Source organism: Hemitrygon akajei, chromosome 3 (genome assembly GCF_048418815.1).
Source record: "Hemitrygon akajei chromosome 3, sHemAka1.3, whole genome shotgun sequence".
Taxonomy (NCBI): domain Eukaryota; kingdom Metazoa; phylum Chordata; class Chondrichthyes; order Myliobatiformes; family Dasyatidae; genus Hemitrygon; species Hemitrygon akajei.
The window spans coordinates 56220010-56292098 of NC_133126.1; positions in this window are offsets into that span (position 1 = coordinate 56220010).

The following is a 72089-nucleotide window of genomic DNA, read 5'->3' on the forward strand; positions in this document are numbered from 1 at the left end:
ATTTCCGCAAAGAGCCAAAGTCAGCATGTAACCCCAGGTCAAGGTCTTCAAAAAAAACCTTGAAAAGGAGAAAAAGATATTAAAGATGGAAATAGAGCTGTTTCCGAAGATGCAAGCAAAGGAGTCGCCGTTAGGCGCCATCATCCTCATAAGCTCCGCCCCCAATAGACCTGCATGCAAAAAGTCACCACTTATCGATGCCACCTTGAAAGATTAAATCTTTCAATCTTGAAAATTGCTCCACAATTCCACTTTTGTACTTTATACATGCATTTCAAAGAAGGCAGGTCAGTGGCTCTAGCTCATTTGGAATTTGAGGACATTTGCTCTGTCACCAAAGACCCTTGTAAATTTCTATATATGCATGCTGGAGAGTATTTTGACTGGTTGCATCACAACTTGCTATGGAGACTCCAATGCACAAGAACACAAGAGGCTGCAGAGGGTTGTACACTCAGCCTTTTCCATTAAGGGCACAATTCTTCCCATCACTGAGTACATTTTCAAGACGTGGTGTCTCAAGAGGGCAGCATTCATCAACTGGGATATGCCTTCTTCATGTTACTATCATCAGGGAGATAGCAAAAGAGCTCGAAGAGCAACACTCAGTGATTTAGAACAGCTTCTTCCCCTTCATCATCAGATTTCTGAATGGTCCATGAATATGTGAACACTACCTCAACATTCATCTTTTGCTTTATTTATTTATTTTGTACCTATAGTAATTTTTATGCCTTGCACTCTAATGCTGCTAAAAAAAACCCAATAAATTTCACTATGAATGTCAGTGATAATAAATTTGATTCTGATTCTAATGTCTTGATTTGTTCTCTGCACAAACAGGACATAAGCAACTCCCACATTTGTGCCATTTATCACTGTTTAGCTCCAGCCAAACTATTTCTAAATGTTGTCTTTCCATTCTCATCTCTTCTCACTATACTGTCAGAAAGGTGGTACTGGAGCCACAGCACTCACAAAACCAGGTTCAAGAACAGTTATTACCCTTCGACCATCACTTATCCAAGGGGGATAATTTCACTTGCCCCATCACTGAAATGTTGGACTCACTTTCAAGGGCTCTTCATCTCATGTTCTTGATATTTATTGCTTATTTATTTATTGTTATTATTTTTTTCCTTTTGTATTTGCACAGTTTGTTGTCTTTTGCACATTGGTTGAACATTGGGTTGATGTGGTCTTTCATTGATTCTATTATGGTTATTATTCTGTTATGGACTTATTGAAAATGCCACTAGAAAATGAATTGCAGGGTCGTATATATATGTACTTTGATAATAAATTGACTTTGAACTTTGAACAAAGATACTTTTTGTCCACCATCTTTACCACAATGTAGATCATAGGTGTTCTCATTTCTTTCCCATCTCTTTGAAAAGTCAAGTATCCTAGAATACTGAGATTCGCACTGTGGAGCCACATTGTGTAATGGCTATTAGAGAAATAAGAAAAAACAGATGCTGGAAAACTGAAAAAAGGAGAAATTGTTGGAAACATTTAACAGGTCAGGCAGTGTCTGAATACAGAAAAGAGTTCATATTCTAGGCCACAGACAATTCATCAGGACCCTGAAATGGCTCATTTTTATCATTGTATTGGATTGAATCCACTAACTTCCATATGTGATATTTATCTTTTGGTTGTGTCCATTTACTATACTGTAGGTAGCCCCTTTAATATAATTTTTTTTCCTAATGTTGCAATAGTTACTGATACCCCTTTGTCTTTGTTATGCTTTCTGTACCTTCCCAACCCACTTTGATTACTTTATTCATTCTGATACACCATTGCACAGCCTAGATTGATAATTATTATTTTTTAATTTGGATTTTTCTGGATCATTTCTTCCCTTCTTCATCAATTTAAATCTCTATCTTCATAGCTCATTTGTTTTCCAGGACACTTGACTGAAGTGGATTCCATCTCAATAAAATAGTTCCCTCTTTCACCAGTGTTCCAGAAATCATATGTCCTCCTAAACCACACCACACCACACTTTCAGCCTTATGTTTAATGTAGTGAAGTTTGATTACGGGTACACTTTTATTTGCCTCATGGTAAATGATTAATCTGTGTGTAGGAAGTTAGGGGGGGACATCATTGAGCAATACAGAATTATGAAGGGTACAAATAGGATGGACTGCATGAATCTTTTCCCCTTATCAGAGGTGAATAAAACTAGAGGACTTAAATTTAGGGGAATGCTAAGAGATTTAGTTGGGATATGAGGGGGATCTTTCACACTTAGAGAATGTTGAATACCCAAAACGTACTGTCCGACAGAATCTAGGAAGCATTGTCACTGACAGATTTTAGATGAGCACTTGTACTGTCTAGGCATTGGAGGTTAATGGCCAAGAGCTGGAATACAGGATCAGTACAAATGTGTGCCCACTTTGTTGGCATGGGTGCACTGGGCTGATTGGCCAGCTTCCATGCTGTATGACTCTATGAATGTATTATCATCTTTGAAAATGCTGTGTTTAGATTTTCCAGAATTTAGCTGATTTTAGTATTTCATCCTATCCTTATCATTGGAAACCACATAAAACTCAGCAACTGAAACCTTCCCACTGGCTTCAAGCCCTTGAAAACCTTTGCCACTGCCACATTTTCCCCTCCTTCCTCCACATTTTGAAGTACCTCCTCTACCAACGTTCTGTGGTCATGGTTTTGATATGTGAATATATTGTACGTTCAGAGAAAAAGTATTGATATGTTACCAGGATTAAAAAAAACTGAAGAGGCTTTCACAAAATATGGCTACAGTTCCATCCAGGTGAAAATCATTTGTAAAACTTTCCTCATTATTCTGTACAGAGTTTAGACACCTGATGCACGACGTGAACGAAAACCTAAAGAAAATTGCCCGAAAGGCATTCAATAAATTTTTGAGTGGTCTTGCCCCTTGCTACTTTAATTTTAAGTTAAGCTAAATATTAAAGGAGATAGAAATTAAACCTGCAAAAATTCATAAACTCAGCAATAATTGGTAGATATTAAATTATGAGCTTTACTTCAGAGAAATTATGTGATATTATTATCAAAATATGCTTGCATATTTTGTGAAGAATATCTGTGAAGAGATTCACAGCTCTTCATGTGAATCCCTGCCATACCTTCTTATGCCTAGAGTTCCCATACTGCTAGTCTTCATAGCAGTATGGCAAATAGTTGCTGTATTAGAGATCAAGTTGAGACCTTGATATGGATCCGCAAGGCAAAGGTGAGGAGATTTTAAATTGACTAAGTGGGCTATCGTGGAAGAGCAGCTCTCAGTCCCTTAGGCAACAACTGTTCTTCCATGATATGCTTTCCTGTTGGAAAGAGTAATTATCTTTCGAATTTAAATTAAGAGAACGCTCCTGACCCTGGCACAATAGCACAGCAGAAGTGCTGCTACCCCGCAGCTCCAGACAACAGAGTTCAGTCCTGACCCTCTGGCACTGTGTGTCTGCACTTTGCATGGGTTGTTCTGGATGGTTTAGTTTCCCTTCACGTTCTAAAGATGTGAATTGGCTGCTGTGTATTGCCTCATAGTGTAGGTCAGTAATGAAATAATCAGAATCAGGTTTTCTGTCACTGACATATGTTGTGAAATTTGTTGTTCTGTGGCAGCATAGAGTGCAATGCATAAAAATGATGATAAGTTACTATATATATATGAAACCCTTCTGGTTTCCTTGGCTGCGAAAGTTTAGGGAATACGCACTCTGGTCCCACCAAACCCTTGAGATTGAGATGGCTCTCACACCCCAAACCCCAGTTTGTGTGGATGCTGTGTAATTTGCGACCCTGTTACAGCTCATTGCCATGAAATAACAGACAGCACATTGCGTACGATTGAAGGAATTATATTCATGAATCTTAACGAAAGGGTTAGTAAAGAAAAGAAAAACACTAAAAAGTGTCCATTATAATTAAACAGTCAAATGCTGGAGCTCAATTCTTCCAAAAGTCACACATATTCACCGATCCTCGGTTTCAGGGTGATGCATCCTGTGTGACATGGGTGCTCAAGTGAGTGTGCTGCCAGCGTCACCTATTGATGAGAAGGAAAAAAGTGACAAAACTTCACTGGGGGCCTTCAATGGCAGCAGGATCCAGACTAACAGAACACAACGGGTCACAGTCTTGTCAGTGGATGATGTTACACATGGAACTTCGTCCTGGCTAAAGTGGCTAGACCTCTGCTCAGTGTAGATTTCCTGTGTGCCCAAGGACTGTCAGCTGATCTTAAGAACTACTAGTTTGTGGATGTCAAGGACTTTGGTTCCTTATCCTGCACCCCCAGTAAGTTCCACACAACGACTCTGTCAAGTACTGGTCAAATAGCCCCTGGGCTTCACCCCTCCATACCATCCCTAAGTCCAATGGTAATTGCTGCTCATGTGGCAATTAGCAATACCTTAAACAGGTCACCAACCCCAATTGCTACCTGGTTCCACAAATCCAAGACCTTCGTCACCCGCTCCCCAAAGCAGTCACAGACATTGCTACTGATGCTTCAGACTATGTTGTGGGTGCTGTGCATGATCATTTGGTTGGAGACATGTGACAGCCACTTGCTTTCTTCAGTCAGCAACTCTGTCTCCCCAAAAGGAAATAGAGCACATTTGATCGCTAGCTGTCTCTGTCTGGCTGTCTGCCATTTTCGTTTTTTTCTAGAAGGTCACCATTTCACAGTGTTCATTGACCGCAAACCCCCTCTGGCTAAAATACCAGACGCTCGGTCTGCCACCTGGCCTACATATCAGACTTCACAACTGATGTACAATATATCGAGGGGAAAATTAATGCCATGGCTGATTGCCTCTCATGGCCAGCTGTTGAAGCCATACACATAGGGGTTGACTGTTCCAGCAAGGCAGCTGACCAAGCTACTGACCCAGCGGTCTAGGCTTACCAAAGAGCAGTTACGGGCCTGTGGCTGGCTGACATTAAGTTTGGGGAAGCTGGGGTTTCTCTCCCATGTGATGACTCAACTGATCAACCTTGCCCCACAGTGCTTGCAAATGTTCTTACATCATACATCTCCTTTCACACTGGGCTGGAACGCCTCACAGAAACTGATTGCACCGAAGTTTGTTTGTCTTAGAAAGGACATGCGTGATTGGCCTACAGCCTGTGTGGAGTGCCAGTGGGCAAAAATTTATCGTCATACCCAGGCACCATTGACACCTCTTCAGGTCCCTGAGTGACAGTTTGACTGTGTCAATGTGGACCTCACACACCCTCTCACCAGGTGGCCACGGGTTGTCCCACTAGCGTCTGCAGATGTGGCTCAGGCATTCATCAGCACCTGGGCTAGAGACAGTGTTGTAGGAGCCTCAGCACTTGGGCTTGTCCAGCAGGTTTGAGATTCTTGCTCCCTGTGTGGATGAGATTTGGGGCTGTAGGAAGGATGAGCAACCTAACTGTGGCACCATAGTTCAGGGAGTGATTCAAGAGGGGAAGAGAGAAGAGAAATGTAGTGGTAATTGGGGATAGCATAGTCAGGGGAATAGACAGTGTTCTCCGTTGGCAGGGATAGGGCATCCCAAAGACTGTGTTGTCTGCCTAGTTCCCAGATTTGGGACATCTTATCTGACTTGCAGAGGAATTTGCAGTGGGAGGGGATAGCTCCAGTTGTTGTAGTCCATGTGGGTACCAACGACATAGTAGAATGAGGAAAGAGGTTCTGCGGAGGAAATTTGAGCAACTTGGGACCAAATTGAAAAGCAGAACCAAAAAGTTAGTAATCTCTGGATTACGACCTGAGCCACGTGCAAATTGGCATAGGGTCAAGGAGAATAGAGAATTAAATGCATGGCTAATGCATTGGTGTGGGAGAAGTGGGTTCGAATTCATGGGAAATTGGCACCAGTATTGGGGAAGGAGGGAGCTGTACCAATAGGACGGGCTCCACCTGAACCGTGATGGGACCTGAATCCCAGTGAATGGCATAACTGTGGCTGTGGACAGGACTTTAAACTAAATAGTAGGGGAGTGGGTTCCACAGATTGGAGATGTATGGATAAAGTAAAAAAGAAATGTGCGAATAATGATAAAGAAAAAGCAAAAGATAAAAAAGAGAAAAGAGAAGAGTGGAGTAAGAAAAGTCAAGTGCAAAAGAGTAAAAGATTATAAGATTTTAAAAGCACATTGAGTGTAAGGACACTTTATTTGAATGCCCGTAGTATTTAAAAAAAAAAGAGTGAACTTGTGACACAAAACAGTACAAAGGGGTTTGATTTAGTGGCCATTACAGAGATGTGGTTGCAGGGTGGATAGGATTGGGAATTAAATATCCAAGGATAGCAGGTAATATGGAAGAATAGGCAGGAAGGTAAGGGCGGTGGGGTTGCGCTCTTAATTAAAGGTGGGATCAGGGAAATAGTGAGAGATGATATAAGATCTAAGGAGCAGAATGTTGAATCCATCTGGGTAGAGATTAGGAGTAGTAAAGGGAAACAAATCACTGGTGGGAGTTGTCTATCGGCCACCAAATAATAACTTTACACCAGCACAGGCAATAAACAGAAATATCTGAGGCATGTAACAATGGAACAGCAGTTATCATGGGGGACTTTAACTTGCACATAGATGTGGTGAATCAAGTTGGTTTAAGGCAGTTTTGAGGAGGTCTTCATAGAATGCATCCATGATGGCTTTCTTGAAAAGCATGTTACTGAACCTATCAGAGAATATGCTATTTTAGATCTGGGCCTGTGCAATGAGACAGGTAAAATTAATGATCTTCTAGTTAGGGATCCTCTTGGAAAGAGTGATCACAGTATGAATGAGTTTCTCATACAAATGGGAGCGTGCAATAGTTTGATCTAAAGCCAATGTTTTATGCCTAAACAATGGAGACTACAATGGGATGAGGGAAGATTTAGCTAGTGTAGACTGGGAAATATAGGCTCTATGGTGGGACAGTTGAGGAACAGTGGAAGACTTTCAAAGAGATTTTTCACAGTGCTCAACAGAAGTATATTCCAGTTAAAAGCTGTTACGAATGTGCCACAACTCTGAAGGGCCGAAGGGTACAAAGTAGCCCCCTCCTTTTTGAGAATTGCAAGATCACTATTAATGCGGGTCTGGGACCCAGGAAATGAGAGAGAGACAAGCAGAATCCACAAGGGGTTTGGAATGTCCTGGCCTCTCAGCGATACAAAGCCACGGAAAACGGCCATTGTCTCTTGGAGACGGAATTGTGTATTGAGTACTGTACTATTCATTGAAGCTCTCAGGGAATGATCAGAGGGGGCTGGTTGTGGGATTGCATCATCCCAACCTGATTGACATCTGAGACCCCGTGAGTAAGGATAAAAGAGGGTCTGGGGAACAACCCCTTTAGATGCACCAGGAGAAATGCTAGAAATCCCGTGACAGCGTTTAATAGCGACAGCCGGTGGAAGGCCCACGTGTGTCCTTTCCCATTGCCCGGGATTGGGGCCTTACCACGGAAGACGGCTTAGCTAAAGAAGAGATCACCACCAACGAAATTTCGAAGGATCGACATCATAAAAAAAGGAAAAGCTGGCAAGTTCTAAAAATCTCTCTCTCTCCAACCAAAGGCTGCAGCCTGCATGAACTTGAGTGACTTTTATATTTCCATCAGACAATACATTATTCCCTAGACAACGATAGAGCTATTTCTTATTGATTATTATTATACCCGCGCTTTTAGATTTAGTATTGACGACGTATATTATCTGTATGTTTGCATTGATATTATTTTTGTGTATTTTTATCAATAAATACTGTTAAAAATAGTACCATCAGACTTCAACGGACCTCTCTATCTTTGCTGGTAAGTGACCCAGTTACGGGGTACGTAACAAAGCAAAGACAGTAAGGGAGGGGAGTGTCAGCCTTGAATAACTAAGGAAGTAAAAGAAGGCATCAAACTAAAAACTTGTGCATACAAAGTAGTGGAAGATTGGGAAGACTTTAAAAAGCAACAAAGTACCACTAGGCAAGCAATAAAGAAAGGGAAGCTAGACTATGAAAATAAGCTAGTACAAAATATAAAAATGGATAGTAAAAGTTTCTATAATTATATAAAGCAGAATATGGTGGCTAAAATGAACATAGGTCCCTGGGAGGACGGGAATGGGGAATTGTTATTGGGTAATGAGGAAATGGCCGAGGTTTGAATGACTGTTTTGTGTCTGTCTTCATGGTAGAGGATACATTTATCATGCCAAGAGAGATGTTATGGATGCGATGGGAGGTGAGGACCTCAATACAATAGCTATCACTAAAGAGATAGTGCTGAGTAAACTTTTGGGCCTGAAGATGCATAGTCCCCTGGTCCTGATGGAATGCATCCCAGGGTACTGAAAGAAATGGCAGAAGTTAGAGTAGAGGCTTTGGTGATAATTTACCAAAATTCTCTGGACTCTGGACAGGTTCCAGCAGTTTGGAAGATGGTGAATATCACGCCACTGTTCAAAAAAGGATGTAGGCAAAAGGCAGGTAACTATAGGCCAGTGAGTTTAACATCTGTAGTTGGGAAAATGTTTGAAGCTATCATTAAAGAAGAAATAGTGAGGCATCTGGAAAAAACTGGATCCATCAGGCAGATACAGCATGGATTCAGCAAAGGCAGGTCTATTTGACAAACTTACTGGAGTTCTTTGAGGTTATAATGAGTTCAGTAGATAGAAGGGAACTTGGATTTCCAGAAGGTGGGATAATGTATTAGTATGGATTGAGATTGGTTAACTAACAGAAAGCAGAGAGTAGGGATACATGGGTGTTACACTGGTTGGCAATCAGTGGTAAGCGGTGTGCCTCAGGGGTCAGTACTGGGCCCACAACTGTTCATGATATACATTAACGATCGGTAAGAGAGGGGCGAGTGTAGTGTATCTAAGTTTGCTGATGAGACTAAATTGAGTGGAAAAGCAGATTGTGCAGAAGATACAGAAAATCTGCAGAGAGCTATAGATAAGTGAGTGGGGAAGGGTCTGGCAGATGGAGTACAATGTTGGCAAATGAGAGGTCATCCACTTCGGAAGGAAAAAAGAAAGAGCAGATTATTATTTAAATGGTAAAAAATTGCAGCATTCTGCTGTGCAGAGGCACTTAGGAGTGCTTATGCATGAATCACAAAAGGTTGATTTGCAGGTGCAGCAGGCTATCAAGAAGGCACATGGGATGCTGGCTTTCATTACTAGAGTTATTGAATTGAAGAGCAGGGAGGTTATGCTGCAACCGTACAGGGTACTGGTGAGGCTGCACCTGGAGTACTGCATGCAGTCTAGTCTCCTTACTTAAGGAAGGAAATACTGCCTTTGGAGGCAGTGCAGAGGAGGTTCACCAGGTTGATTCCATAGATGACTATGAGGAGAGATTGAGTCGTCTGGGACTGTACTCACTGGAATGCAGAGAATGATATCCCAAGGGTGCGGCCTGGAAGGCAAGCGCACCTTTAGGGTTCCAAATTTCTGTGGCTCTGGTGATGTGCCGATTCTAGGCCAGTGGCCCTGATGGAAGCGTCATGGCAGAACGCAGAACATCGCGAGCAGCGGGTTAGCTGCCAGGGGTTGTGTGTCTGGAGAGCTGTGCCTTTTTGGTGCTGAGTCTCTGGGCGCAGAGCTCGGAAAAAGAGACACAACAGACTTTTAACATTGTAAGTCAGCGAGTTGTTATACCTCCCCACTCACAGTGAAATGGGGACATCTCTTTTTCCCTTATTAGGGAGAGAGAGCCTGTGGTATGTTGAATTACCGGGTGAACGAGTAGTCTTTGTGGTACTGCAAGTCTGTGTCTCGATTGATGCTTTGCTGCATGCTTGAGTGCTCGGTGGGGGGGGGGGGACACATGCATTTTTGTGGTGGGGGGGGTCATTGCCTTGCTCCTGCTTCTGGATGGGAGGGGGAGCTGGGGGAATGTCTTTGGGTTTCTATTGTTTTAAAAGTTATTCACTCTTTGAGACACTCCTCTGTTTTAATGGACGTTTATGAAGATAAAGAATTTCAGGATGTATATTGTATACATTTCTCCGACATTAAATGTAGCTATTGAAACCTATTGAATGAGAGGAGATCTTATAGAAACATATAAAATTATGAAAGGGATAGATCAGATAGAGGCAGTTAAGTTGTTTCCACTGATGGGTAAGACCAGAGCTCAGAGACGGAGCTTCAAGATTCAGGGGAGTAGATATGAGTTGGAGATGAGGAGGAACTGTGTTTCCAAGAGAGTGGTGAATCTTTGGTATTGTCTGCCTAATGAAGCAGTGGAGGGAACCTCAGTAAATATATTTAAGACAAGGTTGGGTATAGATTTTTGCATAGTAGGGGAATTAAGGGTTGTGGGGAAAAGGCAGGTAGGTGGAGATGAGCCCATGGCCAGGTCAGCCATAATCTTATTGAATGGTGGAGCAGGCTTGATGGGCCAGATGGCCTACTCCTGCTCCTATTTCTTATGTTCTTAGGTTCCTAATTCATATTGGACCTCCGAGCTGTGATGGTACAGAACCTCGGTGCTAGGCTACATCACATCATGTCATATCACCCACGGTCCAATGACCTATGCGAGCAGTTTCACTGCTCCTTAAAGGCTGTGCTGAGGACTTCCCTGACAAAGGAGTGTTGGCATGATAATCTCCGGTGTGTCCCGCTGGGGCTCAGAACAGCTCCAAAAAAGGAGCTGAAGTCATCCACAGCTGAGTTGGTACATGGGCAGCTGTTAGGAGTGCCAGGTGATTTTATTCCTGACTCCACGATCGCCTGGCTGGCCTCTTTTCAGCATTCCACCATTCTCAGTAAATTCAATTCCTTTTCACCTATTCCTACCTCCCATTATGGCATATAACACTCCTGGGCTTCTGCTGACCTACATTCAACAGGAACCCAAGTGCAGGAAGAGTGAGGCAGAGGATAAATGTGTGGCTGAGGAATTGGAGCAGGGGGCAGGGATTCAGATTTCTGGATCATTGGGATCTCCTTTTGAGCAAGCGTGAGCTGTACAAGAAGTACAGGTTGCACTTGAATCTGAGGAGGACAAACATCCTGGCAGGGAGGTTTGCTAAGGTTATTGGGGAGAGTTTAAACTAGAATTGCTGGGGGATGGGAACTGAACAGAAGAGACAGAGAAAGGGGCAGTTGGCTCACAAATAAAGAAAGCTTGTAGACAGTGTGAGAGGGAGGATAGGCAGGTGCTAGAGAAGAGATACACTCAGACCAATGGTTTGAGATGTGTCTATTTTAATGCAAGGAGTATCATGAACACAATAGATAAGCTTAGAGCGTGGATCAGTACATCGAGCTGTGATGTTGTGGCCATTACAGAGACCTGGATGTTGCAGGGACAGGAATGGTTACTTAAAGTGCCAGGTTTTAGATGTTCCAGAAAGGACAGGGAGGGAGGCAAAAGAGGTAGAGGTGTGGCATTGCTGATCAAAGATATTGTCATGGCTGCAGAAAAGGAGGAAATCATGGAGGAAACTCTTTGAGTTTCTGTGGGTGAAGGTTAGAAACATGAAGGTGTCAATAACTCTACTGGGTGTTTTTTTTATAGACTACCCAATAGTGACAGGGATATCGAGGAGCAGATAGGGAGACAGATTCTGGAAAGGTGTAATAATAATGGGGTTGTCATGGTGGGAGATATTATTTTCCCAAATATTGATTGGCATCTCCCTAGAGCAAGGGGTTTAGTTGGGGTGGAGTTTGTTAGGTGTGTTCAAGAAGGTTTCCTGACACAATATGTAGATAAGCCTACAAGAGGAGAGGCTGTACTTGATTTGGTATTGGGAAATGAACCTGGTCAGGTGTCAGGTCTCTCTATGGGAGAGCATTTTGGAGATAGTGATCACAATTCTATCTCCTTTACCATAGCATTGGAAGGGATAGGAATAGACAAGTTAGGAAAGTGTTTAATTGGAGTAAGGGGAACTATGAAGCTATCAGGCAGGAACTTGGAAGCATAAATTGAGAACAGATGTTCTCAGGGAAATGTATGGCAGAAATGTGGCAAATACTCAGGGGATACTTCCTTGGCATTATGCATAGATATGTTCCAATGAGACAGAGAAAGGATGGTAGGGTACAGGAACCCTGGTGTGCAAAGCATGTTGAAAATCTGGTCAAGAAAAAAAAAGCTTATGAAAGGTTCAAAAAAACTAGGTAATGATAGAGATCTAGAAAATTATAAGACTAGCAGGAGGAGCTTAAGAATGAAATTAGGAGAGCCAGAAGGGGCCATGAGAAGGTCTTGGTGGGCAAGATTAAGGAAAACCCCAGGGCATTCTACAAGTATGTGAAGAGCAAGAGGATAAGACGTGAAAGAATAGGACCAATCAAGTGTGACAGTGGAAAAGTGTGCATGGAACCAGAGGAGATAGCAGAGATACTTAATGAATTCTTTGCTTCAGTGTTCACTACAGAAAAGTATCTTAGCAATTGTAGGGATGATTTACAGCGGATTGAAAAGCTTGAGCATATAGACATTAAGAAAAAGGATGTGCTGGAGCTTTTGAAAGCATTAAGTTGATAAGTCACCAGGTCCAGATGAAATGTACCCCAGGCTACTGTGGGAAACGTGGGAGGAAATTGCTGAGCCTCTGGCAATGTTCTTTGCAACATCAATGGGGATGGGAGAGGTTCTGGAGGATTGGAGGATGTGACTAAACACATTGATGAAGGTAGAGTAGTAGATGTAGTATATATGAATTTTAGCAAGGCATTTGATAAGGTACCCCATGCAAAGCTTATTGAGAAATTAACGAGGCATGAGATCCAAGGGGACATTGCTTTGTGGATCCAGAGTTGGCTTGCCCACAGTAAACAAAGAGTGGTTGTAGACAGGTCATATTCTGCATGGAGGTTGGTGACCCAGTGGTGTGCCTCTGGGACCCCTTCTCTTCGTGATTTTTATAAATGACCTGAATGAGGAAGTGGAGGGATGGGTTAGTAAACTTACCGATGTAACACAAAGGTTGGAGGAGTTGTGGATAGTGTGGAGGACTGTCAGAGGTTACAGCAGGACATTGATAGGATGCAAAACTGGGCTGAGAAGTGGCAGATGGAGTTCAACCCAGTTAAGTGTGAGGTGGTTCATTTTGGTAGGTCAAATATGATAGCAGAATATAGTATTAATGGTAAGACTCTTGGCAGTGTGGAGGATCAGAGGGATCTTGGGGTCTGAGTCCATAGGATACTCAAAGCTGCTACACAGGTTGACTCTGTGGTTAAGAAGGTATATGTTGCATTTGCCTTCATGAACTGTGGGATTGATTTTAAGAGGTAATGTTGCAGCTATATAGGACCCTGGTCAGACCCCAATTTGGAGTACTGTGCTCAGTTCTGGTCACCTCACTACAAGAAGGATGTGGAAACTATAGAAAGGGTGCAGAGGAGATTTACAAGGATGTTGCCTGGATTGGGGAGCATGTCTTATGAGAATGGGTCGAGTGAACTTGGACTTTTCTCCTTGGAGCGATGGAGGATGAGGGGTGACCTGATAGAGGTGTATAAGATGATGGGAGGCATTGATCGTGTGGATGGTCAGAGGCATTTTCCAGGGCTGAAATGGCTAACATGAGAGGGTACAGTTTTAAGGTGCTTGTAAGTAGGTACAGAGGAGATGTCAGGGGTAAGTTTTTTATGCAGAGTGGTGAGTGTGTGGAATAGGCTGCCGGTGATGGTGGTGGAGGCGGATACGATAGGGTCTTTTAAGAGACTCCTGGTCAGGTACATGGAGCTTAGAGAAATAGAGCAAGTACATGTTCGGCACAGCATTGTGGGCCGAAGGGCCTGTATTGTGCTGTAGGTTTTCTATGTTTCTATTTCACCATGTTTGTTTTCGTCCGCCATGATGCACACCAACATCCCCTCAGGCCCCGTTATGATGGCCTGTTCCGAGTTTTAGAATGGAGGGAAAAGACTTTTATCAGAGATAGGAGTGGTAAACTTGAATGTGTTCCAGTAGATCGCCTTAAATGGGCTCACAAAGATTTGAAGAATTCTGCTACCAAGCCCCTGCCATGACGACATGACCATGAATGTGTCAACACCCCTCTGGACAAGCCAGCGGCCTCTGCTGTTCCTTCACTCTGGAACACAGGACTTGCGCTGACCGGCTTATCAGAGCTCCAGACGTGTTCACAATGCCAGTTTTAGTGAATTTGGGGTTACCTATGTAACGTAATTGTTGGAAATGTATATAATTAACAACCACCGATGTTGAGTTGGGTGCACTTTAAGAGGCTGGTGTGACGTAATAATGAATTACTGTGAAGTTCTGTGGCTGCGCTTTTTGTGTTCAGTGTTTGGAATACAATAAACAAATTGTCACGGTTTTTCTTTAACATGAAATGCCTCCACTACTTTTATTTGCAAAAGCCTACATTTGTGCCCCTCCTTGTCACCATCTGGGATTCTGTCAACAACTGTGGGTCATTAGTGAATGATAGCTTTTGAGCTGTGCTTAGACACAAAGTCAGGAGTGCAGAGAGAATCGAGCACTGCACTAAACACGCACTCTTGTTGATTGTCAGTGAGGAGATGTTATTTCTGATCTGCACTGACTGTGGTCTCCTGATGAGGAAATCATGGTCCAATGCTAGAGAGAGGTATAGAGGCCAAGATTTTGATTGACTACTACTGGAGGGATGTTGATATTGAACACTGAGCTAAGTAAACAGCATCCTGACGTTGTATTGCTGTTGTCCATGTGGTCCAAGGCTGAGTAGAGAGCCAGTGAGATTGCACCCACTCTAGACCTGTTGTGGGAATAGGCAAATTGAAATGGGTCTAGGTCCTTGCTCAGGTATGGCTTAACTCTAGCTTTGACCAACCCCTCAAAGCATTCATCACAGTAGATGTGAGTGCTACTGGGTGATAGATATCTAGGCAGCTCAACCTGCTGTTCTTGGGCGCTGATATAATTGATGTCCTTTTGAAGTAGGTAGGAATCTCTGACTGCAGCAATCGGAGGTTGAAGATGTCCTTGAACATTCCAGCCAGCTGGTTGGCACAGGTTTTCAATGCTCTGCCAGATAAGCTATCAGGGTCTGATGCCTTGCAAGGGAAAGTTCATCCACTTGAAAGATGGTCTGATGCCAGCCTCTGAGAAAGATATCACAGGATTGCCAGAAGCTTCAGGGACTCACACAGGTATAGTTTTATTCTCCCTTTCAAAGTGTGCATAAAAAGCATTGAGCTCATCAGGAAATGAATCATCACTGCCATTATGATGTTAGGTTTTGGCTCATATATATATATTCAAGATGGCGGCGTGACGCAGCTTGCAGCGGCCACTCCGGAGCTGATTATCTGTTATTTGTGAAGTGGGGTGCCGTGCGCAATCATAATCGATTGAAAACGGACGTGGGAGCATGGAGGAACATCGGGAAATCTCCAGGAAGACCTTCTTCGTTGCTGCTGCTGCTGTGAGGTCCAGGACTCTGCTGGGAAGAACAGGACCCCAGTCCTTAGGGTCGCATTGCCGATGGCCGTTGGCGGGGCCATCTTAATATGCTCGACAGAGGATGGTGCTTGGAGAAGCTGTGCCGGAGGGGATGGTCGTCGGCTTGGAGGTTTGATGGACTCGGAGTCCACTGTGGTCAGGTCGCTTTTGGTGTGTGCTGTGTCTGCGAGGCTGGGTTCGATGGAGCTTTCATTGTGTGCTGCGTCTGTGAGGCTGAGTCGGGCGGCACCGTGGAAGTCCATAGCGGGGGTATTCCCTTCTGCCACCGGCGTGGGATGGCGAGTCTGTCAGGACCCTGGGGACTTGTGGAAACTGTGTTGTGATTTCTTTTGAACTTATAGTCCTTTAACATCTTTGGACTATTTTTACTGTGCCTATAGTCTGTTTTTTTATCAATTATGCTATTGTTTGCACTGTTGTAACTATGTGGTTTTGTGCAGTTCTTGTAGCTTTAGTTTTTGGTCTTGTTTGTCTGGTGGATTTGCAGCTCCTTTCCAGGGAACGCGCTAAGACGGTAGTGCGATATTAATACGCAGCAGCCTCTCCGGACTCTGGATTGGGGATTGCCAAACGTCATGTGGATTTTCTAGTGTAGTCTGTTTTGTCATATGCTTTTGTGATATCATTCTGGAGGAACATTGTCTCATTTTTTAACTGCATTGCATTTGTGGTTTCTAAATGACAATAAACTGAATCTGAATCTGAATAAGTAGTAATGGACAAAGAGGCACTAATACGTTACAACTGTTTGCATGCAGCTCCGATGGGAGTCATCAAATATTCCCATTTATGGCTTCTACAGCTGAAACCTCATTATAGTCATGGGCTCTTCAGTAAACACTATCGTTTTACGACGTTTAAAAAAATCTATTCATACTCATCATCGACGGATCCTGGCATGCCGGCTTGGATCATGAGGGCTATTCCCCTTCAAGAAAATGGAAACAAATCTATAGGTACGATCAAAACGCTGAGCCCCTAGATCACTATCCTTCTGGCAAATATACAGTCTCTGCTTAATAAAATTGAAGACATCGGAGCAAGATTACAGTATTAGAGGGACATCTGGGACTGCTGTGTACTTTGCTTCAAGGAAACATGGCTTACATCCAGAATTTCAGATGCAGTGCTGCAGCCCGATAACTTCACCAATCTCCATAAAGCCAAGTCAGTTGAATCTTCTAAAGATGCAGGAGTTGGAGTATGCTTTCTTCTTCTTCTTCTATATTACATATTGCATTGAACTGCTGCTGCTAAGTTAACAAATTTCATGACAAATGCTGGCGATTCTAATTCTTTATGATTAACTCATTGCAGTGCATAGACGTGGCTGTTCTGTCTCAATCCTTCTCACCCAGCTTGGAATATCTGGTGGTTAAATATTGACCATTTCATCTGCTGAGGAAGTTGTCTGCCATCATCCAGTTGAGGTGTATATTCCACCTCTGGCCAGCATCAGGAAGGCACTGGAGGAGCTGAGCACCATGATCTGCAGTCATGAAACAAATGCCTTCCCTATCATCATTGTGGATTTCATCCAGGCCAGCTTGAAGAAGTCTCTGCACAACTACCACCAAGATAACACGCACAGCACGCTGGAGGAACTCAGCAGGTCAGGCAACATCTGTGGAAAAGAACAGTCAACATTTTGGGCCAAGACCCTTCGTTAGGATCCAGCATCTGCAGAGTAATTTTGTGTTTGCCACCAAGATATCACCTATGGAACTAGAAGAGCCAACACACTTGACCACTGTTATACCACCATCAGAAAACACTTACTATGCCATCCCACTTTGGAAAGTCTGATCACCTGGCTGGCCTTCCACTCCAGCATTTAGGCAAAGACCACAGCACCAATGGTAAGCACCAAGAAAGTATTGTCAAGGGAGGCAGAGAAATGCGTACAGGACTGCTCTGAACAGTGGGTTCGACAATATTCAGGAATTCATCTTCAAATTAATATGACTATTTCACCATTGACACTGATTTTATCAAGAACTGCGTCAATGAGCTTGTCCCTTCAAGAACGTGCCAGACATACCCAAGCAAATAGCAATGGATGAATTGGGAGACTCATAGTCTACTGAGGCTTGATCTGTAGCATTCAAGACCGATGATCCACAACTACAGAAGAATACCATGTACAATCTATGAAAGGCTATTTTAAAAGTGAATTAACGACTCTAGTTGAAGTTAGAGATAGAATCGGATCACTCCCGGATGAGCTCAAGGCCTTTTATGAAAACTTTAGAAGGGAGAATACAGCTACAACTGTGTGAATCCCGGCAGCAACTGTTGACCATGTGATCTTCATCTTGGAGGCTTCTGTCTAAAGAGTGAACCCTCACAATGTGCCAGGGTCTCTTAGTGTAGCTGGTAGAAAATCTGCACAAACCAACTGGCAAGTGTGTTCAAGGACATCTTAGATCTCTCACTGTTGCAGTCAAAGGTTCCCACCTGCTTCAAAAGGGCAACAATCACACCAGTGCCCATGAACAGCAGTGTGAGCTGCCTCAATGACAATATCCCTGTTGCAATCACCTCTGCTGCGATGAAGAGCTTTGAGAGGTTGGTCGTGGCCAAAATCAATTCCTGTCTAAGCAAGAATCTGGACCCACTGCAATTTGACTACCACCACAATAGCTCTACAGCAGATGCAATCCCATTGCTCGCCACTCGGCCTTGGGTCACCTGGGCAATAACAATACTTACGTCAGTCTGCTGAATATTGATTACAGCTCATTGTTTAACACAATTATAGACTCAGTTCTAATCAACAAGCTCCTGGGGTTCTGTACCTCCCTCTGCAACCAGATCCTTGACTTCCCCACCAGGATATCACAGTCAGTGCAGATTGGAAATAGTTTCTCCTCCTTGCTGGCAATTAACACTGGCGCACCTCAAGGATGCGTGCTTAGCCCACTGCTCTACTCTTCCTACTCCCATGATTGTGGGGCTAGGCACAGCTACTGGGCCGAACATACTGACGAAATTACAATGAAATCAAGACAGTGGCTATAATTCATTAGAAATTTGAGGAGACTAGGATGTCACCAAAGACTGCAGCAAATTTCTGTAGAGGTAGCATGGACAGCGTTCTAACAGGTTGCATCACCACCTGGTGTGGAGTGGTCACTGGACAGGAATGGAAAAAGCTGCACGGTTGTAAACTCAGCCAGCTCTATCATGGGCACTAGACTCCCCTGAATCTAGGACACCTTCAAAAGGTGATGCTTCAAAAAAGACATGCCCTCTTCTTATTGTTACCATCAATGAGATGGTACAGGAAAACACACACTGAATCTTTCAGGAATGGCTCTTTCCCTTCTCCATCAGATTTGTGAATGGACAATGAACCCACAAATACTACCTCACTATTTTATTTTGCTCCCTTTTTGCCATGCATATTTAATTTTTATATATACACCTCTCTTTGTAATTTATGCATTTTTATTATAATGTATTGAATTGTGCGGCTGCCACTAATTTCACAACACAGGTCAGTGATATTAGCTCTGATCCTAAACCCTGCCATAGCTGTTGTACATCCAATTCGCTTCCTAACTTCACTTGGAAATGTTTCTTTTTATTCTTATAGTAGCCTTCCATAAGTCAGACTTGGGCTTCTAGATCACCAGTCTTGAAGGCCACAGGTTTAGCCCTCAGCAGACTGTGAATCTTGTGGTTCCTCCACAGCTTTTGGTTTGGGTAGGTCCAGTATGCTCTCGAAGGCACACACTTATCCATACAGGTCCTGATGGAGTTAGTGAACGATTGTGGTCGGGTCTACTGATTCAAAACCTTTCCGTAAGGGCTCCTCTGCTTCTCTTGACCATACCATTGTGGTCCTCACCACAGATGCTGTGATCCTTAGTCTCTGCCTAAATGCCAGATATAGAAGTATAGCCAGGTGATCAGACTTGCCAAAGTGTGGGCAGGGGATGGCATGATAAGAACTTTTAATGGTGGTATAACAGTGGTCAAATGTGTTAGCTTCTCTGGTTCCACATGGGAAATGTTGTTGGTACTTGGTCGGAGAATATAATGGACATTTGGGAGAGAGCAAGTTGAAGGGGGAATTGGACTAACACGGGGAAATCTGCAGATGCTGGAAATTCAAACAACAACACACACAAAATGCTGGTGGAACACAGCAGGCCAGGCAGCATCTATAGGGAGAAGCGCTGTCGACGTTTCGGGCCGAGACCCTTCATCAGGACTAACCGAAAGAATAGGAATGGGGGAATAGGACTGATGGGATTGTTCTGATTGAAGCTGCTGCTACAGGTCAGATGGGCTGTGTGGCCTCCATTAGTGTTGTAATAAGTAGTGATAATTCTAATCCCGTGAATACTTGAGGGATCAGTAGAAATTTAAGTGGATGTATCTTGATACCGCTTCCATTGATCATTCCCTATTTTCTGTATTTCATCACTGCCTTGAAAGGCATTAAATGTATCTAATGTGAATGAAGAATTGATAGCATGAATAAAGAAATAGCAATAACCTTTCTGGTATTGCAGTTCCAGACTTGAGTTAATTCTCATAATTCTCTACACAGGAGTTCCACAGCTCATCTAGCCACAATCTTCCTTTTCCATTTCAAACAAAAGATTTTCAAAGTGAAAAAAAAAAGGAAAATCTATTTTGCACTCATTGTTTTTCTATTTGATTTCAAAGTCCCTGCTTGATATTTCACAAATGTAACATCGGTGATGTTTTATAATGCGTTGTAAACTACAGCTCATCCAAGATGTTTCTTTCCTTATCCTAATTCACTCTAAATCCAGCTCACCCACTGAAAATGACAGATTAAGATTGACGTCTCATTGACAATGTATCAGCTGTAATGTTCTCATTCTAATTGTCGGATCCTTTCATGCCTTCTCCTCTTTCTAGATCAATGACCCATAGCAATCATTAAGTATCTGCAGTTCTGGCCAAATGCACATCTTCAATTTCTTTACCACACCATTAACAGCAATATCCTCAATTGGCAAAATTCAAAAAGTCAGTAAATCATTCTCTGGTCCTCTCCTATCTACTTCTCCCTCTGCCTTTTTAAACCCTCATTATTTTACCAAGCCTCTTTCCTTTAATTTTAATATGCAGTTATATCCTATATTGCCCTTGTGAAGCACCCCAGGACAGTTGACTATGTTAAAGATGTTACATAAATGCAACAATGGCACCACTCAGCCTTTACCCCATTGTAGGTGTTTAATGAACATGAAGACTTCAATTGGCCCATCCCAATCCATCCTCCTCATTCTTCTTTGGCAGTCGCTTTAGACTGATGATGAGTTGCTACCTCTCTGGTTCTTTCGCTGATGAGGTAAATGTGGGAACTGCTGATGCAACAGCAATGGGACAGGAGGTGCTTGATATGTGGGCGAGTAGTTTGGAAAGTAATTGGTTCCCAAGTGGGCAATATCACCCCCTGGGGATGGTGGGAGTTTCTAAGGGGATGATGAATATAAAGGAGGTGGTGAAGGGGTGTGCAGAGTAGCAAGGGGGGCAGCTATGATAGTACAGGCTTAATTTAGGAAATGAGTAACTTATTGTAAGCAAATAATACTCCTGTGGTGAACTACATATACCTGTCTGGACACGCCCCCTGATGACTGCTCCTGTGGCTCCTCCCACAGACCCCTGTATAAAGGTGATGGAGGTCTGAGCCTGGCCTCTCTGTCTCCAGAATGTAGTATGGTGGTCACTCACTGCTCGTTCCTTCTTCCAGTCAATAAAAGCCGATACCTCGCTTTTACGTCTCAGAGTGAGTTATTGATGGTGCATCAACTCCATTCCTCATAACTGATTGCAATGATCACGTAATCACCTCATCTCTTGCTAACCCAATCTTCTTTTAGACTTGCTTGAAGCATGTTATAGTTGTTGGAAAGCAATGCAACACTTCTGTTTTTGGAATATCATGAGAAATCTGGACTGAAGAAATTGTGTTATTTCTGGGCTCAGCCCATGCATTATTGCCACTCACTGCTATAGAACAGTGTAGGCTATGACAATTCCCATACTCTCATCACACAGTGATGGAATTCCTATGAACTAGGGCATGGCATTCAATGAGGTAAGGTTCAGAATCTGCCCTTTCAAATGGTCTTGACTACAGCCCAACCAATATATCGCTACCCTACTTTATGTGTCCTCAGGTAGAGAGTTAGGTTTTGTCTGAGCTATGTTGACTTCATAACTTTCCCCTTTGTTGATCACAGTGCTTGAAGTTGGACTTAAATAAAAGGCCATTTGTTTAATAACTGTGGTCATAAGTCCATAATGAAAATGGGAGAAGATGGCCAAATTAAAAATAAATGTCGACGGTATTATGTGGAGTATCTGAAATATGGATTTATACCATTACCAGGCAAAAAACAGCAGCCAATGTGTTTATTATGTGAAAAAGACTCTTTTTTTCAAATGAGACAATGAAACTTCCCAGGTTCTTTGAATAATTAAGAAAAATACATTCTGATAAAGCAAATAAGAACTTGGCTTAACTTCAGTCACTTTGTGAAAACTTTTAGAAACAGAAAATAGTTTGAAACATGTTTGCCAGCATTTCACAACACAACAGTGATGGCTTGCGTGCTTCATGCAACATTTTTTTGCTCATTTCTAAATTTGGAAAATCCCCATACAATTGGAAAAGAACTGATTTTTTCCAGCAGTAAAGGGGGTTCTGAGTACAGTTTTGTATAAATCACGATGCCCAATACTTAAAGTGATTACATTCAGCAACACCGCTGTTCAAAGACGAATAGATGAAATATCTGAGAATGTGGAAGAGACATTATACAACATACTTAGGAGAACATAATTTGCTCTGTAGTTGGGTGAGTTAACTTTGCCAGGAAATAAATCTTTGTTTCTTGGTTATGTTTTGCTTCAAAAAAGATGAAAGCCTGGTTCAAGAGTTGTTATTTGCAAGGGGACTAAAAATAGATATGAAGGAAAGTCAATATTTTGGGCTGTTGAGCAATTTTTCAAAAGAGCAGGACATTCTGCTCACCAATATTCTTGCTTGTGCAACAGATGGGACACTATTAGTGTTAGGACTGCAAATTACTGAACATGGGGATCTGAGTCTCCTGCTGACTGACATTCATTTTGACGTTGAGAAGCTGATTTACTACAACAAGACAATCCATCTTACTGAAAGGGTGAGAAGCAATGGAGTAGTGCATAGTTGGACTACACACATATTGTTGATGAGAATAGTTTAATTGCAATTAAAAGAAATAATTTTATTTGTAGCTTTAAATAGATTTGATTATTTTTGCAATTATTTGTCACTGCTTTAAATTTGCAGTTCTTGTTTTCTTTCACCGTGCTTCATAAATCAAAATCCTTTATAGCTTTTATGTAATCGCTGGAAAGGGAGAGGGGACTGGAAATGTGAACTGGGAGCCAAGGGGCGGTAACCCAAAAATGTTTGGGAACCGCTGATTTACACCTTCCACCATTAATGGCGGATGTACACTAAATAATGCAAAGTGCACAAAATGCATGGTCTTGCAGTTCTCACTGCCAATCCCAATGCTACTCCTCCTGTCATGGTCCAGTCCGTGGATTCTTCATTCTAGTTATTTCCTTTTCCCCGTCTTCAATTGGGCGCCTTGATCAAGGCACCTGTTCTTCATTTTTGTGTGCCATACTCTGCCAGAGCCTCCGTGACCAGTTTTTTCAAAGTGGTTGGCTTGGAGGAAAGATTCTGTGAGTAGTCCCCCACATCCTTCTCACAGCGCAGTTTTTTTTTAACGAGGCCATGTTGCAATCTCGACCCTCAACCCGGCACAGATGGAAAGCATGCCTGGGAGCAGCCCAACTGAATTTGAACTCGGGAACCTTCGCTTCAGTGCTGATGTCACTGCGCCACCAGCTGGCCAGTGACTTCATTTCGTATCGGCAACATAAAGACTCCGGGTTACAGTGGTGATTGCTGGACTGTTACCAGAAGTTCGTCACCGGTAACCAGTCACCGGAAGCCAGTCATGGTCCAAGTCCAGTCCAAGTCCAAGTTCGTGGTCCGAGTTCCAAGTCCAAGCCAAGGTCCAAGTTCTGAATCCAAGTCGAGGTCCAGGTTCTGAGTCCAAGTCGAGTCTGAGTCCAGGTTCCTAATCCAAGTCCAAGCCGAGTCCAGGTTCCTAATCCAAGTCGAGTCCAAGTCAAGTTCAAGTGCAGGTTCCAAGTCCAAGTCCTAGTCCGGGTTTTACTTGTTTGTTATCCAATGTTTACATCTATGCTGACATTTTGTCCTCGCTCCCTGGTCTCCCTAGTAACTATCAATAAACACTGTCCTGTTTATAACTATCTCTGTGTCTGTGTCCTGCACATGGGTCTGCTCTCAATGCCCCCTTGTAGCACCTCCACTTTGAACGGTTATTGGAAACATTGCAGCTATCAGAACATCCTTTAATTTCTTTCCATGACAGAGCTCAGAACAGAGAGATAGATTCAGACATGCAAACATTGTTGCAAACACTGACATGGAAACGTGAATGTAATGCGAGCTCAATACTGAGAAGGATGGCCTGTGAGAGGTCACTGACATTAATTTATTTATCTTGCCAGTGAACGTGGAAGATTTTGTAGACATTGGTGTCTCCAGTCCTACGCGGCACCTTCTGTAAGTAACCCAAGTCTCAGAAACATACAAGATATGACTGTGGTCTGATAGACCTGATGCTCTGAGGTTTAAGGTCTGAGATTTTGAATCCCAACTGCTCTTTTTCTTGAACAGCGAAACACTGCACCAGTGCTTTTTAGGCCATGAGTCTTCTGTTGGGCCCTGGCATATAGGTGTCTGCTGAATTGTTCCTGCTTTATAACTGGTCCCAAAGGTAATTTCTCTACCCACTAGTAGATGAACTTTGAACCAAGTGTTTATGATATGAGTGCTCTGGGATCTCACTGATTATCAGGGACTCCATTAAGCTGGTTTAAGTTGCTTTTGTGGCGACCCACTTCCTAGCGCACTCGAACCGGCTCATAAAGTGGCGCGCACCGGCATAGAGGCCAGTCCCAAAAAGGGCGCCAAGTCTGCTTCACCAGCAAGGGGAAAAGCCCGCGCGCGGGACGAGACTGTGAATAGCTACAGCATTCCCGCCCGGGGAGGGCGGGAACAGGAAGGCTTTAAAGCCAATAAACCTCTTTTGCAACTGCAGCTTATCAACTCAGTGTCGTTTATTGTAGCACTGCGTGTAGCCACACCGCTACAATTGGTGACCCCGACAGCCCAAACGATATTTGGGCCGAAGATGAACGACACCACATCTGTTCATGCAGTTTCATTAAAACTGCCAAGCTTCTGGACGCTGCGACCTCACCTATGGTTCCAGCAAGCAGAAGCCCAATTCCACATTCGACAGATAACCTCAGAGGACACACGTTACTACTACGTGGTGAGCTCCCTCGACCAGGACACAGCGGCCCAGGTTGAGGAGTTCATACAATCGCCCCCAGTGGACGGCAAATACACAGAATTCAAAGCCCTGCTCATAAGGACTTTCGGACTCTCACGGCGCGAGCGAGCTGCCCGCTTACTGCACCTGGATGGTTTGGGGGACAGACCTCCATCGGCTTTGATGAACGAGATGTTGTCCCTGGCCGGAGGACACAAGCCCTGCCTCATGCTTGAGCAAGCATTCCTGGAGCAGCTGCCCAAGGACATACGCCTGCTGCTGTCTGACATGGATTTCAGCGACCCCCGGAAGGTGGCGGCCCGGGCGGACTTGCTGTGGAAAGCCAAGAAGGAGAGTGGGGTGTCCGTCGCACAGATCACCAGGCCACGCTCCCAGCAGTAAACCAGTCCAGGCCCGGCTGCAGAGCCCGCTAACCCCAGAGGCAGGGGTGAGGAGGCCAACGATCAATGGTGCTTCTACCACCAGCGGTGGAGCGTAGAAGCCCGCTGCTGTCGCCTGCCCTGCAAGTTCCCGGGAAACGCCAGGGCCAGCCGCCGCTGATGGCTACGGCAGCTGGCCATCAGGATAGCCTCCTGTATGTGTGGGACAAGTGGTTGGGACGCCGATTTTTGGTTGACACCGGAGCCGAGATCAGCGTCTTACCTCCGACGAGTTACGACACCCGCAACAGGGCACCAGGTCCCACCCTGAGGGCCGTGAATGGCAGCACAGTAAGGACCTACGGCACCTGTACGGTGCGGTTACAGTTCGGCTCCAGCCAGTTCACGTGGGACTTCACATTGGCTGCCGTAGCCCAACCGCTCCTGGGCGCGGATTTTTTGCGGGCTCACAGCCTACTGGTCGACCTGCCCAGGAAGAGACTGGTTCACACCGAGACCTTTCAGACGTTCTCCCTGGGTGAAGCCCAGTTGCCGGCCCCACACTTAGACTCCATCACGCTGTCCGACAACGATTTCACCAGAGTCCTGGTGGATTTCCCATCGGTTCTGGCACTGCAGTTCACGGCAGCCATGCCCAGACACGGCGTACAGCACCACATCCCGACACAGGGACCACCCCTCCATGCCCGTGCTCGAAGGCTTCCCCGGACAAGCTCCGACTGGCGAAGGAGGAGTTCAAGAGGATGGAGGAATTGGGGATCATATGGCAGTCCGACAGCCCATGGGCCTCCCCCCTGCACATGGTGCCCAGAGCAACAGGGGGCTGGAGACCATGTGGCGACTACCGCAGGCTGGACGAGACTACAACACCGGATCGCTACCCTGTGCCGCACATTCAGGACTTTGCAGCAAACCTGCACGGCGCACGGATCTTCTCCAAGGTAGACCTCGACCAGGGACCATCAAATCCCGATGCATCCGGACGACGTCCCCAAAATGGCACTCATCACCCCGTTCGGCCTTTTCGAGTTCCTCCGCATGCTGTTCGGCCTAAAGAATGCCGCACAGACGTTTCAGCGGTTAATGGACACGGTGGGACGCGACCTGGACTTCGCTTTCATCTATTTGGATGACATCCTCATAGCCAGCAGCAGTCGTCAGGAGCATCTGTCCCACCTCCGTCAACTCTACGCCCAACTGAGTGAATACGGCCTGACAATCAACCCGGCCAAATGCCAGTTCGGGCTCGACACCATCGACTTCCTGGGCCACAGGATTACTAAAGATGGGGCAACCCCTCTGCCCGCTAAGGTAGACGCAGTCCGCCATTTCCCCTGACCCAACTCAATCAAAAGCCTTCAGGAATTCGTGGGTATAGTAAATTTCTACCACCGCTTCCTCCCTTCAGCTGCCCGAATCATGCGCCCCCGTTCGCCCTGCTGTCCGGTCCGGGCAAGGACATTACCAGGGACGAGGAGTCTGCCGCCGCTTTCATTAAAACCAAAGAAGCCTTGGCAAACGCCACAATGCTGGTACACCCCAGAACGGACATCCCTACTGCCCTCACAGTGGACACATCTAACACGGCAGTTGGTGGAGTGCTGGAACAACTCATCGAGGGTCGCTGGCAATCCCTGGCATTTTTCAGCAAACACCTACAACCACCCGAGCTCAAATACAGTGCTTTTGACCGGGAACTGTTGGCGCTATACCTGGTAATCCGGCATTTCAGGTACTTCTTGGAAGGTAGGCCCTTCACCACGTTCACGGACCACAAGCCGCTTACCTTTGCGTTCACGAAGGCATCCGACCCCTGGTCGTCCCGCCAGCAGCGACATCTGTCCTACATCTCCGAATACACGATGGATGTCCGGCATGTCTCGGGAAAGGACAATGTTGTGGCGGACGCCCTCTCCCGCCCTAACATCCAAACCCTGTCCCGGGGGTAGACTGTGAAGCACTGGCGGAGGCGCAGCAGGCAGACGAGGAGATCCCTAGTTACAGAACCGCAGTCTCCGGTTTGCAGCTCCAGGACCTCCCCATAGGCCCAGGTGAGAGGACCCAACTCTGTGACGTCACCACCAGCCAACCCCGTCCCGTCATCCCGGCAGCCTGGCGGCGCCGTGTTTTCGACTCCATTCATAACTTGGCGCACCCCTCCATCAGGTCAACCATCCGGATGGTCTCCAGCAGGTTTGTTTGGCACGGACTCCGCAAGCAGGTCAGTGAATGGGCCAGAACGTGCATGCACTGCCAGACGGCCAAGGTGCAGCGGCACACCAAAGCTCTGCCACAGCAGTTCCACCCCACACACCAGCGTTTTGACCACATTCATGTGGATATCGTGGGCCTCCTGCCAGTGTCACGAGGAGCGCGGCACCTCCTGACTATCATGGACCGGTTCACAAGATGGCCAGTGGCGGTCCCGCTCACCGACACCACCTCCGAATCTTGCGCCCGGGCACTGATTGCCACCTGGGTATCTTGCTTTGGTGTACCGGCCCACATTACCTCTGACAGAGGCGCCCTGTTCACCTCCAGCCTGTGGTCAGCTATGGCCAGCCTTTTGGGGACGCAGCTGCACCACACAACTGCCTACCACCCACAGTCGAACGGACTGGTGGAGCGTTTCCACCGTCACCTGAAGTCGGCTCTCATGGCCCGCCTGCGAGGAGCCAACTGGGTGGACGAGATTCCCTGGGTCCTGCTCGGAATCCGCACGGCGCCCAAAGAAGATCTGCACACCTCGTCGACCGAGTTGGTGTACGGCGCGCCCCTGGCCGTCCCGGGAGAGTTCATACCAGCCCCAAGGGGGCAAGAGGAAGAACCCGCAGCAGTCCTGGGCAGACTACGCGAGAGGCTCGGTAACCTGGCCCCCATACCCACTTCGCAGCATGGGCAGAACCCGACCTGCGTACCCAAAGACCTGCGAAACTGTAAGTTCGTTTTTGTACGATGGGGCGGACATCGGGCACCGCTACAGTGGCCCTACGAGGGGCCGTTTACAGTGATCAGAAACAATGGGTCCACACTCGTACTGGACATTGGGGGGAAAGAGGAGGTTTTCACGATGGACGAACTCAAACCGGCCTATGTGGACGTGGCACAGCCGGTCGAGATTCCGGCATCACGGCGCAGAGGCAGACCTCTCAAACAGAGTCCGACCCAGACTGTGGACATTGGGGGGTGTATCGCCGGTTCTGGGGGGGGAGTTATGTGGCGACCCACTTCCCAGCGCACTCAAACCGGCTCAGAAAGTGGCGCACGCCGGCATTGAGTCCGGTCCCAAAAAGGGCGCCAAGTCTGCTTCACCAGCAAGGGGAAAAGCCCACGTGCGGGACGGGACTGTGAATACGTGCCCCCTACAGCATTCCCGCCCGGGGAGGGCGGGATCAGGAAGGCTTTAAAGCGAGGCCGCAAAGTTTGAATAAACCTCTTTTGCAACTGCAGCTTATCGACTCCGTGCCGTTTATTGTAGCGCTGCGTGTAGCCACACCGCTACACTTTGTCAATAGAAAGAGTGTGAATGGACAAACTTGCAAATCTCCTTTCTGTCAAATTGGTGAAACGGGAGAAAGGCAAACTGTCCATCTTCGATGCTGGGGCTTTCAAGGCCTTTCTGACAAAAAAAGGAAAAATTAAATTATATATAAAATAAGAATATAATTCTTACTTTTATGCCTTGGAAAACAGGGAGGTAGTTAGAATTCTGTGGGAACAATTAAGCTTCCAACAAGTCTACAGATTTTGTGTAGAAATGTGTATGCTTTAATTACTAGAAAAGTACTAGATAGTTAACTATCAGTTATTTTTCATTGCTTTCTCTCTGGAAATATTTCTGTAAAGATAGTGCTCAATCTAGTTTCGTTATAAAACGGATGGGTTGGACTTGAATCTGAGGGGGACCAATATTCTTTCGGTCAGACTTACTAGAGCTGTTGTGAGTGGTTTAAACTGTTATGGCAGGAGGATAGGAACCTACATGATAGAGCTGAGGATGAGCCAGCAGGTTTACAAGTAAATGATGGGTGTAACATGAATGTAAAGAAGAACAAGTCAATGATTAGGTACAAATGCAGGAAGAGCAAAGAGTTAAATTATACCACAGAAACAAAATTCAAAAGGGCGAAGAATGCGTGATTGAAAGTGCTATATTTAAAAATATACAGCATTCGGAATAAGATGGACGAACTCGTGGCGCAGTTAGGATTTGGATAGTATGAAGTTGTGGGCATTCACTGAGTCCTGACTGAAAGAAGGCCATAATTGGGAGCATAACATCAAAGGATATACTTCGTATTAAAAGAACAAGCAGAAAGGCATAAGTGGTTGTGTGGCTCTTTTGGTAAGTGATGGAATTACACCTTTAGAAAGAGGAGACACAGGGTTAGATATTGTCTAATCTTTGAGGGTAGAGTTAAAAAAACTATGGGAATCATATATAGGCCTCCAAATATATAGCCAAGATGTGGGGTTGAGATTGCATATATAAAAGGGGATTGGGAAAATCTGGTTGGTGTTGGATCACAAGAGAGGGAAATTGTTGAACGCCTACAAGATGGCCTTTTAGAGCAGCTTGTGCTTGAGCCTATTCGGGGAAAGGCTATCTTAGATTGGGTGTTGTGTAATAACCCAGCTCTTATTAGGGGGCTTAATGTAAAGGAACCCTTGGGAGACAGTGATCACAATACGATTGAATCAACACAGTAGCTTGAGGGGGAGAAGCTCACATCTTATGTATCGCAATGGAATAAAGGGAATTGCAGAGGCAGAGAGAGAAGCGCGCCCAGGTTGATTGAAGGAGGATAGCAGAGCAGAGATGGCTGAAGTTTCTGCGAATAATGTGGCAGGATAGATATGTCCCACAAAAGAAGAAGTTTTCAAATGGCAGGGGTAGGCAACCGTGGCTGACAAAGGAAGTTAAGGACTGCATAAAAGACAAGGAAATGGCATATAAGGTACCTAACGATTGAACCTTCCTAACTAACCTTCCGTGTGGAACTTTGACAAAGGCCTTACTGAAGTCCATATAGACAACATCCACTGCTTTACCCTCATCAACTTTCCTAGTAACCTCTTCAAAAAATTCATTAAGATTTGTCAAATATGACCTTCCACACACAAATCCATGTTGACTGCTTTTAATCAGACCCTGTCTAACCAGATAATTATACATACCATCTCTAAGAATATTTTACATTAATTTACCCAACACTGACGTCAAACTTACAGGTCTATAATTGCTAGGTTTACTCTTAGAACCCTTTTTAAACAATGGAACAACATGAGCAATACGCCAATCCTCTGGGACCATCCCCGTTTCTAATGACATTTGAAATATTTCTGTCAGAGACCCTGCTATTTCTACACTAACTTCCCTCAAGGTCCTAGGGAATATCCTGTCAGGACTAGAGTCTTATCCACTTTTATATACTTTAAAAGCTCTAGTACCTCCTCTTCTTTAATCATCATAGTTTCCATAACTACCCTATTTGTTTCTCTTACCTTACATAATTCAATATTCTTCTCCTTAGTGAATACCGAAGAAAAGAAATTGTTCAAAATCTCCCCCATCTCTTTTGGCTCCACACATAGCTGTCCACTGTGATTGTCTAAGGGACCAATTTTATCCCTCACTATCCTTTTGCTATTAATATAATTGTAGAAACCCTTTGGATTTATTTTCACCTTACTTGCCAAAGAAACCTCATATCTTCTTTTAGCTTTTCTAATTTCTTCCTTAAGATTCTTTTTACATTCTTTATATTCCTTGAGCACCTCATTTACTCCATGCTGCCTATATTTATTGTAGATAGCTCTCTTTTTCCAAACCAAGTTTCCAATATCCCTTGAAAACCATGGCTCTCTCAAACTTTTAACCTTTCCTTTCAACCTAACAGGAACATAAAGATTCTGTACCCTCAAAATTTCACCTTTACATGACCTCCATTTTTCTATTACGTCCTTCCCATAAAACAAATTGTCCCAATCCACTCCTTCTAAATCCTTTTGCATCTCCTTAAAGTTAGCCTTTCTCCAATCAAGAATCTCAACCCTGGGTCCAGTTGTATCCTCTTCCATAATTATATTGAAACTAATGATATTGTGATCACTGGACCCAAAGTGCTCCCCAACACATACCTCTGTCACCTGATCTATCTCATTCCCTAACAGGAGATCCAACACTGCTCTTTCTCTAGTTGGTACCTCTATGTATTGCTGCAAAAAACTATCCTGCATACATTTTACAAACTCCAAACCACTCAGCCCTTTTACAGTATGGGCTTCCCAGTCTATGTGTGGAAAATTAAAATCTCCCACAATCACAACCCTGTGCTTACCACAAATATCTGCTATCTCCTTACAAATTTTCTCCTCCAATTCCCGCTCCCCGTTAGGTGGTCTATAATACACTCCTATAAGTGTTACGTCACCTTTCCCATTCCTCAATTCCACCCAAATAGCCACCACTGGAAAACGATGGTTGTAATGGGGGACAAAGAAATGATAGATAAGCTTAATGGGTACTTTGCATTGGTCTTTACTGTGGAAGACACTAGCAGTGTGCCAGAGGTTCGTGACTATCAGGGAGCAGGAGTGAGTGTCATTGCTATTCCAAAGAAAAAAGTGCTAGGCAAACTCAAATGTTTTAAGGTGGAAAAGTCACCTGGATCACCTGAGAGAGGTTGCTAAAGAATTAACGGAAGCACCGATCATGATTTTTCAAGAAACACTTGATTCTGGCATGGTTCCGGAGGACTGAAAGATTGCAAATATCACTCCACTCTTTAAAAAGGAGGAAGGCAAAAGAAAGGAAATTATAGGCTAGTTAGCCTAAACTCAGTGATTGGGAGAGTGTTGGAGTCTATTATTAAGGATGAGGCTTCAGGGTACTTGGAGACCAATGATAAAATAAGTCAAAGCCAGCATGGTTTCTGTAAAGGGAAATCTTGCCCGAAAGTTCTGTTAGAGTTCTTTGAGGAAGTAACAGGCAGGGTGGACAAAGGAGAGGCAGTGGATGTCATTTACTTGGATTCTCAGAAGGCATTTGATAAGGTGCTACACATGAGGCTGTTTAACAAGATAAAATCCTATGGCATTGCAGGAAAGATACTGGCATGGATAGAGGAATGGCTGAGAGACAGGGGACAGCAAATGGGAATCAAGGGGCCTTTTCTGGTGGCTGCCAGTGACTAGTGGTGTTCCTCAGGGGTCAGTATTGAGACCGCTACTTTTCATACTGCTTGTTGATGATAATGGAATTGATAGCTTTGTGGCAAAGTTTGCAGCTGATACAAAGATAGTTGGAGGGTAGGTAGTGTAGAGGAAGCAATGCAATTGCAGTAGGACTTAGACAATTTGGAAGAATGCACAAAAAAGTGGCAGATGGAATACAGTGTTAGGAAATGTATGATAATGCATTTTGGTAAAAGGAACAATAGTGCAGACTATTATCTAAATGGGGAGAAGGTTCAAACATCAGAGGTGCAGAGGGACTTGGGAGTCCTCGTGCAAGACTCCCAGAAGGTTAATTTACAGGTTGAGTCTGTGGTAAAGGTGGCAAATGCAATGTTGGCATTCATTTCAAGGGGAATAGAATATAAAAGCAATGAAATAATGCTAAGCCTTTATAAGACACTGGTCAGGCCCATTTGGACTATTGTCAATAGTTTTGGGCCCGATATCTCAGAAAGGATGTGTTGTCATTGGAGAGAGTCCAGAGGAGATTCATGAGGATGATTCCGAGAATGAAGGGGTTAACATATAGGAGCATTGGCAGCTTTGGGTCTGTACTCACTCGAATTTAGAAGAATGTGGAGGATCTCATTGAAGCCTACCGAATGTTGAAAGGACTAGATAGGGTGGATGTGCAGAGGATGTTTCCTGTGGTGGGAGTATCCAGAACTGGAGGGCACAGCCTCACATCTGAGGAGTGACTTTTTAGAACAGGGGTGAGGAGGAATTTATTTTAGCCAGAGAGTAGTGAATCTGCGGAATGCTCTTCCCCAGACTGCGTTGGAGGCCAAGTTTTTGTGTATATTTACACAGAAGTTGTCAGTTTCTTGATTGGTCAAGTCATCAAAGGATATGGCAAGAAGGCAGGTGTATGAAGTTGAGCGGGATCCGGGATCAGCCATGATCGAACGGTGGAGAAGACTTGATGAGTTGAATGGCCTAATTCTGCTCCTATGTCTTATGGTCTTATAGACATGAGTGTGGCATTACATAACATCAAAATGCTATGCTTAGCAACAATGATTAAAAAAAGAACTCCATCCCTTTTCTCATTCAGTTCTAGCAAATCAAATATTAGATTGTAATTAATAAATAAAAGAACTAGTGTTCAAAGGGACAATGTAACGAAGGTAAACTGAATGTTCCTGTTCATCGTAACATCTCGGAGGCTGTTATCACTGTTCCTCATTCTGTTTTCCTCTAGACTCTTTATACAATTGCTAACCTGGGTGAGTTTTCATTCCCCTGGTTCCATTCTTATCCATCTAATTGTAACTAGGAGTTGGCTTGCTGTTCCCATATGATTATCTCTGATGCCTCACATGGATTAGTCTTCATCACTCTTCTGTAGATGAATCATCAGGTGATAAGTAGTCCATTTCTGCAGTATGCTTTAAGTTTTTTCAAGCTGCCTTCAGAGGCTGATAACAAACAGGATTTGTCTGCTATAACATACAGAACAACTACTGGAGCTCTTGTATTGAGGGTAAGATTATTTTCTGTTTGGTCATACTCCTGGTTGCAATGCTCTGAAACCCAACAAGGTAAAATTGTGTTCAGTGAGAATTACTAATCTGTCACCTTGTAAATTAAACTATCAATTTCAACAAGCTGTCTACGTTTCTAAGTGAATATCCAACACAAGACAAGAGTGAAAAACATTGCAAGTATACTGCTAATTTACAAAAAAATTGTGAACCTCACACCACCATATTATGACATCACAACTAATATTGCAAAGAGATACCTTAATCCACTGAATCTACAGTTGCAGTCAATGCATTTTACCAGTAAACTGAGTAATTGAAAGGTAGTTTTATTGCCAGTGGGCCAGAGATACTTATACACAACTAAATGTAAAACATTTCTGTTGGTGGTTTTAGATGATTTAGATGATTTTTGTCACATGTTTGTCACATGAAGGATTATTTATTTGCATAAAGTCTGCAAAAAGCAAAACATAATTTAAAAATACCTGTTTTACCAAAATAATAGGTGCGTAACAATTGGTAGAAGCAAGAAATTAAAATGGAAGATATTCATTGCATGATTCATTTAGTGCTTGTTTACTGGCTCTCCAATTAAACCAATCACAAGGCATAATCTGGAAATGTTCCTTTTAGGCACAGAAAGACAAGAGGAAAAAGAACTACCCATTGCAAGTTGCTGAAACAATTTGCTACTCACAGTCTAAATGGGGATGGCTATCTGATCTGTAATACAGAACAAAGTATTCCATCAGTCAGAGTATTGGCCTAACACAAAGCCTAACATCCACTGATCAGAAATCCAGTTCTTTTCAACACATCTCCCAGCACAGTAAAGAGGACTGTCTGGTTTTGTACATGTTCTCTCCTTGAAGCTAACAGAAAGTTTGTGACTAAAGATGATTAGCTATTCTATAAATCCATAAAATTCTTTTGTCTGTGAATCTCTTCTCCAGATTATGCTGTTATTTTGGAAAAGTTAATTGTAACTTTCTGAATGATATCTTCCAGAACCTTGGAAGGTGCTGAGAAATTCTAAATTACTTCCTCTGAAATGATCTGCAGTCCCAGAAATCCGTACTGAGGGACGTGCAGAGAGATTTTAATTAGTACCTTTAGGAGAGGTGTGTGCACAAATCTAAACTCTTATTAGACAAAGGTGTTTGCATTTTCCATCTCCTTAGAGTACATCTTTTCATGACATTTGCTCAGTGAGAAATAGTAATGCCACTTATAGATTAAACCACCCTTTTCAACAAGCAATGATGGCTCGCTGCGTCCATATGTAAAGAAAAAAAACCCTTGCTATTTCCTGCATGTACACACAGTGCTCATGCTAGATGTCTAAGGTTTCCGTCCTCAACACACCCATTGCATGCAACCAGAGGTAGGCAAAATCCTGCATTTTGTCCTTGGCCTTTCTGACATTGAGTCAGATATTGTTGTTGTGGCACCACTCAGCCAGATTTTCAATCTCCTTCCTATATGCTGATCTGTTGCCACCTTTGATATGGCCTACAACAGTGGTGTTGTCAGCAAACCTGAATAAAGCGTGGGTCAGCCTCACAGTCATAAGTATAAATAAAGTAGAGCACAGGGTTAAGCACACAGCCTTGTGATGCACTTGTGCTGATGGAGATTGTGAAGGAGATGCTTTTGCCAAACTGACTGGCGCCTGCAAGTGAGGGAATCAAGGATACAGTTTCATCTTGATATATGCAGCTTAACTGTCCAGATGCTCCAAGGTTGTATGAGGAGCTATTGAAATAGAATCTGCTGAGGACCTGTTGTGACAGTAGGCAAATTGGAGAGGATTCAAGATGCTTCTTAGCCAGGAGTTGATATGTTTCATCATCAACCTCTCAAAACACTTCATCACTGTAGATGCAAATGCTACTGCATAATAGTCATCGAGGCAGGTTACCATGTTCTTCTTGGGCACTGGTATAATTGAAGCCTGCTTGAAGCAGATGGGTTCCTCAGATTGCTGAAGCAGGAAATTAAAGATATTGGTGAACACTCCAGCCAGTTGATCAGCACAGGTCTTCTGTACTGGCCAGCTACCTTGTCAGAGGTGGATGTTCTCCATGGGTTCACCCTCATGACGGATTCACACGCTTCGTCCTCTGGAACTGAAATTAGAGGGTCAACAAGGGCTGTGAGAATTTGTGAAGTTTCCTCCATGTTTTGACAGTCAAAGTGAGCATAGAAGACATTGTGTTCATCTGGGAGTGAAGCCTTGTTATCACCTATGTTGCTAGCTTTACTTTGTAAGAGGTAATAGCAATCAAGCCCTGACGTTCCTACTTCGCGTATGAGATAGCTTTCTGGAGACCCTGCCTGGGCCTTTGTATCTTACTAGGTCACCAGACCTGAATGTGACTGTTCTAGCCCTCAGCTATTTGCAGATCTTATGGTTCATTCAAAGCATCAAGTTCAGGAAGACTCTGAATGATTTTGTGGGGTTATATTTATGTATGACTTTATTATCAAGCTCATGACAACCATGGTGTATTTTTTCAGATCTCCTGATGAGCATTTGAACACGGCCCAGTCTACTGACTCGATACTAACCCATAGCTCCTCCTCTGCCTCATGCAACTGCCTCTTTGTTGTCCTTAACTCTGGTGCCTTGCTCTTTAGCCTCTGCCTGTATGCAAGTAGGAGGAGGACAGCCAAGTGATCCAATTTACTGTAATGTGGTTGAAGGTTGGAACAATTGTCAGGTGTGTTGGGACCCCTGGTGCTGCTGGTTATATGTTGATGATAATTGGGCGGAGATTTTTTCAAACAAGCCTGATTGAAGTCCCTGACAATAACCTGAATGCCAATAGGGTAGGTTTTTTTCTTGTTTGTGAATGGTCATATTCAATACTTGGAATGCCTGTTTAATATCTGCCTTAGGTGGTATATAAACTGCAGTCAGTTTATATACTAAGGATAACTCTCTAGGTATGTAGAATTGTTGGTACTTAGTTGTTAGATCCTCCTGGTCGGGGGAACAAGACCGCTGCGTCAGTGGATCACACGATGTTTAGCATGAAACACAGACCCTTCTGCCTTCTCCAAAACAGCAGTCTGGTCCATCCTGTATATCGAGAACCCCAGGGGGTCTTATCAACATATCCAGCAGATCCAGAGTGAGGCATGTCTCTGTGAAAATACGGACACATAAATTTCCTCTGATACAGCAATCTTACCCTTCGGTCTAGAGTTTTTCTCTCTAGTGATTGTACAATTACTAACAAGATGCTTGGTAGGGGAAGGTTCATTCCTCTGCGTTTCTACTTTGCAGTCGTCCCCTCATTCCTCATTTGCAGCCACGGCAGTGATGCACCTTCGTCCACTTACAGGCGCCGTTCCTGCATGCTTGAGAGTTAAGTCCGCTGAGTCCTTCAGAAGGTCATTTCTTAAAGGGAAATTACAGGCTGTAGATTGCAGTGAGAAAAGTTCAGACAAAGTATATTTAGAAGTTCTGTAAGCTGCCTGCAGCACATTGCTGTGGATCACCTGCGGCATCTTGCCTCTGATGTTTCCGTCTAAATGCCTCTTAAATATTGTTATCATATCTGCTTCTCCACAGCAGCATGTTCCAGGCACATATCACTGTCTGTTCAAACAACTTACCTCACATATTTCCTTCAAACTTTCCCTCTAACTAATACTCTCCAATAGTTGACATTTCCACCCTGGGAAAAAGACCCTGATGGTCCACCAGAATCATTCTTTTGGGCCAGCATGATCATAATGGGCTGAATGACTCACTCAGTGTTGCATGTTTCTATGATTGATTGGTTCTGTGAACACCTTGTGCGTAATGAACATTCCTCCTCAAATTTACAGTGTCTGCATCAAGCATTCTCTCATTAACTGCAACACAGATTAGATGTAATATAATTTGCTCACTATTCTCCCTCATGCCCTAAAGTGGTTAGCTTTTCCCTTTTTCCAAATTTCTTTTGCTATATCATATGTGGCTTTCCTGACTATAAATATAGTGTATAGTTTGTTATTCTAAGATGGTTTCCAGAACTGAGAAGCAGTCTCATTTACATGATTATTTATTCATTGGGATTCTGGTAATGTCAACCTTTACTTAGACAATAAGACATAGGAGCAGAAGTAGGCCATTCAGCCCATCGTGTCTGCTCTGCCATTCAATCAAGGGCTGATCCAATTTTTCCAGTCATCCCCATTACCCTGCTTTTACCCCATATCCTTTGATGCCCTGGTTAATCAAGAACTTGTTTATGTCTGCCTTAAATACACCCAATGACTTGACCTCCACAGCTGCTCATGGCAACAAATTCCACAGATTTACCACCCTCTGACTAAAGTAATTTCTCCGCATCTCAGTTCTAAAATGACGACCTTCAATCCTGAAGTCGTGCTCTCTTGTCCTAGAATCCCCTACCATGGGAAAAAACTTTGCCATATCTAATCTGTTCAGGCCTTTTAACATTTGGAATGTTTCTATGAGATCCCCCTCATTCTCCTGAACTCCAGGGAATACAGCCCAAAAACTGCCAGACATTCCTCATACAGTAACCCTTTCATTCCTGGAATCATTCTCATGAATCTTCTCTGAACCCTCTCCAATGTCAGTACATCCTTTCTAAAATAAGGAGCCCAAAACTGCACGCAATACTCCGTGTGGTCTCACAAGTGCTTTAGAGAGCCTCAACATCACAAGCCTGCTCTTATATTCTATACGTCTAGAAATGAATGCCAACATTGCATTCACCTTCTTCACCACCGACTCAACCTGGAGTTTAACCTTTAGGATATCCTGCACAAAGATTCCCAAGCCCCTTTGCATCTCTGCATTTTGAATTCTCTCCCCATCTAAATAATAGTCTGCTCATTTATTTCTTCCACCGAAGTGCATGACTATGCACTTTCCAACATTGTATTTCATTTTCCACTTCTTTGCCCATTCCCCTAAACTATCTAAGTCTCTCTGCAGACTCTCTGTTTCCTCAACACTACCCAGTCCTCCACCTATCTTTGCATCATCGGCAAATTTAGCCAGAAATCTATTTAATACTGTAGTCCAAATCATTGACATACATCTCCTTCAACCGCATCCAAAACGAGATCACAATTACTAACGGGAATGGCCACAGGGGTGCTCGCTACTACCTGAGCTCTTTCCTTTGCTATCTGGGAGATTGAAAGTTTCCCAGGATTCCCACATCTGACACCCAGAACAAAATGTTAACCCTACCGACATGCTTACTATTCCTCAAAAAAAAATGCAGAGAAAAACCAAAAACAAAGTCCACTTACTCAGTTACCTCACCGAAGCCTGAATGAGCCAAAGCCTGTCGCTTCTGTTCTTACCACTGGCCTACTCCCGACAACGGCCACTCTGCTTATCCCTTATTTAACTGAGTCTAGAGCACGCCAACACAGTGCCACAGTGGTTATCCTTGCAACATAGTTTCTTAAAGTAATAGTGATCCCACTGATCTTTAAGTAGCACCCATACTCATCACAACTGTACATTTACCACAAAAAATGTAATTAAGCTAAAAATTGATGATAATTTTGAGCAGCCTCCAGTAGTACCACTGAGATGCATTACCTGTCAGGAAATGATGTTTTCATTTGAACTGCCTTGACTAAATTAAGTTTAAACCAGAAATGAAGCACCAACATCTAAATAAGTTATACAGGCACGAATGCTGGATCATGGTTAACGGGGATCAATTCTCTTTTCAAGTTCATTTTTAATTGTCATCCAACCATATACATGAATAGGCATCCTTTAGTCTCGAGAGACCATGGATTTGCACCTTGGAAAGTTTCCAGGGTGCAGGCCTGGACAGCGTTGTATGGGAGACCGGCATTTGTCCATACTGCAAGTCTCCCCTCTCCATGCCACCAGTGTTGTCCAAGGGAAGGGCATTAGGACCCATACAGCTTGGCACCGGCTGTTGCAGAGTCGTTGCAGAGCAATGTGTGGTTAAGTGCTTTACTCAAGGACACAATACACTGCCTTAGCTGGGGCTCAAACTAGCGACCTTCAGATCACTAGACCAATGCCTTAACCACTTGGCCACGAGCCAACATTTTTATACATGAATGCAGCTGAATGAAACAGAATTACTCCAGGGCAAAGGTGCAGAACACAATACCAACACTCACACACAGCGCATAGGCACATATAGCACATTTAATTTCAATAGCAGGAAAACATAGTCACAAAAAGATCTATAGCCCAGGTGCCTGAGTGTCATGGCCAGTAGATTGATGGTGCATGGGATGTTGTCCTAGGGCCACATTTCTGCAAGATCAAGCAAACAGCAGTTCCTCACCATGCACTAATGCAGCCACAGACAAGTGCAATCCAGCTTGTGTTATATGAGCAAACACTGGAGAGCAGCTCTGACAGGAGGGGCCAGCTTCAACCCAGCTTCTGACGTCTCTTCCCTCGGTTGGCTGGTGACTTTAGCAACTGGGGAACAAGCAGAATAGTTTCAAAAACACAAAAATCATAGAGCTTCGTTTCAGAGGAAATCAGTGATTCTCACCGCTAGGGATGCATGCACCAACAGATACAAAAAATAATAATTTGCAGCACTGAAAAAGGTTGACATTCAGGTGGTGTTCTCACTCATTAGAAGGCAAGTTTGAGATAAATGGGAGCTGAGGTGCAGAATTGGATTTAGGGATGGAGGTTGGAAGGGGTTAAACTATACTTACTATTTAGCCAGAGACAGCAGGCTGACAGATGTGAATAGTGTTGCCATATGGTCAACTAGAAGGATTTTGATTTGCAAGAACTGTTGGCAGTATTGACCTTCATTGCCACTGACTGCACTATACTCCAAGCTGGAGCACAGCTTGTCAGCTGTTTTAAACATGGAACAGAACATGGTAACAGCCTCTCTAGTGATTAATTAATTGTGTCAACAAAGTTATTATCCTTCTGAGATGCTAATGCTGGCGAGCCTCCAGTCTCCTATCAATATTTAGCTACCTATCTGAGAACATTCATTCTTTTTGATGTGCAGGTCAGGTTTCAGAAGTAAATCAAACTACTTAAAAAAAAACAGAAAAGCCAAGATCAAAAGCAGAGATGCTGCTTGTTTCCAGCATACTCTGCTTTCACTTCAATAAAATAATTGTCTTCCTGTGGGAGGGAACTGCTTTGATTCTAAATGTTCCAGCATGTTTGGAACAGAATGAGTTTTTTTTCTGTTTTCTAATGTCTGTTTACGTAATATTTTCTGAGAATGGATTCTTAAGAAGAGGAATAAAAATACTTACAGTATGCCCAAAATCTTATTTAAAAAGATGTTTCTAAAAAATTGTTTTGAAAGTTTTATATATTATTACAAGCCAAGACAACAAAGTAATGTGGTAAATAGTGTATTCCACCGTGTTTGAGCCTGTGATGAATATGTGGCATCTAGTCTAATAAGGGGGTACTGGTATTAATGATTGACTCTAATTCACCCTCTACAGATGCCTGACCCACTGAATATTTCCAACACTTTTCATTTGTATTTAATGCTATCACTTTATCTTCATGTATGGACTAATTATGTTGCCTATTTAGTTTCTGCTAGAACCTTATACTTGATATATACTTGTTTAGAGCCACAAAAGAGCTAATAGGATTCTTAGCCAGTTTATGTTTGAATTTGCCACATTATTAAAGAGCACTTCTACAATTAAGGGTTCTGGCACTTCCTTCACCCTTAAAAAACCATTAATCTCTTTTTACCCCATATATATTCCTTGCTAGATTTCATATTTTTATGTGCAATGGAAGCTTTGGAAGATGAATTTAATCACTGTGAGGAATTCCAGGCCTATTAACCAAATGTGGACAGTACCTCTATTTGCTAGCTGATGTGACTGCTGTTTGCAGCCAGCACTAACTGCATTTTGGAGAGGAGCAAAGAAGACGGATTGAAGATTCCTCCTAAGATTCCTAACCTAATGAAGCAGGTTATGAAAATCATTCTGATATGGGAAAAGACAATATTGCAGAACAGGAGAAGCAGGACGTTCTGATGTTTTGACATCACCCTTCCCAGCTTGACGAGCAGCAACAGGGAGCATCCAAAAGATTAGGAGGCCCTTTAAACATGCACTCCAAAGAGCATATAACAATGGACTGTGTGCAATGTAAGACAGCAAATAGCTTCTTCCTGTAAATATTAATTTTCGCCAAAGCATCTCCACATGTTTCCATGAGTTCTTGAGCAACCATGATGCACTTGTCAATAAACACGGAAGAGAAATTTTCATTAAAATTCCCACCCATTTTGTGGCTTGAGACATAGTTGGCCCTGATCAGTTTTAAGAAGACCAACTCTCTTACCAGCCACCTTTTTACTCTTTATGTTGCTCTAGATAAATAGTAACATAGATAAGATGTCTGTCAAGTTAAACACAGCTAAGTCCCATGAGCAGTAGAGAAAATGAGCAGGTAATCTGTTTCTGTGCTTTTGACAGTTGAACACTGGTATGGTTCCTCTACTCTATGAAGAAATAAATCTCCATGTAAAGGAGCAAATGGTTCAGCAACACTGATACTCGGCATTGGTTGATGGTGCAGCATGTTTTCAGCACTGCCAGCCAAAAGTTTGGTGTTCAAAACTATGGAGCTTGAATCCAAAACCAATCTGACTGAGGGACAACTATTTGCATTGTTGTATATCTAACACTGCCAGCTTTATCACCAAAGCTTTGCAAAGCACTGACTGACACATTCCCTCTCTTGCAAGACAAACAGTGCAGCTGGAGTTAGAAAACAAGGTACAGGCATGATTGTATTATGATAGCTCGACTGAAAAGATTGGCTCTTGCCTTCAATGTTGTGAGCATTGCTGAGGTCATGAACAGTCATGATGACAAATCCATACAAGATTATGTCAATTTTGAATCTCCCACTCCTCCTCTCCCCATCACACAACCCCTCCAACTACAGCAGGCATGTGCACGTCCCTCTTACTTTCACCAACTTTGTGGTATCCGAGAGTTAAATCTGTCCAGGCAATGACAGAGCGAAGGGTAAATAAGTGTTTGTTGGAGAACGGTAATTTGGCATTACATTTATCGGTATCTCACGCGTGGGTTCTTTAGGAACAGCCTGAGCAGAAGGTATGTAGTTTTACCTTCCCTTCTTTGCCTAGTTCTCAGCAGCTTACTCCATTGATGATGGCAAGGGCGTTATGACTGGCAACGTTGTGAGGTACATGGCGAAGCATCAGAAATCCCAGCAACTGCACTAAAGAATATTGTGCACATTCAGTCTATAGCTCAGGCAACAGAACCATCGATGGTCTGGTGTGAGGGCAAATCATTTGTGGCTGCATGCTGCCCACAACCCTTATAACCCAGCAGCCACTCGTCAGATTATCAGCTTCTCCAATCGCACAATGAAACAGAATGGCAGCATCATGATGGTTGCCTAGATACAGGGCAATCGCCCTGTAGGACTCATTGCCATTTGTCATGCAGTCTGGGAACACTGAAGCTGATGAATCCTTTTAACTTGCAACACATATCCCGAGTTGAGATGCAATTCCAAAAAAAAACAATGTGTGCTTGTGATTAGTATCACCCTGCATTCTCTGTAACAAGCATGCTCTGGATACTGCCTCCACACAGAAGTGAATGAATGTGGTTATCTTTTAATTGAAAAAACGGCATCAGTGACCTTCCACATGAAACAGCGGATGGCAAAACTGCAACATTGAAAAACTTTCTAGTTGCATTCTGGACAGAGCCAAATCTTGACTGCAGTCTTTGTTTCGCCCCTACATCGCACTGGTGACAGTAATAGGTAGCAAGTTTCATTCCTTGCAAGAGTGAAGATATCTTACAAATGGTTCTCAATCAGAAAAGGAGAACTGTGTTACAACCACCATTTCCCCTCTTTCCTCTTCCAGCTATTTGATCTGCTATGCTCATTCTTTCCCCAGATTGGGTAAAACACCAGTTATGTTGAATGGAGACTGGTTTGGATGGAGGTTACAAGTCCACAAAATTCCCTTCAGTGCTTATCACACCACTTGCTATAAGCTATAGCAACTTTAGAGAACCCTTGAAAACATCAAATATGAGTACAACATTTTAACAAGTACAAACGTAGATAAAATCAAGCAGCAACTACCATGCAAGGAGTAGATAATGTATTTAAATAGTGCCTCTGGAGGGTCTGTCCTGACGCTGAACCAGTCTCAGAATCAGGTTTATTATCACCTGCTTAGGACATGAAATTTGTTAGCTTAGCAGCAGCAGTTCAATGCAATACATAACCTAGCAGAGAGAAAAAAATAAATTAAAAAATAATAATAAACAAGTAAATCAATTACATATATTGAATAGACTTTAAAAAACCGTGCAAAATCACAAATATTGTATATTTAAAAAAAAGTGAGGTAGTGTCCAAAGCTTCAATGTCCATTTAGGAATCGGATGGCAGAGCGGAAGAAGCTGTTCCTGTACGTGGTATGTGTTCCATCATCTTACCCTTCCTGAAGTCCACAATCAGCTCTTTTGTCTTACTGACGTTGAGTGCCAGATTGTTGCTGCAGCACCACTCCACTAGTTGGCATATTTCACTCTTGTTTGCCCTCTCGTCACCACCTGAGATTCTACCAACAATGGCTGTATCATCAGCAAATTTATAGATGGCATTTGAGCTATGCCTAGCCACACAATATGTTATCACCAATCCGCACAGATTCTGGTCTTCTGGTTAGGAAGTCAAGGATCCAATTGCAGAGGGAGGTACAGAGGCCCAGGTTCTGCAACTCCTCAATCAGGATTGTGGGAATGATGGTATTAAATGCTGAGCTATAGTCAATGAACAGCATTCTGACATAGGTGTTTGTGTTGTCCATGTGGTCTAAAGCCGGGTGGAGAGCCATTGATGTTGTATCTGCTGTTGTCCTATTGTGGCGATAGGTAAATTGCAATGGGCCCAGGTCGTTGCTGAGGCAGGAGTTCAGTCTAGTCATAACCAGCATCTCAAAGCATTTCATCACTGTAGATGTGAGTGCTACCAGGTGATAGTCATTAAGGCAGCCCACGTTATTCTTCTTAGGCACTGGTATAATTGTTGCATTTTTGAAGCAAGTGGGAACTTCCGCCTGTAGCAGTGAGTGGTTGAAAATGTCCTTGAGTACTCTCGCTAGTTGGTTGGCATAGGTTTTCCGAGCCTTACCAGGTACTCCATTGGGACCTTCCACCTTGCGAGTGTTCACTCTCTTTAAAGACAGCCTATCATCGGTCTCTGAGATAGAGATCACAGGGTCATCAGGTGCAGCAGGGATCTTCACAGCTGTAATTGTGTTCTCTCTTTCAAAGTGGGCACAGAAGGCATTGAGTTCTTCTGGTAGTGAAGCACCGCTGCCATTCATTCTATTGAGTTTCGCTTTGTAGGAAGTAGTGTCTTGAAGACCCTGCCAGAGTTATTGTACATCTGATGTCGCCTTCAACCTCATTCAAAATTGTCTCTTTGCCTTTGAAATAGGCCTCTGCAAGTCATACCTGGTTTTCTGGTACAGGCCTGGGTTGCTAGACTTGAATGTCACAGATCTAGCCTTCAGCAGATGACGTACCTCTTGGTTCATCCATGGCTTTTGGTTTGGGAATGTACAGTAAGTCTTTGTGGGCACACACTCATCCACACAAGTTTTAATGAAGTTGGTAACAACTGCAGCCTACTCATCCCCAGGTTAGAAGAAGAATACTAGATTAGATAGCCTCCAAGGACACAGATCAGAGATAAATTAGTCTTCTATCACAATAAGTTAGTTGGTAGACTAATTGACTTAACAGCTTAATTTCTTTGAGACTCCTGATGTTTGAAAAACTTCACAAGGAACAGTTTTGCAGAGATGAAAACATTTACAGTAAACATTAAGTAATTGGATCTACTTTCTGTTCTTTTTCTTTTACACAATCATTCATTATATAATTTTATGGTATACTTGTGATCAGGAGGCTAAATAGCCATATTGAAAATTCATGAATAAACTGTAAACAGTTTTTAAAGAAGAGTAATTTATTACCACAATAGCTGAGAAACATCAGACCTACACTGACTACAAAACTGTACAAAGGAAGTTCCCGATGTCCACACCTGAAACAGGTGATCTTGGGTCTTGGCCAAGGTTTGATTGGCATGACTCGTGCGTTGGAATTGTTTTTAGCATACTCTGTGGTTCTCGTTACTTGTGTTTCTGGTGACTTTTTTTTATTGCTGTTTTGCACGATTTTGATCAGGGTGCTTTTGATGTGGACTGGTTCAGTGGCCTGCAGTCGATGAATGACACAATGCTAAATTTAACTAAACTAAACATTCCTGACAGTTTCAAGGACTCTACAGTTTAATGCTTAATATTCTGTGTTATTTGCTGGGTTTTTTTTGCCATTTGCGTGATTTGATCTTTTTTCCCCCCAAACATTGGGTATTTAAAGTTTTCTTTGAATGAAGTCCACAGTGTTTCTTTGTTTTGTGGCTGCCTGCGGGAAGACGAATCTCAGGGTTGTATGCTGCATACATACTTTGATAATAAATGTACTTTGAACCGTTGAAAGACCAATTCCGCATTTGAGGCTTCTGTGTAAATTTGATTTGATCCTACTGGAGCCTGGACAATTTACTGCAGGCAAACAGGCCTCATCAGGGGTCATTAACGAGGGATTGGAGGTGACACTAGAATGAAAGTTACTTAAAAATAGAGCCTGAAATTGGAGCCTGAGGGTATGTATGACCTTTTGGGCCAACACACTCTAATACACTTAGGGTGAAGGATCATTTGAACTTGTCGTATAACTAACAGTACACGTCTTTGTGACAATTGCAAGTAACATTTTCTATGATTGCCAAAAATTTCTTTATGATCAGGAAAAAAATTCTTCTCACTTTACTTTTAAAGTCAAAGCATATCCTTTAGAAATATAATATTTCTGTTAGTCTCCTGCATTCTTATTATTTAGTAGAAAAACTAATTAATTTTCACTCCTGGCTTGAAATGATGTAAAATTTAATGTCAAATCTTTTAATCCTATCATCAAAAACTAACAATTAAAGGTCAATTACCATTGAAAATTAATTTAAATTTCAAGCACAATTAATCTCTTTCAATAATATTGAACATTGCTAATAACCTTGACAGTTTCAGGTTTGCAAAATTTAATACAAATATGAGCTGGTATTGCACTTGCTAAATATTTAATAAGACACGTCAATCTATGACCATGTATTTTAAGGCTGGACCATATTTTAATTTTTGACTCATTGTTAGTCTAGGCAGAATATATCAAAACATACAACTCAAATATTATAAACAGAAAAAAATGAATAAGTTCTGACTTATTCAGATCTTCAAGTCATGATATGATATAATCTGTTTTGATGAAAAGTATTTACTTGGTGGTAGGCAAAATCCAGTTGAGGGAGATTAATTGAATAGTTTTGTTAAAGAACAATCACAGGCAAAATGGCCAAAATAGTTCTGTATAGAGTCATAGAGCACTACAGCAGAAACAGGCTCATTTAGCCTGTGCTGAACTGTTATTCAGCCTATTCCCATTGACTTGCACCTTGAACCTAGCCCTCCATACCACTCCCATCCATGTACTTATCCAAACTTCACTTAAGTATTGCCATCAAAACCATAACTATCACTTCTACTAGCAGCTCATTCCACATTCGCACCACCATATGAGTGAAGAAGTTTTCCCTCAGGTTCCTCTTAAATATTTCACCTTTCACCTCTAGACTGCTTGCGTTTACCCTATCAACATATCTCAATTTTATATCCCTCTATCAAATCTCTCCTCATTCTCCTATGCTCCAGGGAAAGAATCCTATCCTATTTAGCTTGCCCCTGTAACTCAAGTTCTAAAGCCCCAGCAAAATCCTTAGCAATTTTTTCTGTACCCTTTTTTCTGTATATCTTTCCTGTAGGTAAGATTGGAAAACTGCACACAGTACTCCAAATTTGGCTTCACCAAAGTCTTATACAACTTCTGCATAAAATTTCAACTCCTATACTGAATACTCTAATTTGTGAAACCCAATGTGCCAAATGCTTTCTTTATGATGCCACTTTTAAGGAATTATGGATCTGTATTCCCAGATCATGCTATTCTGCCTCATTCCTCAGTGTCGTATTATTTATTGTACAACTTCTACCCCGGTTTGTCCTCCCAAAATGCACACCTCACACTTATCTGCATTAAATTCCATCTGCCATTTCTCAGCCAATATTTTCCATCTGGTCCAGATCCCGCTCCAAGCTTTGATAGTGTCCTTCGCTGTCCAGTACGCACCCCCCACCAATCTTACAAAATCTGCAAATTTGCTGATCCAGTTTAACACATTATCAACCAGATCATTAATATAGGTGACCACTATATCACGCCACAAGTCACTGGCCTCCAGTCAGAAAGGCAATTATGTACTACCATTCTCTTGCTTCTCCTCCTAAGCCAATGTTGATTCCAATTTAGTACCTCATCCTATAAGTCAAATGACTGAACCTTCATGACCAGCCTCCCATGCAGAACTTTGTCAAAAGCCTTGCTATAGTTCATGTCAACAATTCCACTGCCTTTCCTTCATCAACTTTCTTAGTAACCTCCTTGAAAAACTCTGTGATATTGGTTGACACAATCAATGCTATGGTGATTATCTCAAAGCAGACCCTGTCTATCCAAATACTTATATATCATGGCCTTGGAATACTTTCCAATAATTTACCCACTACTGCTGCCAAGCTCACTAGGCTATAATTTTCCAGCTCATTCATAGAATATAACAGAACAACTCTAGCTATCCTCCAGTCCTCTGCCAGGGTCTTTGCAACTTCTGCACTAGCCTTAAACAAGGTGTGAAGGGTAACCTTTTTAGGCCCTGAGGATTTATCCACCCTAATTTAGCTCAAGCCAGCATACAGTTCCTCTTCTGTAATCTGCATGTGGTCAATGATCTCTCTATTGTTTTGCATCAGATCTGTAGACTCTCTGTCCACCTCCTGAGTAAATACAGATGCAAAAATCAATTTAAAGATCTTCCCATCTTTTTCAGCTCCATGCATAGATGACCATACTGATTTTACTCTTCATATATCTGTAGAAGTCTTTGGGATTCCCCTTATAATTGTCTGCAAAAGCAACCTTGTGCCTTCTTTTAACCATCCTATTTCCCCTCTTAAATGTTCCTTCAGGTTTCTTATACTCATCAATCACCTCATTTATTCTTTGTTGTCTCTACCTGCTATGCACTTCCTCTTTCTCTTCTTATCAAGGTTTCAATAGCTGTCTGAAACCAAGATTCCCTAAACCTGTTAACCTTGCCTTTTTGGAGACTCTGTACTCTCAACGTTTCACTCTTGAAGTCCACCCACTTACCAAGCAGCCTTTTTCCAGAAAACTACCCACCCCAATCCACATCTGCTAGATCCTTTCTAACGCCAACTTTCCTGAACACATTTGACAAACTCTATCCCATCCAGTCCTTTTACAGTAGGGGAGTCCCAGTCAATATGAATGGTAAATTCAGCAACTGTCACAACCTTATTTTTCTTGGAGTTGTCTGTTATCTCTCTTCAAATTTGCTCCTCTAAATCCCACTGACTATTGGGTGGTCTATAACATAATCTCTTTAATGTGGTCATCCTTTTCTTATTCCCACTTAATATCAGCGGATGAGGCCTCCACTCGGCCATGTCTGAGCACTGCTTGAACATTTTCCCGGACTGGTAATGCCACCCTTCCCCCTTTAATACCTCCTCTTCTATCATGTCTAAAACAATGGAATCTTCCAACTTTGAGCCACCAGTCTTGCCCCTCCTGCAAGCAAGTTTCAATAATGGCTACAATATTATAACTCCACATGCCGATCCATGCTCTAAGCTCAACTATCTTACCTACAGTGCTCCTTGCATTGAAATAGACAACTCAGAGTATTATTCACACCACACTCAGCCTTTTGGTTCCTGTCTTTGTATGTAGGCTTAACATCTACTTAACTACTCCACTAGCTGCACTAGTTCCCGTCCCCTTTATTTTACTCTAGTTTAAACCCCACAAAGCAGCACCAGCAAATATTCATGTTTCTATCTGGGGCATAAAAACAGGGAGAGGTGGGGGTATTTGTGCATAGCTTGTTGTAATTGGCAAGGTAAATTCAAAAACTGAAATTACAGTGTGGTCAAAATCCTTTGGATTTCTACAACTCTAAATTAATTATGAAGTGCATGGAAAATACTTGAGAACTCAACAGTATTTTTACACACGTAAAAGACAGAGAAACACATAATGGGGTGGGGAGGGAGGAGATAGAGGGATAGAAAGTAGAGAGAAAGAAAGGAGACAGGAAACAATAAAGAGGAAGAATGAAAAGAGAGGTTGATGGAATTATTTTGGAATGGGTAGTGAGAGAGAGAAACTGATTAATGTCAGTTGTTCTTTTCCAGCTGTATATATACACATACCAGAATGTTAGATTCAAAGTATTTTTAATACACAGTCAGATGAAGTAGAAAGAAGGCAGAAGTAAAGTCCCGAATCAAATTAGTATGGTGCCTCTTGACAAGCAGGAAACATTGTACATTGGAATCAGTTACAGCAGCCTCCCCAGTAAATGCATGGTGGGGAGTGGCAGCCTCTGGATTATGTGGGGAATGCAAGTGTAATTCATCACCTGGATGGGTGCAATTATTTACAAACAGCAGCATCAGCACTTAATAATGTGTCTTTGCAAGCTAAAATGAAAATAAAGTTCTTTATACAAAACATTGCTCAAGGTTAGCTGTCAAGAAATGGACAAAAAAAAAGAGCTGGTAAGCAGTACCATAAGTTTCTTCTGTCACATACACATCATTTACTCCGCAGGTTTCAGATTTATAAAACTTCGTACTTTTTTATCTTTATGCCTCTATTCATAGATTGGTATTTGTGCAAGTGATTAATTTGCATCAGCATAGCAGAATTACATTAAAATGGTCAGTCTGAAGAAAGAAAATGGCTCAAGTCGACACTATTTACAGAATCACAGAGTTATACAAACCTGTTACTACAGTCCATCATGCCACTTCTAATTGCTGAAGAAAGCAATTAATCTCCTTCCCCAAATTTGTCTATAGCCATATACAGATGACACGTGTGTTACGAAGGCTTGCATTCAATCTGTATTACAATGTCTGTAATACAAAGCTATGTCATCTGCACATGCATCAAGAAAAATGAGTTAACAAATAATATATTTTGTTTCTTTCCCCACCTAAATTCTACAACAGACAATTTTGTTCCATGTGTCAACATTTTGGATTTTGATTTATGAATTCTGTAAGGGCAAACTTCCATTACCCAAATGGCCACAGAGGTCACCTTGTGCATTTTCTCAAGATCTTTTTTATATGCTACTTTTTAATCTACTTCCACTATGATCACAGTCATTTCTATCCAGAGCACAGAAACTTGCTGAACACATGAATGCTTTCCCACATCGACACTGGTTCTTTTGCTAATATTCTTCCTAACAGCAATCTGTAGTTGCCAAAGTTTTTGCCGATAGAAGCAGTTTCTTCTTATTTATACCACTAAAGCCCTCATTAATTTGACCATAATTGCTAATCTCCATTATCTTGCTCTGCTTTAAGAATGATATCAGATTCTTTCATTTCTATATGTAAACTGATTCCCTCATCCCTGGTACTATTTTAGGAAAATTATTCCTGTGCCTCTTTAGCTATTCATCAGAAGTGCTGCATCCAGGTCTCAATGGCTCACCTGTAAAGTTAAGGCATGAATATAGGATATAAATAAGCAAGTCCAGAAGTAGATGCTGGAAGGTTTAGTGAGTACTGGGGCAGAGGCTGAAGTTGGAGCCCTGATATCCGAGAGTCTGAGAGTCCAGAGCTGAAGTTTGGAGACCTAGAGGCGGACTCTCCTGGGGCTGGAGGCCTATCTGTATGCGTGAGGGGTGGGTAAGAAGCTTGTCTTGCTGTTGTTTTGTTTTGTTGTTGTTGTTGTCGCTTGTGTTCTGCTGAACTTTGTGGGCATACTATGTTGGTGCAAGATTGTGTGGAATCTCAGAACATCCTTGGGTGTGTGCAAATGTCACTTCACTGTTTTTTTGTGATGCACATGTGAAAAATAAATCCAAAACCTGAAATCTAAATATCTTGATTTTGAGTTCCCCTCCTCCATTTATAAAGGTAAAAAATCTAGAGTTATAGAGAAGTACAGCACTGAAACAGGCTCTTCAGCCCATCTAGCCCATGCCAAAAAACATTTAGACTGCCTGCTCCCAATGACCCGCACCAGGACCATAGCCTTGCATATCCTTACTGTCCATGAACCTATCCAAACTTCTCTTAAACATTGAAATCAAGCTCACATGGGCCAGTTGTACAGGCAGCTCATTCCACACTCACATGACCCTCTGAGTGAAGAAATTTCCTTCATGTTCCTCTTAAACTTTTCACCTCTCACCCTTAACCCATGACCTCTGTTGGTTAACCCACCCAACCTCAGTGGACAAAGCCTGCTTACATTTACCCTTCTATAGCCCCCATAGTCCTAACCTATTCAGTCTTTCCTTATAACTCAGGTCCTTCAGTCCCGACAACATCCTTGTAAATTTTCTTTGCCTCCTTTCAACCTTGTTTATGTCTTTCCTGTAGATCGTGACCAAAACCGTACACAACACTTCAGATTAGGCCTCTCCAACATCTTATACAACATAACATCCCATCTTCTGTACTCAGTACATTGAATTATGAACACCAATCTGTCAAATGCCTTCTCTATGACTCTATCTATCTGTGACACCACTTCTATGAATTTTGAACCTGTACTCCCTGATCTCTTTGTTCTACCACACTTCTCAGTGCTCAACTCTAGGTGTGTTGGTAAATAACGCAAATGATACTTCACTGTATACTTTGATCTAAATCAGAAATTTGAGACCTAAGTATCTTGCCACACCACACCAGTTAGCAGAGATTACACCACGGCACGTGGCAGCGCTGGTGCAGAGGTGGTCAGACCTGCCTCATCAGCTCCTCATCATCACTTTCCTCCTCCTCCTCCTGCTCCTTGGTGGATGATACATGCCCGGGCTCGCGGTGTCTGGGGTGATGCTGGAACATCTTAGAGGGGTAAAATTGCTTCTGCCCTCTCCACCTCGGCCTGTGTCTCGTCGAACGACGGTGGTGATGTCAGGCAAACGTGCTGCTGACGGTGCTCCAGCATCAGCGGCTTTACAAAGGTGTGGGGGGGGGGGGGCCCGAGCTCTTCCTGAGCTGTGAGGGGAAGCTGGGGGTGGCCATGCGAAGCACAGTGCTGAAAATCTGCTGCAAGAGCACCCAGGCTTTCTCCAATACCGTGCCACCTGCTACTCAGTTCTCCTGTCCTTGCTTCCTCCAATGGCCTCTGCCAAAAAGCTGCTGTAGTGCCACTACAAGGGCCCTGTGGTCACGCTGCTCAGGGAGGGCCTGAGGGCATCTCCCTCCAGTGCCAGGGCAAGGTGCACCGCCGTCTCGATGGGGCTCCACCCACTGTGCCATGCAGCAAGTTTGACTTGCGCCAGGCAGGGCTCCAGATGGCAGTTGCCTTTGTATCTGGGAAACTTCAGGGTGGGTGTTGTGGTGTTAATTGCTGGGACCCGTTGGTCCTCCTCTTTCTTTGGCAGCGTTGGTGACGCCTGCCATGTTGCCCATCCTCGCATGGACACAGTGTCTTAGCTTCCCTGGCGTGGGCCGTGAGGGAGGCATGTAATGCGCTCCGCCGTGTCGGCCGGGTTGGGGAGTCTGAGTACGCTCACCTCATCGGAGTTCCCTGGGAAGGCATGAACTCAGTTACCGGGTTCTCCCCCCAAGGTGGCCCGGGGGTGCGGGGGAGGCATACTGCTCAGTCCCTCAACCTATTTCCCGGGTCTTAAGGCGCTCCATCCGACGTCAGAGCTCTTCAATCTCGCTGTCAGTTTCTAATCCCACTTTTGACACCAATGTGGCAAGCACTTGGTCCAAGATGACAGACAAGAGAAGTTTGTTTAACTCAACAGCTGGTTTTATTGTGATAAACACAAAAACAAACCAGGAGCTATGATCTGGGAACATAACCGACTCTGTCTCATACAGACCAGGGCGGTGATTATCACACACTCGGGTTACAGACAGGGTAACCCACATACACACATGCTAACAACTGTATAACTCAAGCTAAAATGTAACAATAAATGAACTTGAACATCCCACCGTAATCCCACGAAGGCATTTTAAAACAAGAACAATAAAAAGTTCTGGCCACCATGAATGCTGGGATGGGCTGTCAACAACGCTTCCCTAGAGCACCACTATCTATCTATATTATATATAGATAGATAGATAGACACATATAAATAAAGAAATAAAGAAAATTACATGGGTATGAAAGGCAGGCAAAGCGACTAAACATGTAGTTCATATTAGTTTCCAAAATGACACAGAAACTATGGATTGTTTACTTGACATAGCAGTTGAATAGAAAGCTGACTTACCTCAAGGTAACTATGTAATAAATTATGGAAAAGCTCTGAATAATTTTCAAGGGAATTATTATTTTGTACTATGGGTTTAATGCCTCATTGCAGTGGATCTTTCATAATCTCAATGGTTTTACATGGACAACGGACCTCTGCCAATAGCCAAAAGTCTGTAATTCTTCCTGTGTTTGTGTTTAGTACTTAAAGCCCACTAAGGGGACAAAGCAGAAGCTTACACCCAAATCATGTATATTAGTGTTATGAGCAGTAAAGTTTCATTGCTAATGTAATGGCCGCTCTGTAATGTTCCACTGCTAAGGTCATGGTTTCTCTGTAGCAGCAATGTTTGAGTTATGACTAGAGATAATGAGACCTTTGGAATGTGTGCTAGCCAATGAGTGAGATGTTTTTCTTTCTTGTGGGTCTGGGAGCAGGGATTTCGTGGTTTTTTGCTGGTGAGAGACGAAGGAAGACGCATGTGGAGAGAGATGGTAGACCACCGGACGGAGTGGACAAGGAGCAAGAGTCCGAAGGTCAGCGACACTCGGAGGAGGTCGATGGTGGATGAATGGCCTTATCAGTGAGCTCCAACGTGCACATTTTTTCCTTAAAATAGGCCCGTTCTCTTTTTCTTTTCTTTACTATCCCTATATTCAGATCAAGATTTATAACGTTCAATCATTTAATTGCATATGGCGTACCCTCTGATATTTTACGGTTCGGATTTGTAACCGGGCAACACATCACACAGCATCCACACAAACGAGATTTCACAGTTTGGCAGAGTCAGAGGTTGTCTTCCCCTAGACGAACGCATGCTGGCTGAACCTGAGGGTTACATCAGAATATACAAATAATGGAATGATAATGAAAAGCATAGAATTATAGACAGTTAGGATACTGAAATCCACGACCAACAAAGTCCCACCAGCCAGAAGTAGACAATGTGCGGATGCTACTTCTCCATTGGTAGTATTAATCTGCTGCCTTGAAGTGTGGCACTAAGTCCCTATCTAGGCACTTTTCAGAAGCGGTGAAAATATCTGCACCTATATCTTCTGAGGAAACGATTTCCTGAACCACACCACTTGTTGAGTGAAATATTTTTCTTCTTAACCCCTCTCTAATCTCTATGCCAATTAACCTAAATCTATATTCCTTTATTTAGCCAATCTTCTTGAAAAAAAATTAGGTCCTTTCTGTTAACTCTGTTCACATGTCTCATAATTTTGTATGCTTTAGTTAAATCTCTCCTTCATCTGTTTAGTTCAGGAACACTGTCTGCTCCTATCCCCCAGCCAATTTTTTCTCATCATATGTCCTTTACACCCTCTCACTTCGTATTTTCACTTCCTTCCACTCGCATCTTTCTCCAAATGCACCCATCACTATCAATATGATAGACTGGCTGGTTGATATACGACCTATTCCCTTGATTCCCTTTTTAAACAAACGTACACCATCAGCCACTGTCTGATCCCCCAGCATCACACACATGTTAAAGAGAATTGAAAACAGCAAGGCTTCATACAGATCTATGCCACTTCCAAATGATATCTGAATCTAAATTTAATGAAGACCAAGAATACCTTAGAAAGAGGAAGATTTAAAGTGTTCAGTGATCATTCACAAAAATAGGATTGACTTCCATTTTATTTTCTTCTTCTTGTCCATAGAGATCTTATCAGCCAGTATGTCCTTAATATTTTTACTGGCCTGGTACTGCAAGTTTTATCTTCATGTAAATTGCTCTATTTCATGTGTTGAGAGAAAGGAGAGGACTACTGCAGAGAAGCAAGATGGTTTTGTGAAAATTACTGAGACATGCACAGACCTATCCACTTACATCATTCTCCCTGTTCATCAATGTTCATGCCATCAGGTTGGATACTACCGAGAATATTAGATGTTGCTCCTCTAATCTGAGTTTGGCCTCATCATACCAGTAGGCCATGGACAGACATCAACAGACAATGGGGAGTCAAATGGAAATGGGTGGCCACCGGATGGTCCTGTATTTTATGGTGAACAGAACAACGGTACTCAACAAAGTGGTTCCAATCTGTATCAGTTTTCACTGATGTAGATGAGGCCACACTGGGTGTATCAGATACAACAGATGACCCCAACAGACTTGCAGGTGAAGTGTTGCCTTACCTGGATAGATTATTTGGGGCACTGAATGGAGATGATAGAGGAGAGGTAGGGACAAGTGTAATATTTATCATGCTTGAAGGAATAAGTGCCAGGAGGAAGATCAGTGGGGAGGGACAAAAGGATAAATGAGTAACAGAGAGAGCAAGCACTGTGGAAAGCAAAGTTATGGGGGTTGTGGGGATGGGGAAAGGGAATGATGTGTATAGTGGAAGGATCCCATTGGAGATGGCAGAAGTTATCGAGAATGATGTGCTGGATACAGGTGCTTGTGGGGTGGGAGTTAAGAACAAGTGGTATCCTTTTGATGTTATGATGTTGGGAGATGGGGTAAGGGAAAAGGAGAATGTGCAGGAAATGGAGGAGATGCAGGTGAGAGCAGTGTCGATTGTCTTTGAAAGTAAAGTAGAGGACATCTCAAATGTTCTAGAATGGAAAGCCTCATCCTGAGAATAGATGCAGCAGAGATGGAGGAAATGAGTAACAGGTTAAAGTAACAGGGTGGGAAGAGGTATAATCAAGGCATATGTGAAAGTCAGTAGGTTTGCAATGAGACATAGAGGTCAAGAAAGGGGAGAGAGCTGTCAGAAATGGACCAAGTAAATTTGAAGGCAAGGTGGAAATCGGAGAAATGATTGATGAAGTGAATGAGTTCAGCATGGGTGCAGAAAGCAACACCGAATCAGTCATCAAAGTAGTGAAGGAAAGTTGGAGAACTTTTTCCAATTTCCGGTAATCTCCCCCTCCCCCTCTCCTTCTCTCTTTTTCTGATTCCCTTTCTGGTTTCCCTCTCACCCCTTCTCTTCTCATCTGCCTTTCACTTCCCACTGATTCCCTTTTCTCCATGGTCCACTATCCTCTCCTATCTGATTTCTTCTTCAGCCCTTTACCTCTTCCACTTATCACCTCGTAGCTGCTTACTTCCTCCCTATCTCCACCCATCCATCCACCTACTACCTCAGCTTGTCTCAGCTATCACCTGCCAGCTTGTACTCCTTTTCCTTAAATCCCCCCCCCCATGAACCCCCTCCTTTCACTTCTTATTCTGGCTTTTGCCCCCTTCTTTTTGAGTCCCGATGAAGGTTCACGGCCCAAAACATTGACTCCCCTCTCCCCCCACCACAAATCCCACCTGTCTTGATGGGTTTGACCAGCATTTTGTGGGATACAAGAGTGATTTCAGATTGGCACAATTTTGGGTTGTGCAGTCATCAGTGCTGTGAGCGCATATATTTACAAAATACCCTAATGTTGTGCAGGAAGAATAGAAATATATTGCAGCTATATTTGTGAATTATACAAAAGTAGAGGGGTTATACAGCCAATTTGTGAGTTAGATACTCTTAACGGAGAGATATTGCAGATTAAGTGAACTGACAAAAATAATCACAAGATGGAGTATGTGAAGTTGTTTACTTTGGAAAAATAAATTCAAGAACAGTTGACCATTTAAATGGAGAGACTGCAGAAAGCTAAAGCACAAAAGAGAATGGTCCTTTTACAAAAACATGGAACACAATACGCAGTATGCAAATCGTAATCAGGAAGGCCAATGGAGTACTAGCTTATTACATGGTGGCATTGAAATAGAGCGATTTTACTTCAGCTGTATAAGGGAACATTTTAATTCAGACACGTTGACGATAGTATTGAATAAATAGCATAACCCTTAGGAGCATTGAGATACAGAGGGATCCCTGTATGTAAATCTATAGGTGCCTGTTCCTGTGCCATTCAATGTACTATGGGTATATTGCACAGGGTAAGTGCTAGGAGGAAAAGTTTCTCCTCATGAGAGAGTCAAGGACTGGAAGGTATGGTCTTAGAATGTGGGGGAGGTGCTGTGTCCATTTTAGACTACAATAAGAAAGACATCTTTCAACTCAGAGTTAACAATATTTTGAATTCCTTGTCTGAGAAATTATGATGGCTTAATCTTTTAATACATTCAAAGCCAAGATAGGTTTTTAATCAGTAAGGAAAACAGGAGTTATGCAGATTGGATCGAGATAATGAAGAAGGAAAGTTCAATCTTACCAGTGACAGAATGTTATATACTGCCTGAAGGAAGACTGGAGCTACGGTAATCACTATAATTGTCACCTTGACCACTTCTGCCCTCAAACCTTTCTGATAAATTGTCCGATGAACTGACTTTTCAGAGTATAGATCAAGTACAATAATTTTATTTGTCTGTTAAATTTCAGCGCCAATGTTATGCTTATTTCACCAGTACACTTTCTTCACACATACGAATCTGCACCTGGATCTATAAATTATGCACATCAGTCAACCCACAAATTGTAATAGCTGTTGATACATTAGAATTCTGCTGAAATTAGCATACATTCTGAACCATTTTGAGCTGCCAATTAGTACCCTTGTAGATGAAAACTGGACCTTTTGTATCTTGTTTCCGACCAAGTGTTTTTGAAGCATAGTTGTAATCAGCTTGTAATTGAAGGGATTTGCATAATATCTGATTGGATTGCAGACTGTGGGCAACAATTACCTGCACTCAAATAATAATAAAACAAATTCGCATTTTAGCTGGTGGTTTTCAACTGGTAAGTATTGCAAACTGACTTTGTTTAGTTTTCCAAGTGGAAAATTCCATTCACTTGTCAAAAGCTCTTGCAGTTTAGGACAATATAGAGTAGGCATCCTACAGCTGACAGCCTCACAGAGCTTGCTATTATACTTGCAAGCATTTTATTCTTCATGGTTCTTATATCTCCATCTGGAGTTTGTGTTGCACTTTAATAATTACGCAAGTGAGCTTTGTGTCAAGTTCCAGACTTGCAAAACAGCAACACAACATAGTAAACCATGTTTTCTTTTTAGCACATACAAAATGCTGTTGTTTTATATATGCAACAGCAGACCTATTCCCAGCATTTTTCTGTTCTTAAATCTAGAAAATGTAGCATTTTGATTCTTTATTGCATTTTCAATTCCGTTGAAATCAGCATCAGTTCTGAACCATAATGAACTGATTATTTTCATTTGCAGGAGCATGAATTGTGCCTATAGGCTCTTCAGTTAATTAAAATTTGCATAGAATTCAATAAGTATGAAAATTAATATACGGTAAATCCTTAACTATTCCAAGTGTCACAATATAGAGAGATAGTCTGTAACATATAAAAAGCAACAAACTTGAGATGAATGGTAGCAGTTCTGCTATTGATATGTGTTTTGATTTGCTCAAATTTTCTTTGTGAATTGAGTACAATTAGTGCAATGGTGCAACCTGACAAAGTGAATAGCATTTTGTCAAGTAGGGAGAATAGACAGTTGATGATACAAATTCCTGTGCAACAATTTTCCCTATGCTATGAAAAAAAATGCCTACAGTATTCTACTAAGTGGTGTACGTGAACAATGTCTAAAAGAAAGCCTTGACTCAGAAACCAGATGAATGCAACCCAACTGCATAACTTAAATGATGGCTTGTTGACTGCAAAATTGTTGGGTCTTGCTAATAGCAAGGTAGGTTGAATTACCATTTTATGGAAAATGAATTATCATGTTTGATGCTAAGCAATTCCTCTGTGTGGAAGAAATAGGGCCTTTCTTGTGTTCCCTGGAACCTCCAGTATGGGCAGGAGGAGCAGAGGCCTGAAACAAAGGAGGAGGATGAGCAAGACATGGGCTCTGAACCTTGGAGAAGGTCAATCCCCCAAGTATATTCACAAATCATCTGAATGAGGTTGTGTCTGAAGGCTGGCGTTCTGAAAGAAGGTGATCCCAAATCTCAGCCTTGTTTGGACTGCCCTGTCACAGTTAAAATGTCACAGTCATCATAATGTCTATCTTGTGAAGCAAAGATCTGACTAATCTCCCAGTGCTATGTTAGCATGATGGCAAGTGTCCCTCTGCTCACATTCACCTCTTCTTGGCAGGCAAGTGCAGAAACGTGCCTTGCTCTCACTGAACAATTGACTGCAGATGGATAACATGAGCCAATGCCAGAACTGCAAAAGTTTTCAGTTTCTAATCACCCAAGTAATCTGTGACTACACATAAAAATCACACTAGTGATACAATACATGCTGGGAGCTCACATGATCCCTTCCGCTCAAGTTGTCACCTAAGCTTAATGCCAGGTAAGATCAGCAGGTTGGTCTCTATTGACAGGGGATACTTCTGAGTGACTGGCTCCTGATTCTATCCAGGGCCTCAACAACCAGGTCAGAATGATTTTGCAATATGACTCACTCACCACTTGGCCATTTTATTAGGCACACCTGCCCATAATGCAAATATCTAATCAGCCAATCACATGGCAGAAACTCAGTGAATGAAAGCGTGTAGAAATGGTCAAGAGATTCAATTGCTGTTCAGTCTAAACATCAGAATAAGGAAAAAATGTGATCTACTGCAAGCGACTTTAACCATGGAATGATTGTCAGTACCAGATTGGGTGGTTTGAGTATTACAGAAACTACTGATCTCCTGGGATTTTCACACACAGAGTTTACAGTTGATGGTGTGAAAGACTAAAATTTGTTGCCACATGCAGCTGTGGAGGACAAGTTGTTGGATGTACAATGCAGAGATTGATATGTTCTTGATTGGAAATGGCATCAAAGGTTTATGGGGAAAAGTCCAGGAACTGGAGTTGAGGAGGAGTTAAAATAAAAGGACAATCCATGATTGAATGGCGAAGCAGACTCGATGGCCAGATAGCCTAATTCTGCTCTGTCTTTATGGTCTTATAAATATAAAATCAATATAAATTACTATACTTTTAATGAAATATACACAAATATTAGCTCACCACTCTTGTACAATTCAGAACGCATCTTCTATATCTTATGTCCTTTTGCCTACCCTATCATTTCTAATCAGTGCTGCCAGTCAAGTGAATGAACAGCAGCTCACTCACAATGAGGGAGCTTCAAACTGGCCACAGAGATGACATGAATCCTAAATAGTTTGGACAGTACTTTCTTGTTTGCATGACCTAGCTGGAACAAGTAAGAGATAGTAAACCCACTGCTGGCTAGAAAAAAAATTAACAGAAGTCATGTTGGTATAAAATGTTAGGGTGATGAGATTTTAGAAGGAAGATTAGATTTGAAGAATCATTACCTTCATGGACTGGGCACGAACATGGTATTTAAGCCAGTGATGACCACTGCTTATTCCACTAGGCTGCTCGTTAAATATTCTTTTTGTAACACCTGTGTAGCACCAGTCTTACCGTGTGCAACTAGTCATCACACACTTTAGAGAAAATCAAATTACACTAGGTGCTAACAGACCATCAGAAGAATCCAGGTATTGGAAGGAGGCAGTGAATAGAAACCACACACTTCTGGAAATAAGGTTTTGTTATAAGAAAGGCAACAATATGTACGAAATAGTTACATGAACAGGAATTCTGTTTAGCTTCCAAATCTTAGACATCAACAAAAGCCAAATTCCTGTTTGATTAGAATCAGTTATATTCATTAGAATAACCTTTGTTATTCCAATCCCTCTAATTAGATCTCATGTGATTCCCTATTTAAAAGTTTACAGACTAAACTTCCCTTTTTACTTATCACTAGTTAGTTAGAAAACCAAATATAATTCCTATTCTCAAGTATTATAGTTAACTTCAGTTTCATTTCCAGGTGGTATATCTACAAGTTTAATTCAAATTCAGAATTTATTTATCTATACAGCTTAACTCCTTTCCCAACAATTTTCCAATATGACAACTCTTATATAAAGTAAATCTCATTCAGTAACTTAAAGTCTTTGCAAAAATAATCAGTTCTTGCAGAAAATCAAATTCAGATTCTTCGACTGAAAATAAACTTATACATGCAACCATATTAAATCCTCTGTATTATTACATATTTTGTTCCCACATTGATTCTTCATCTTGGGTGGCTAGTAATCATGTTTCTTGGATTTGATGGAATGAAATAATTTGTCATCCAACGTCAATTGACAAACTTGTACAAAACTTGACCAAGTGCCTTGGTATGATTTTGCAGAACTAGTTCCCAACTACACAGTAGGGATTTTGGACACTGGTCTCTGCCGATATTGTCTCGTTAAAGCTGCTGTATGTCATAGCTGTAGCTTCAATAAATCTTTTATCTTTGTTGTCCCTCCTCCAGCAGTTTCACCCTGAGAGTTTCTAGTTAGTAGGGTAAAGATACTCACTACTAATTCCACTCTTAACAGTTCATGGCTTCAGCTTCTAATCATTGCTACATTGCTCTCCTTGTCTGTCCTGTGTCCAGCCCGCTCCTCCCTTGCATATCGTATTTTTCAAATTCTCTTCTTAAGAAAAAACTGTAAATCTTGTTTTCATCCCTCAGCAGGTAGATCTTTCTAATATTACAATATTGGGTTTAATTAACCTGGGTTACATTTTGCAGGCCATTTCTGTGATTGGTATTTCTTGTTATTTAAAAAAAATCAGTCTAAGGTATTATAAGTATTAAGCTATTATAAGACGTCGTTAATCAAAGCCAGGGCTTCAACAAGTACTGGTCATTTGTGAAATTACATTGTGTGAAGAATTTGAGAAATCACAGAAAAAATGCTTGTTGGATATGAGAGTCAGGATAGTGGGGTACACATACAGTATATCCTGTCCCGAAGCAATTACCCACAATGATTTGAATGTATGTTTTTACAAGGATCTTGCTAAGTATCTTCTGTTTTGTGAAAGTGTATCAGAACAGCATATTATAAATGCTATTCCCCTTAACCAAAAATGTCAATATACCCATGACAGTAAGAAAATCAAGTATTATCTTTTGACTTGACCATAATGCATGATAAACAATTTATCCAAAGTTACAATTCATATTCTAAATTGAAGGAGCGAGTTGCATAAAGAAAAAGCATTAACCACCGTGGGCAGCCAGTAACAGTTAACATCTTGAACTGTGCTTCCCTATTGTACTTTAGCAAATGTTGCAGAATGTACACAATTGTTATTGAAACAGCATCTCTAACATCATGTTTGACATCATAATGCCAGGCTTTGACAGATATTTTGAGTTGCATTGTGCAGTTATCAAAATTGTTGTCTAACAGTTGGCTCAACATATCTGGAGTTCATCAGATTCCCTCCGAAGTATTTCAATTCAACAAAAGAAAAAGTACTTTAAGAGCATGCACACAAGCAAGAAATAATACTGGAATATTTTCCAAAGATAGCTCTGTGGTTGGCATCATTGTTTCCCACTTGTTTTCACCATCATTAAAAATAGAAGTTTGTTCTTGTGCATCTTTATAATGTAATATTCAAACCATCAATAAGACATTGTACAACATCACTCATTAAAATAACAAAGCCTCCACATATGGTTCCAGGCTATACATGGCATTTTACGTTCCATAATGGATAGTTGTAACTGAAGAACTATTAGACTCAATCCCTATTTGTCTATCAGTTTTCCTGAAAAAAAAATGCCCTTTAAAAGCAAAAGTTACTTATAAAAAAAAGCAGATCTTATAACCAGAGGTGTATTCTTCTGATTTAATTTTTTCCCATCTGATCTAAAACAATGGTAGGCTGAGATACTTGCAGCTTAATGCTATCTGTCATTTCAGACTCCAAGGGCATTTACTTCCCAGAGCAGTTTAAACAAGTCAACAAGAGAACCTTTACCAACTTTTCAATGTTTCATTTCACTTGTAACACAAAAGTACATAAAGACCACACACTTCTTGCACAACAGTTAATGTATGTTTGGCTTCGGAAGACATTGGAAAAGGATCCCAATCCCAAGGTTTTCTTATAGTATTGCTGAAGGTTGCCAAAAGCACCTACTAGTTCACAACGAATTATAAGTAAATTAATACCTGCGTGCAGTGCCCATGGTGATATTGCTTGCAAGTGCTACATCATGTTCATTTCCCTATGGGTTTTAATGGCTCCGAGAGATTTTAGTGCACACAAAAGAATCTCCAACAAGTTTTATATGAAGACTCTGGAAATATGAAGCTCTTTTCCACTCCTTGATTTTCAGATTATGCATTGATTACACATTTTTCATCAAAGATCACAACGCTATGTTCCCTTATGGAACATTCCTACAATATTCTTTGTTTTAAGAAAGAACAAACTTCAAAGACACACCTAACAAGTTAGATTGCACCAATGGTGAATTACCTTCTCCTTCCAACCCAGTTACCCAGAAGGATAATTTCTGACTTTTCAGAAGACGTTGATTGCTGATGGAATGACCCACAATGACCTTGAGACACGAGCTGCTTTGCAACCTTGATCAATTGTGAACAATATAGTAAGCATCATTTACAGTGTTATGACCCATATTAGCAACATTAACCAGCTACCTACAGATACATTAAACAAGCTACCACTATCTCAACTGGTTTACCTTTAGTCTGGTGCACGAAGAGGTATCATCTGCATGGAACTGGAGATTTAAATGTACTATAAGCTCTTTGACATAGCCCCGCTGCCTGCATTATTTGGAAAGAATTCTGCTCCTTTAACATGCACAGTTGTTAGCACGTGACGCCTTCTGTCAGGAGTTACGTGCTAACAACTGGAAGGCTTCTTATTGATGTTCTTATTGATTAGGCCTCTTTCTTTACAGTGTCTCGCCTGCAGAAACATAAACCAGGTACGGTCATACTAGGTGGTGGTATTTACTTAACTGAATATCCTGCCAGCTCAGAGGACAAGCCAAGCTAATTTTTTTTGACAATTTCTTATCTTTATAGTCTACCCTTAGACCTTGCAGAATCTCTTTATATATGGACCAAATTGCAGCAAAATACTACTCTGCTTGCAAAAGAATGTGAAAGAACGCACACATTTACCAAGAACTCACTCAGCGATCCCCATTTAAAAAGCCTGCTCAATGCTCAAATGTGACCATTTAACTGAGGCAAAGGATATGATGAGAGAGTTTGCACAAAGTTAGAAGCTTCAGTATTTAAATTTACTTTAATAAATGTACAATGAGAATGAAGCTTGCATGACTTTACCCACTCAAAAGTCAGGTATTATTAAAGGTTGCCGTCACCTAAGTTCTAATCTGTCAAGAGAGCTTCACTCAATTTAACTTGAGGTCTGAGCTCAAACTACTTGTTTGAAAAATGTGTGTGGAAATTCTACCACCAGATGGTGTAGAGAGACTTCAGGTAATAAAACAGCAGGGTCGCTCTATAACCACTTCATGCTACTGGGCACAGCACTTGTTGACTTACATATTCAAATCACACTTTGGCAGCTGGTGTTTGTGCCACTTTGATTCCTACAACTGAAAAATAAACAATAGAATTACAGTCCCACTGACTACTTTTGAATAGGAATTGTCTTTAATAGGGATACTTTCCATGCCATTCCCAAACATATCTGATTTTACTCATATTTCTCAAACTAATTAACTGAAAGCTTCTTGTGCCTAATGTTTTTTGACTATCCCTAGTGTATACATCATACCTATTTGTTGCTGTATATTCTCGGGAGCTCACCACTTCAGCAAAATTACCTCAAATGGCAACTGAAGTCCAGACTCTCCAACTGCATTCATTGCAAACTTTCTGATTTTTGATGCATAAGTTTCCATCTGTTGCATTTATAGTCAGCCTGTAAATTTTCTGAAACCAGGGTATCAGTTACCTTGTGGAATGACAGAGCATTTTTGCAAAAAGCACCAGCCTGATTTTTAAGTTGTAATTTTATTCTTCACACAGGAATACAAGTGGAACCTACTTTTTCCAAACTTTTTGTTGAATTGCAGTATGAAGTAATTAAACTTCCCTGCAGAAGTATAAAAATAAATTGCATGCTAGTTAGGGTCAATTTCACACTGTTGTGACAATTTCAAAGTGTTCAGTTTATGACATTGAGAAGTAACTTTTTGTCCTTAGCCTATTAATGTTGGTCTTATGTTACTCCTTTCCCCATGTCCTTCAACTCTCAAGGAGACAGAAAAAATCTACGAAGTAGCTGAGAATAGATTACTGGGATACAAACGCTTGTCATTGGAGTCTTGGTCAAATCTAATCCGAAAGGTCACATGATGTTTACTTTTCTTCGCACAATACAAGGATAGGTTAAAGGTACAGGCTTTAGCTGTGGTTTGAACACGAGTCGCCACAGATTTGTTTTCTTTTGCTTGTGTTGAAGCAGTACGGTAATTGCAGGCCCCAGAGATTTCATACTTTTAATGGAATCGAGATGTATTTTCCAACTTTGGTTCTTAAATTTTATTTGAAGTGGTTTTCAATGAGGTTTGTTTGGTGATGAATCACTCAAAAAAAACCTTTTGTGACCTATTTTTGTAACATATTTACATAATAGTTTATGGTAATAAAGTTTGTAGAAGGGCAGTTGGAGGGAGGGGATTATTTTAGAACATGTTGCGATCTAGGAGACTAGAATTGGGCAAGCCAGCACAAATATCATGGACCAAATGAGCTCCTTCTATATTATAAAATTCTACTGTTAGAAATTCATTTTTGGTTGATGATATTGAGCATTAGATATCATCGCATTAGAGCATTGTACCTTGCCTGTGGAAATAATTTCATTGATTTTGAAGATAGAGCACAATGTGCTAATGTGATTACATAATATGTTTAGTGAAACCAACTGGGGATGGGTTTCTCAACATACAATGCTAATTTACAATTATTGGATTAATTCCTTTTACTCAGTTAAAGCAATATTTAAGAATCCCAAAAGAGTATTTTGTCCATGATTCACTGGAAAGCATATTGCATGTCATGTATTTTCAGCACTTCAGCAGGCATATTAAAGCATGGAGAGCATATTAAAAGAACTGTTCCAGTATAGTACTAACTTTCACAAGAGCTCATGGGGCTGGAGGGCATATAAAGGCAATCTGCAAATTCCCATTACTGTGAACATGTGAAGGTGAAATTAATAATAGAGGTTGAGTTGGATGTGCTCCAAGTAGAATACTTAATTACAAATACACATAGGTGACATACTCTCTGGTCAAAGGTTCACTCAGCAGGGATAATGATGAGGAATACAGAGACATTATGCACATCAAAAATGGATATTTACATTTATATGATTTATGCGCTCAGTCAATACTGGAAATTTTTGCATATTTCAGAATCATTTTGTCACCGTTTCTGCTTGTACATCAGCTTTATTGCAAATTAACATTTATCTTTGACTCTGACATTGCCTTTGCCATATACATGGCATGTAAAAGCAATCTGCAAACTTCCATAATTCACTTGAAGATTCTTTATCCAGACTCTGCCACAGATTAGATTTCATTGACTTACTCACACACCCACCGCCCCTCTCCAGTTTGACTGTCATTAGCTCTTGAAGTGCTAAAATTCTCTCCTTAGTTTCCATTCTGTTAACAGTGACGTATCTATTGCAAGAGTCACCACATTGCCAGTGGAAAGTCAAGGTGGTGGAGAAGAAGGAGAAGAAGGAGGAGGAGGAGGTGGTGGTGGTGGTGGTGGTGGTGGTGGTGGTGGCAGCAGCTCCCTTTTGCCTTCTCATGGACAATTAGGAAGGACAATAACACTCATTTTAAATGCAAGTTGCATTCAGTGCAATCTTAACTCCTCAGATCCTTTTCACCTGTTTTAAATGGACCACATTAAAACAAAACTATCCAAAAAACTGGCAAAGCCCTTCAGGGTGGACTGATTACCATATCTTCAGTGGTTTAAAATTAGGTCATTCACAGATGGTGGATTAATGCTGATTAAAATTCTTACTTTTTATGATCAACCCCTTTTCACTGCATTTAAGAAACTTCAACAAGGCAACAGACTAGATAATTTTAGAATGTTTAAAAACTAAAAGCAATACTTTGCAGGTCCAGGAAATCTAAAATAAAATTGCTAAATAGGCTCAGTAGATTTGTAGTGTTTTGTTCAGATGTAAGAATTATTCCTTTCTCCAGATTCTTTCTCACTCACTCACTCACTATTTCCAACATTTTCTATTGAATATTTTATAAAGCAATTTAAAACGTTTTTAAAAAAATTACACAATATTTGTGGTTCATTTTTATTTTGTATTGCAATTTGCATAGGAGTTTGAAGGAGAAACACTTTTCTAAAATTAGAAACACATTTGGACTGTGTGTACACTGCAAAGACTATCTTTCTGATCTCAACTTCTTGCTCATCCCTCTCCCATCAGCTCAGCATTTATCATCAATCTACCCCCCACACTGTGGAAATCCTGTCCTCAAAACCCCAACTCCCCAACTTTCTTTCCACTTATCCGGCCTTCCTTTGAGCCCACTGCATCAAGCAAACTTTACATTGTCTTATTTTAATGGCTCTTAGCTCTCTGCCTTCATTTGGCTTTTGGAGCTTGGATTTATTATCAGCATCAGAAATACAATATAAATTTATGTTGCTAAATGAGGAGTCTCAGCCCAAAACATTGACTGTATTCTTTTCCATAGATGCCATAGATGCTGCCTGGCCTGCTGAGTTCCTCCCGCATTTTGTGTGTGTTGCTTGGATTTCCAGCATCTGCAGATTTTCTCTTGATTATAAATTTTTGTTTGCTTGTTTATTTCTTTATTGAGATACAGTGTGGAATAGGCCCTTTGAACCTTGCTGCTCAGCAACACCCGATTTAACCCTAGTCTAATCACGAGACAATTTACAATGACCAATTAACCTACCAGCTCGTACGTCTTTGGACTGTGAGAGGAAACCGGAGCACCCAGAGGAAACCTATGCAGTCATAGAAAAAACGTATAAACTTACAGACAGCAGTGGGTCCCCAGTACTGTAAAGCATCGTGCTAACGACTATGCCACCATTAGAGCTGGATATTTCTGAGAACAATAGGCAATTTGGCAATGGGACTCATGGTAAGCAATTAAAGACAACAAAATAGAATGTTCTTCCTGTAGTGTATTTAATATTTCAGTAATCTTTGAGCAATATTGTAAGTATATTGTTTGACTAAACATTCTTTGTTTGTTTACATATTTAAGTATGGGTTATATGTAAGAAGTTTGTGAATGGGAATGAGGCGGTGGCCAGTATAAAGAGAAGAGGGGAAGGGTGAAACAGGGTCCAATAGATGATAGGTGGACCAAGGAATGGCGAAGGATAATGGGCAAATAGATGCAGGTGGGCAAGGAGGAAGGGTGTTGTTGACAGACAGAGGCAGGAAGCAGAGAGCAAAGGGAGAGCCAGATGGAGGGTGGGGGGGAGGTGGTGCTGGAGGAAAGAGGTTGAAGTGGATGGAGTCATTTGCTGGCGATTATAAGCAGAAATGGAAAGGCTATCAGATTCCAGCCATCTCCACCTTTTTCATAACCTACCCTCACCTGACTCCATCTTCATCTTTCTGTCCTTGTCTGCTTCCTTTATCACCCAGCTGTCTGTCCCTCAACTCTACCCCTAGTACTCTCAGATTCTTCTGTCTCCATCCCTCCTTGCTTTGCTGCCTACCTACCTCTGCTTTTGTTCCACCACTCCCTCATTCCTCTACATACTGGCTAACTCTACCAGTGGAGGCAAATGTTTCAAAGGTTAATTCCATATTTATTAACACAGATACATAACACTGATGAATTGTGATGAATATTCATTATCCAGGGCTCCAGAGTCTTATTGCTAAACTCACCCTTCTAGCACAGCAGCATGATTTGTCCAAAGGGTCAGAATTATTGGTGATGAAGTTAAACCTTTAACAAATATTCTTTGCTCAGCTTTTTGTTGTAAACAAGAAACTGTCTGTATTTCCTTACGTAAGTTACAAGCAGCAACCAGCTTGATGCACAGCTTTGCTAACAAACCATGTTACAGAATGCAAGCTGCTAGCCCACAGCGGGTGGCTGCTTGCTAAGAGGCCTACTTTGCAAAGTGAAGTACCAAGAAACTTCTTGTCTGCATTAGCCAAATGGGGTTATGTCACACAGCACATCAAACCTGGTTAAAAGTTGGGATGCTTGTGTATTCAGAGGGTCAGCTCTCACAGCATTAATTGTGCATGTTTGGGATCTCAGTCACCAGAAGCTTTTAAGACTATCTTGTGACTTACTTTGTCCTGGCAAAGGTATCTGGAGAACATCATATGCAGATGATGTCATTCAGAAAAAAACAGTATAAATATCAAAAGCATTGGGAATCTTAGGATGACAAGAAGAATGATCGAAAGATAGGGCTACAGAAAACAGAATTAAAGTTTATTCCTCAACTTTTGGTTTCTGTAGCAGATAACATGATTGGTCATTGGTCCATTCTTCTAGTTCATAAGAATTGCACCTGTGTTTGGAAATTCTTTGTAGTTTGTAAATCTTTTATAATTCAGAAATCTTTTATAAATTAGAAATCCACTGTGAGCATGAAATGTGTGATAAGAAATATTTGTTGAAATGTAAGCATGTATCATTAAAAACAAAATGCAGTATCTGAGTTTAAACTACTTCATTAGCTGGAAGAATCTCCTACTTGGTAGTGAGGGGGGACCTCAAGCAGTGGGTATTGACAGCTAGATCTCACCATAGGGACTAGACAAGAAACCTAAGCTAGTTCTTGAAGAGTAGCTGGATTCAGCATAATCTCCCTATAGTGAGAACATCCATAGATATCAAAATCAGTTTGGACTTAAAATCTTTTTTTGAGCTTAGGGCTTTGTGGACAGGGAACCAATACCATTACAGAATAAAAACTTCAGGAGAAAGAACATGACTAAAGAGACAAGGGTGGAATTCGTTTGAAAGAAATTGCTTTAAATATTGCAAAGGAGATATGCTGTTAATTGAAGATTAGGAGAATTTTATAAATGAATGAAAAATGAATTAAATAAGGGATAAATAAGGAAGAAATAGAGTAATAACAAACTAGCAAAGATGGTAAAATAGAATATAACAGCTTCTACAGGCACGTAAAATAAAGGTTGGAATAGTATTTTTTTGGTCCCTTAGAAGCTGAGACTAGGAAATAGATAATGGTGAAGATGGAAATGGTAGACATTAAGCAAACATTTAATTCCAGAATAATGGATAATAAGGAGATACAGTCCATCAGTCCTGGAAACATGTTAATTTTCCTCCCATTAAATCACCTGGCACCTTTTCCCTATTAGTAATAGTTTTAAGTTTTCCCCTTCCCATTAATTGAGAAGAACTGTGAAATACATTCATCAAATTATTTTCCATTTTATGTTTGGCACATTATTGCATACAAATCTTGAAGGTAACCAAATAGTCATAACAGAACCAGCATCAGTGAAAACATGTGTAAAACAAGGCATAGTTGTCCAAATGCTTTTCTCATTGTTGTATCTCAGTTGCATCTTACCCCTGGGAATGGTGTTAAACCTCTTGCTAAAGAGAATTTTTTCTTCCCATTGTAGCTGCACTCCAGAACCAGGATCTATGTCATCAAGCATTTACACACTCCCAGAGGTCTAGCTCCAGCTCAGTAATGACTCATTGATTAAACATGTTAGGGGATAAGTTTT